The sequence below is a fragment of the Malania oleifera genome, chromosome 7, assembly GCF_029873635.1.
Source record: "Malania oleifera isolate guangnan ecotype guangnan chromosome 7, ASM2987363v1, whole genome shotgun sequence".
Taxonomy (NCBI): domain Eukaryota; kingdom Viridiplantae; phylum Streptophyta; class Magnoliopsida; order Santalales; family Ximeniaceae; genus Malania; species Malania oleifera.
In genome coordinates, this window is record NC_080423.1 from 82199069 (window position 1) to 82260016 (window position 60948).

Genomic DNA, 60948 nt, shown 5'->3' on the forward strand with positions numbered 1-60948 from the left:
CAAGCCCCGTAAAATGTGTATAGCTCTACTTCTTCTCACGCCCCATTGAAGCATAAATTTTGAACCTTCAATTGGACTTGGATAAAATTTAATATATTTTCATGTGACATTTTATCCAATTTCATATAAATTTAAATCTAAAGTCTCTCTCAAACATAAGATCAATTATTTTTTGTAGATCAGAAAAAAAGAGAGTAAATTTTATATAAGCATATTTTTGAAATAGGAGTGATTGAGATGATTACTGTTCAGTCACTATTGATTTTTTTTTTTTTTTTTTGGGGAATTTGATAGGCAATTGCTGTTGAAAGTAAACTCTCTTTACCTGTGGTATATCATATTACAAAATTTTTTAAGTCAATAGGAAACATTACTTTCTATTGGCCCCATGTCAATTGAAAACTCAATTTAATAGGTAGAGACTAATAATTGAGAGGAACTGCCACACGTACGACTCAAAGATTAAATGTTTTGTGCATGTAGTGTAACTTCACATCTTGATTATTAAAAAAAGTAAATGCATGATCTATCCTTTTTGTACCAGCAGTGCAAATTAATTTAAATTTTCAAGAATAATTAAACCAATCAAATAAAAGTCAACTGCAAACAATTTTTTTTCAATTAATTAAGTATTGTTATTCATCAACAAGAAAATCATTAACTGAGTATTGTTATACACATATATATTCCTCACAAGAAAGTTCTTGGAAGAAATTCTTATAAGTGATGCGAAATTTCATGATTTTTTTTTAAAAGTTAACTTTTTCACGCTGAATAAATTCTATCGAATTATGAAATTTTACATTATTTATGAAAATGTCACATAATAGTGTTCTAGTGATAAATAGGGTTTTTCATTTATACACATTAATACCATAGAAAGACAGCAAGAGTTGCCATAAGACGAATTATCAAATGTCATTTGCAATTCCCTAGCCTAATCTTGCATCTACATTATCGAAGAAATCAATACATAATCTACCTTTTCGGGTTAGCATCCTAGATTATTAATCTGAACAAGCATGACTAAATAAAATAGGCATAGCAAATTTTTTGGTCAATTGGACGATTGCATTGGGCCTAACCTACAAAACAGGAGGTCATTTGCCCCCCATCCCATACCGTTCTCCACCCATTCCAAAATTCGAATTTGAAACTTCAAACATGAAAGTCCAAAAATTCAACCATTTAGGGAACATCTTCAAAGTTTCATACTACAAGAAATTCCTAAGCTATAGTTAGTAACACAGCCAGTTCAGCTTGGTTGATTATTACATGACTTGGCACACATCACTAAAAAAAAAGGGGCTTTTTAGTGACGGAGTTGAAATCGTTACTAAAAGTAGATTTCCTGCTCAAACTATTGCGGAAAAATATTAGCAACGATTTTTTTTTGTATTAGTGACAAAATTTTTCGTCACTAATAATTATGTTTTAGTGACGATTTTTGAAACCATTACTAAAAGCCTTATGCAGAAGGGTACTCCCCCCCCCCCCCTCCCCCTTTTTTTTTTTTTTACTAAAAGAGGGCGACACCTCCATTTATTTATTAATATACTCTCACTTTTGGCGGAAGAATACCGTGGTTACAAGATAAAACAAAATGGAGAGTATAGAAAAACTCTCAAAAAAAAAAAAAAAAAACCAAAACCAGCAACCAACCAAATTAGGACAACAAAACTAAACATAACTAACAAAAAAGATAAAAACATAAATACAACCAAAACCATCACCATGATGTTCATGTTGGGCTTTTGTGGAGCCTAGTTGTATTTTGATTTGAATGACGACCTAACCTCTATTTAATTAGATATTTGGCCCAAACCACAGCGCTCATGGACTAAGTGGCACAAGCTGTACTTGTGGGGGTCCGGGGACGGAACCCTAGACGCAACATATAAAAGGGATTGCTTTCGAGTGATTAGGGTTGGCGTCATTGTACCTACGAGAGAGCGAGAGAGAGAGCATTGTATCGCCGCACTCTCTGTGTTTTCTTCCTGATAATATTGAAATCCCTGCAACTCTGTGGACGTAAGCAAAATTACCGAACCACGTAAATATTGTCTTGTGCGTGAGATTGATTTTCTTTAGCGTTATTTTTCCTTTATTTTGTTTCTCACAAGTTTCAGGAATTTGTTCTTTATTCCCAACAGTTCACTCCTTCTAGCTCAACCACGAGCTCCTCCCAAAATTTCTAAAGATACCACAAAGTACATCTACCTTTCCAAAACCAATCAACTACAATTTGCGAGTCACTTTCAATAATCACATTAAAAAAAATACAAATATTTGCACAAATGAATTCCTTCCCTGATTGCTTTTAATTCCGCATTATTATTCATACCATTGCCAAAATAACTTGAAAAAACCATTTTTACCATACCATAGCAATCCCGAATAATTCATCCACCTCCTGAAGTACACGGATTGCCCCTATAACTCCCATCACAATTAAGTTTTATCCACCCTATTGGAGGTTTAACCCACGAAATAATTTTTTTAGGTTTGTCGCAAACTCTCTAATGCTTAATTTGAAACTCATTTAAAATCTTAATATCCGACTTCTTCAATTTTTGAAAAAATTTGGTGCTCTCAGCAACAAAACTAACCCAGAATCGAGCATTTCTCCACATCTGATCTGTACTTTGATAAACTCCTTCCATTCTCGCTTTACATCTTTGATTCCAGAGGCACCACGTAATTAAACACAGAATCAAACCGATTAAAATACCTTTAATAGACGATTTTTGAGCATAGTGGAACCAATTTGCCATTTTATTTTTCCAGGGAAGGGATCGTTGGAAAGGAATCCCTAACGCCACACTAGCTTGATGCCAAACCTCTGAAGCCACCTCACCTAAAGAAAGAATATGATGAATGTTTTCCTGACTTCTCTAAACGTAGCAATCACAAGCCAAAGCCATCGATATTCCTTTGGCATGAATTCTATCATCTACAGCCAAACATATAAATTAGGCTCTCCATAAACACATTGAGATTCTTTTAGGCAATAAAGAATGCCAAAACCAGTTATTCCACACAAAATTATCACTTTTCCTTCTCACTGCCTCCCAAGCCATTTTTGTAGAGAAATTACCATTAGGGGCAGGCTTCCAAACAAAAATATTCTGCCCACTTTTACCTGCCGGCACCAAGTGCAAAATTTCCCTTGTTTTATCGGCACCAATCAATTCCAATACTAAATCAGAGTTCCTATTATTATTTAGTCAGCAATTCTTAATACACAGTTTCTTGTTCAAAATATCCTCAGTGCTCACAGATAACGAGCCTGATGACAACCACCTGTCGAACTAAAAAGAAGAGTTCACACCTCTCACCAAAATTTTAACATTATCCATAACTTATGGAATAGTTGCCATAATTGATTTCCAGAACCAAAAGTCATTTGGTCTCCTCTTCCTTATTAATAAATGATCATTTCTATAATATTTAGCTCTGAAAAAATGTGCCCACAAATTGTTAGAGGTGAGCAATTTGAAGGCAAATTTCATGAGAAGAGATTTCTGAACTTCCTTAAGATCTCTCAGGCCCAGACCTCCTTCCGAGATAGGTTTACAAATTTTCCCCCAAGAGCGCCAATGAATCTTCCTTTTATCATTCACCTCTCCTCATAAAAAATTAGAAAGAAGAGAGTTAATGTGAGAATATGTGACCTGCAAAACCTTAATAACGTACATCAAATAAACATGCATGCTAGACAACACATGTCTTAATAAATCAATCTTCCACCTTGCGAGAACAACTTAGATTTTCACCCTACAATTTTCTTTCTAATCTTTTCCATAAGAGACTTCAATGTCCTAGAAGTCAATTTTCCAGACACCAGAGGCGCACCCAAATATGTAACTGGGAATTTACCTTCCATGAAACCCGTGATTCTCAATAAACCACGCTTCTGAGCAGGAGTGATGTATTTCGAAAGGAATAACACTGACTTTGTATTACTGATTTTTTGACTCGGCCACTTCTCATACATTTTCAGAGCGTAAACTAAATTTATATTAGACCTCTTCCCACCATTCACAAAAATAAGAATATTATCCGCATATAACAAATGTGAAACCAATGAGATCCCAATCAGATGATTAAATTGACCAATCTGACCAGTTTGATAGTTTTTCCTAAGCAACCTTGTCAAAACCTCCTCCATTATGATGAATAAATAAGGAGAGAGTGGATCCTCTTGCCGCAAGCCTCTCGTAGATTGAAAAAACCCTTTAAAAGTTCCATTCATCAAAACAGAAAACCATGGGGACTCCACACAATTTTTTATGAGCTTCCAAACCTCTCAGAGAAATTAAAAGCCTTAAGAACCTCTAGAAGAAAATTCCAATTCACTTTGTCATAAGCCTTTGCCATATTGAGTTTTACTATCACATTGCCGCTAGCCATTTTTTTGTGCAAAGACTGAACCATTTCTTGAGCAAGTGTAATATTTTCAAAAATACTACGCCCAAGAATAAAAGCGTCTTGTTCATGCGAGACCAATTTATCCACAACCTCGGTTAGTCTAAAAACAATAGTCTTGGAAAGAATTTTATAAGCCATAGAGCATAAACTAATAGGCCAGAATTTATCAAAACTAGAAGGATTATCCACCTTCGGAATTAAAACAATAAACGAAGAGGAAAAAAACTTAGAAAGAGTCGTGCCTTGAAAAAAATTCATTGCCGCATCCAAGAGATCTTTTTTTACAATTCCCAGCAAGATTTATAAAATTCAAAGCCAAATCCATTCGATCCTAAACTGCTTTCTTTGGGAATAGAGAACACTGCTCTTTTAACTTCTTCTTCTATTGGTTCGGCGCAGAGGAAATTATTATCAACATCTGAAATTTGCATTTGAATTAACTCGGAGAGATCGCATGGTTCAACCGCTGAAGACTCTGAAAGAAAATTCTGGAAAAATATAGCTGCTTCATTATGAATTGCTTCTGCATCCTCCAATATCCTCCCGTCGTTCAGAACCATACGGTCTATACGACTCTTATTCTGCTTCTGATTGATAACTGAATGGAAGAATTTAGAGTTTTGACCCCCCTCAATCAACCATTTTTTTTTTTTCACAATTTGTCCTAAGCGAGATGCTTCCCTGTTCTCCCACACCTGAATCACCAACTTAGTAGTCAAGTAATCAGCTTCGACGTCCTCAGAAAAACCTGCTTGCAGTTGATTTTCTAAATATTCCATCCTTTCCTCTAGAACTTTTAAATTTTCTCACACTCTCTTAAAGACATTTTTATTCCATGTACGTAATGCAACTTTAGTTCTCTTAAGGTGAATAACAAGTTTCAAAAGCCCCAAGGCCGAGTCATTCCTGATCCAAGCATTTTTAATGCACGATAAAAACATATCATGCGAGCTCCACATATTCAAGAATTGAAATAGGGTAAGGTCATACCGAGAGAAAGACGTATTTGTATACATCACCATAGGGCTATGATATGAGGATTTCTGACTCAGATATTTGAATTGAGCACTACAGTCAGATGCAGTTTTTTTTACTTTTATTTTATTTTTTGTATTTTTTTTTTGTTATCTGAACAGATAATGTATACATGATGTTTATGAATAATTTGTTATGTATATATTTACATTTTCTAAACATTGTATGAATTTTTCATTAATTTTGGTTTAATATTATGTGTACAAAAATTTAATTATAGGTTTTTTATAGGGATTAATTGGTGATTTAAAAAAAATTAATTAGTTTAAACTTTTAATAACAGTTTTCAAAACCTAGTATGACTTTTAGTGATGACTTTGAAAACATCACTAATAGTATGACTTTTAGTGACGGTTTGGAAATCTGTCACTAACAATATGTCTTTAATGACAATTTTCAGTCGAGAAAATGTGCTAATTATAGTGACAGTCTTAGATTTTTAGTGATGGACTGAAATTGTCACTAATACTTAATGAAATTGTCACTAATACTCTATTATTAGTGACGATTTCCAAAACTGTCACTAATAGTTAGTTGACACCGCCGTTTTAGTCACCACTCCGTAACCGTTACTAAGCCGTCACTAATAAGAATTAGTGATGGTTTGCTATTATTAGTGATGGCTTGAAATCATCAATAAAGGTCTTCTTTTTTGTAGTGCATTAGAAAATTCAACCTGGGCAAATGGCCACAATATATAAAATGGTTGCACAACTTGTGACATGTCAATCAATTCAAGCTACCAATATAACTCATTTCATACAAACATGTTAGATCATCTTGTCCTATGAATCACTTATCGTGCAACTAGGGCTACACAAGAACCAAGTCACTCATGAGTGGCTCAGAAGATTGGTTTGGCAAGAACTTGTTCAGACTCATTCAATATGTAAATGATGGTTTCTAAGCCCACTTTTATGGCTTCTTTAGTAAACGAGCCAAAACCTGAACATGAGTGGGCTCGGTTCGTGAGCAGCTTGACTATAGGCTCGATTTGGACTCGTTTAATAGGTTTGGATTAGAATCATTTATGGGCTAGTTTAATAAGGTCAAATTAGACTTGATAGATGTAGTGGGACTAAATGTGGGGATTATTTATGCATAGGATTATTTTCCTCAAACTTCATAACCTTAATTTAGTGATAAGGTTAATGATCAAGACTAATAGGCTAGCTTGGTGCGGTACAACAACTCTAAGAAAGTATCATTAGGAGCTCATTCTCGCCTTTTTGCCTAACAAAACCTCTTGTTTATGAGATTGAGAGGTTCCAAAAGAATTGAACTGTTAGCAAGCATCTCGATAACTCGGCTCGGTAAGGGCCCGTGAACTCATTCATTTTAATAATAAACAAACTTGAGCCAATATATTAAAACTATGTCTGAGCTCGACTCAAGCTTAAGCTCTATAAAAAATTTAATGAACAAGGTTGTGTAAATCAATATTCCATGCATGTCTTTGTGTATGGGTGACTTGCGCGTATATGCATCCATGCACCTATATATATATATATATATATTGAATTTTTCACTATGCAAAAAGACATCATTTTTGTCAGGCATGTGCGTATGTGCCTACATACGTGTGGCTTCCAACACTCTAGCATGTACTCACACACCAAATTTTTTTAAAAAAATTTTCACATTTTTATTTTTAAATTTTATTATTATTATTTGTTAGACCAAACAAAACTATGTGTTATATATATATATAACTAGACATATACACACATATACACGCATATACACAGTTGACTTACAAATTTTTAATTAATCCCAACATTTCTTCTATCTTCTCCCTTACAAAGGTTTTCTAATGATTGTCTAATCCAATCTTTTTATCATTAGAAAAAGTACAAAAATAAATAGACAAATAAATAAATATGATTTGGGATTGGTTTTTCTTAAATGCCACATTACAATATTTAACCAAATAAACATAAAAGATTTAAGCATATGTTGAACATTATTTTAAAATTTTAATTAAAATGAAATTTATGAGTACTATAGCTTATAAGTAACTATCATACTTTAGTTATTTCAACCCAAAAAAAAACTAGTATGTCAATTGCACTACATGACAAAATAACCTTTAGGATTTTTTTTTTTTTTTAATCTAATTTCTGACAAAGTCAATTGTAACAAAGCTATATTCATTATTTTTTTAAAACAAAAAAGGAAAAAAGACCTTACTTGACAATTATTAATTTTCATAAAATAAATGATTAATCATATTATGGAATTTAAATACAGCACGCTTAAAAATTAAAAGCAAACACACATTGCACAAATTTAGAGATTAAAGCAAGCTTACCAGAATTTTTAAATTGTTGAACTATGACTCATATTTGGAAGATTTTGTCTACCTGAAACCTGTTACAAGTGGGAGGTTTCATTCAGAAGATGAGGGTTCCAAGGGTCCCCGACTTCAAGCCCCCTCGGTTAGGGCATAGTGTCATTATATTTGAACAAGGGGGTATCGTCATTATATTGTTATATGAGAATATTTTCCAATTTTAGGGCAGTGTCATTATATTTGAACAAGTGGGTATTGTCATTATATTGTTATATGAGAATATTTTCCGATTTTGACATGGAGAATATATATATTTATATATTGTGCGAGTGTGCGCGCGCACGTGCTTATTGTATTATACCCATAATTTATTATGTATTATGTATATGATAAATTATGAAAAATTATTTACTTGTAATCTCACATGGGTAATGACAAATTCACTAATTTTTTTTTTAAAAAATATTACCACCATTAATGATTAATCCTCCAAATTAAGAGCATGCATATAGCAAGGATTTGACCCTGAATTTTCAAGGTTTTGTATATTCATTAATTTGCAGACATGAACTACATGAGAAGATCTGAAAGGAGACCCATCTGTGAATGGAATTTAATTTGCCGGGGCAGTTGACATTACTACCGCCCACGCATGGGCTCAAGGTTTAATCCTCCAATGATGTGTTTATTAGAAGTCTTGCGTTGGATATTTGTTATTTGGAAGGAGAAGTGTCTGACTTTTGTACTCACTAATTGTTTGGATTATTCCATCTGTCCCATGGAATTCAGATTGCTCATAACTATGGCTTTGTTTTTTAGTTTTCAAATGAAAAATAGAGTTTAGGTTACATTTCATCTTCCAAATGAAATTGGTTGGGATGAGCTGCATACTATATAGAAACAAAATAATTTATAAAAAAAGTCAATCGTCCATAAGTTTATATTATTTCACCAAACATAGAATAAAATGTTTACTTATGCAATCTATGTGTGGGTTAACAGTTTGTTCGAAACTTGGAAAATATTAGGAAAAGAAAAGAAAAACAGGGAGGATTATAGTTTTTCATGTTTGATAATCAAGGAAAGTGAGAAAGAAAATGAAAATTATACCAAATCAATGAACAAAATTTTAATTTACACATACTTAATATTTTATTTTTTAAAAAATTAATCATATTATAACAAATTTTTATTTTTAATGATATTTGATATAGAGAGGAAATATAGTAGAAAATGAATTTCCTTCTTATTTTCCTTTCATTTCGTTTTCTCACACAAAATTTTTGATCCAAATCGGTCTTAAGAAAATGTAAAAAGGAACTTGTGATTGGCTAACGTGACAATTGAGAGGTCGTGGAAGCCCATGATCAAGCACATACATGACTATTGATCTCGCTTGTACAAAATCCATGGCATGAGAGTTTACACAAAATGGGTTGCCTAGGAAAATTATGTAGGATCTCCAATAAAAGAGGAATATCTCAACCAAGAGATTTGGTCACACTTGGTTGAGGATCAATTGGAGAAGTTGACCAAGTTGACATTCCAAAAAGGGGATGTTTCTAATAGGAAAATAGAATTTTCAAAAGTAATCATTAATGTCAGAAACCATTTAAGCAACTACACTTTTAGATGAGTAGTTGTTCGGTAAGATAATCAAGCACATTATATTGTAATCTTGGAGATTAAAGTAGATGATTTACTGAGTTGCTTATAAGTAAGCACATAACAAAAAATATCCATTATTTTTATCACAACGAATCAAATATTACAGATCAAGTGGTTACGAAAGAAGATTAAGATGTAGAAGTGGGATGCCCCCCTCAAACCCAGCTTTGTTTTTCCTTAATTATAACATTCTTAACTAAATTTATACGGTGAACTACATATAACCTTATGCATACGTACATATATGTGCTAAATTAAAATCATCATATCAAATAATCATTACATGTGTTTGCTCTCCTTCAAGAACTGTATAAAGATCCAATTGCAGATCTCAGGAGCTCCACAAATAACATCTTCCTATATGGCTACTCTTCGTCATCAGCTTATTTATCGACTATAAGATCATGCTTTTGATCTTACACTCCCAGGAAATGCTAAAAATACCATTTTGATTACTGCAAAAAGAGGAGATGCTGTCCCCACCATTTTTCAAATTCCAAGGCAAATTTCCAAAGACGATTTGAAGTAGCTTATTTCTTTAGAATGGATTACCAGCTATGAACAATTTCATCAGCAAAAGGAACCTATCCATCTTTTAGATGCCAAGTTTGAAAGATGTTGTAACAACCCAAATTTAAAATGAAATTTAAATAATAAGGAAAGGGAAATGGAAACCGGAAACAGAAGGAGGCCATAGACTTCGTTCGTTGACGACATTGCATTTTGGAAGAGAAAAACAAAAAGGGTTAGTTTTAGGGCTTCGTCGACGAGAAAATATCGAGAAAGGTTCTGAGGCAACCTGAATTTCATCGACGAATACAGGATTTCGTCGACGAAATTTGTGAAGGACTCATCGACGAAGATCGGGCTCGTCGACGAAATCCTGTTTTATAAGAATGAAAAATCCGGGAGAAATATCATTTTGTACGAAGCCTCTCCCTTTCCTCTCTCTCTCTCTCTCTCTCTCTCTACGGTTCTCTCTCCCTTCTCTCTACGTTTCCGGCCCCACCAGTAGTCAGATCGACGATCCGAAGTCACCACGACGCTCCTGGCGGAGTTCTCTTCAAATCTATTGGAGCGGATCGTGGGAGAAAGTTAGTTGGAAATCATTCCAAAGTTGAGGTAATGATTTTTAAGTCATATTTGGTCTTGCGCTAGTTAGAAGAAATGTTGTGCGCATGAAAATACTAAAGTTTAATATTTGGGGTTTTCAGTTTCGGAGTATTGGTCAGAAAACCCCTCAGGTGTTAAACTTGAATGCTTTTGGGTGAAAACTTTCTACCAAATATTTGGGTTTTTGACTGTTGAGGAAAATATTGTATGCTTCGAAATACTGAACTTTAATTTTGGGATTTTTCATTTTCAGGGCGTTGAGTTAGGAACCCTGTGGGTGTGGGGCAGTTTTATTAAGGGCTTTCCAGGAATTAAGTAAGGGGATAAACTAAGCTAGTACTGTTTGGAAAATGCTTATATATATAGTTATCATTTGATTTATGAAAAACGTATATGATTATATATATATATATATATATGTCTTATATTTGCAAAATACTGTGAAAATGATCGTATGTTGAGTATGTGGAAAATCTACTGTGTGGCATGAGTAAAATTGTTGTGTAATGCTGTTTTCTGGGAATGTGGATGATGTGAATTTTTATGATGGAAAACCGGCGTACGGGCCGAGATGTTTTTGTATGTATATATATGTGGATATGTTTGCCGGCGTACGGGCCGTGTTATGTGATTTTCCAGCGTACGAGCTGCGCTATGTGATTAGTGTTTGCCAGCGTACGGGCTGTGCTATGTGTAGCTGGCGTACGGGCCGAGCTATGATAAAATGTGAAATACCAGCGTACGAATCGATTTATGATACATGTATATATGTGAAATGATATGATTGATGTGAAAATAAATGAAATGAGATATTTATGTATCACGGTTTCAGCATATGTATATGATATCAGAACCTGGTTGGCTTGGTTTAGACTAGCACTTGCACGGTACCGTTGCTATGTGTCTATGGTCCTCGTGATCATGATATCTGTGTTAACGCCGCTGTAGGGAGTGGTGTGAGATTGGATGGTCGATGTGGTTATGTTCGAGAAGTGTGTTGTTATCGCCCCTGGTGTACGGACCAGTCTGGGTAGACCCATCGGACCTACAGACTAGACTATCGACTTGGCAGTGGTCGGCCAACCATTGTCAGGTCCCGCCTTCGGGCCACACAACCCAGTCATGTGGGGGTAATACATGATAACAACCAGCTAACCTACCAGGATTGTTTTATGTTATTATTATTATGACATGAGTTGAGATATGTTATGAAAATGCAGTATGTTCTACCATGTTGATTTATATATATATATATATATATATATATATATATATATATATATATATGTTTTCCAAGATTTGATGAAATAGTACTAAATGTGCTATATATGAAATATGTTGAACACGAATTACTTATGTTACCACACACTAGTATTAGTTTATTTCCCTTACTGAGAGGTGTCTCACCCCTAAATCTTATACATTTTTTAAGAGCTCCGGATAGGAGAGCGGGAAAAGCCCCGCAGAATTAGTGTTGTTTATCTGCCCTCTGCGAAGGGTAAGTTTTTGGTTGGGACAGTTAGGTTTTTGTGGGAATTGTCCCTTGATTCCATCTTTGGGATGTATATATACTGAGAGTTAGTATAGTACTCTGGTATGTATTTGGCACATTATGATGAGATGTATATAATTTTATACTTTCTGCTGCGTAAGCTTCTGCTGTATGTTTTGTTATATCCCTAGTACCCATGGGTCGAGGTGGATGGTGACCTGCTGAGCTAGATTGTGGAATATGTAGTATTGATTTTATGATGTTGATTATAAAAAAAAAAATGTGAAAAATAAGCATGTCGTGACAGATGTTCTGATGGAAAAGTAAAGACAGTGTTTAAACCGCTAGAGGCTCCTTCGTCCAGCACTCCTCCTATATTCCAGTCTCTTATGATTCGTCCTGTCACATTTGAAGACAAAATTCCCATAAGCTATGTTAAAGCTGATGGATTTCCAGTTTATACAGACAAGATTGAAGGACATTTCATATGGGATGTGGATCCCTCTATGTGTGATGAAGATTGTTATTGCAGTGTCGTTCCTCACCAACATCGGAGTACGTGCAAACCTCTTCCTAAACGAAGAGGACCAGGTGATCCAGATAGTCCCTGGATAGGGCCTAATTCTGCTAAAGAAAATCCAAGACCACTATAGATCTATGAAAGAGCTATCCAAATCTTAATAGAAGAAGGATTATTATCATCGAAACTAGAGCCCATGCCTGAATTTCAAACAAGGAATAGGTTCTGGAGCTGGATGAGGAGTAGTTTTAGGAAATTTAGGTATGGGCTCTGGTTCTTGTAGGGAATTAACACGAAATTCCCAAATCCTGTGAGAAACTAATATAGATAAGAAAATACACGCCAAAGAAAAATCAATTACATGCACAAGATAATATTTACGTAGTTCGGCAATTTGTCTACGTTCACGGAGTTGTAGGGATTTGACTATTATCAGGAAAAAATTATAGAGTGCAGCTCTCTCATAGAAACTACGTCTCTCTCTCTCTCAAACTATTGCGATAGCTCCAACCCTAATCACCGAAAAACAACAGTTTTATATCCTGCGCATAGGATACACAATGGGCTACAAAACGGATCCAAACCTTTGCTCCATGGACTAAGCCTTATGATTAAAATCTTTCATTAAAAGCCACGCAACATTAATTCGGGTCGAGTTATCATCTGGATCAACACACAACTAAGCTCCACAAAGCCCAACAAAAACTCCTTCATCCACCTAACCCCAAATCCCCATTTTAATATATATATATATATATATATATATATATATATATTTGAAGAATCAAACTCTGATTTCACCATTTGAAACCCCAAAAAATAAACTAGAAAAAAAAAAAAAAACGGCTAATGGGCGTTCATTTACCAGCCCCTTCCACAACCGATGTGGGATAACCCCAACAATCTCTCCCTCACACATCGGGTTCTAAATTAGCAGTACCACATATCCGGAATCATGGGAAGAATGTTGAACCATGACTTTGATACCAATGTTGGGTGATTTATGGTCTTCTCAACCCCAAAAGTTAGCTCAAGGGGTGAGACTTTTCCTCACATTTAATAATAGCCCATCAGTCTCTTCCACAACCGATGTTTGATAACCCCAACATCATTTTTAAAAAATCAAGTAAAAATAAAATTATAATATAAGGGTTATGACTTATAAGTGCAATTCCTAATTTCATACATATAGAAGGTGTTGGGTGTACTTGAAACGTGCACAGCCTAAGAAAATAAAGGGAGAGTGCGCTCCCAACAAATCCAAAAGAATTGGGCATGCAATCTACGGGCCAAACCATCATGCAACCCCAACGTAAGAAATGCAGAGTGCGGTGGCAACCCAACACAACAATCAATCATACAAATCTCACACTATCTCCAACTTCTTCTTCTTCTTAAAAAAAGATATTAATTAAGTCATAAAATGGGAAAAAATGGATAGCCTCGTCATTTTCCTTTCATCATAGCACAATTGCGTCACAATATCGCATCAAATTTTATTTTAGGGTTTCTGTTTCTTCTTCTACTTTGTTCGTTTCTTTAATTTGTGTCCGTCAGAGACCCTAAAATTTCAACTAACAGCCTACCCTCCTCTACCCACCACAGTCCTACTCTACTACTGCTTCACTCGTCTTCTGTGCTATTATTCTTCATACGTGCATCACTTTCCGTGCACATCTCATCTGCATTTCTATCTTTTCAATTGGTGGATCCGCAGCTTGACCTTCCTACCTTCTTTTTTCTTTTTGATATATATATTTTATATGCAGCAGATCTGGATCTGAGGGGTGGCCGAATCATTGAAAAAGCAAAAAAAGGGAGAGGGGGGCAGTACTTCTGAAATTATTTTTTAATTTCTCAGTGGCCCAGCAAGAATAAAACAAAATTTTTTTAAAAAAAAAATTCAGTGTCAAATGACTCAAACCCATCAGAAGTTTCCAATAATGTTCCTAAATTACGATACAAAAAAGTTCAGCCATGTATACAAGCATTATTTAAGTGGGTATTCATATTATTTCCTCCCTGCATAGATTGTATGGTTAATAGAGCAGCAATAATATATGGTTCATAAATTTTGAAATTAATTATAATGTAGATCAATGTGAAGGCTAAATCACTTTTAAATTCTATAAGGTATTGTTTGTGTGAGTTTGTTGACAGTGTTCTTGAGGATAATATAAAATTAGACAGTCAAATATGACGGAATAGTATTAGACTCCTTTGGTTGGGAATTATCCTATCCCATATTTGATTTGCCATTCATAGGATGTGTGAATCGCACGATATATAGGGACTGAATGAGCTTCTTCTCCTTTTCATCTTTTTTTCTATACCATAGACGTACTTGTGCTAAATGAATTGATAATGGGGAGATCGGCTAGCTCTTGTCCATGTACATGAACTACGCAATGATGGAGATGAAGTACTGGGGAACAGCAGAATTCTAAAACTACGGAACCAACTGGTTTCACGTCGAAGGAACAACATCCAGAGCAACGACCCCAACAGTTTAGAAGATATCTTGACAAAAAGTTTTAGCACCGGTGTATCCTAAGTAGGTGTCTGTATTATTTCATACTTGTAGATTGTACGGTTAATAGAGTAGCAGTTTTTTATTAAGAGAAAAATATATACAGTTAATATCTTTTTGGGATTAATTTTAATGTAGGTCAATATGAAGGACAAAAAACTTTCTTTTCCTGTGTAAGGTAAACTTTTAAATCTAAAAGGTGTTAGTAGTTTTTCCTACTTTTTGTTTCTGTGTGTGTGTGTGTTCTTGAGAATAAAAAGACATTGGGTGGTCAATTACCAAAAAAAATTTGAGTTATTGTGGATATTTTCAATTGTTAATGGTAACAAATGAATGATATATAGAGCATACTTACATTCACATGTATGTAAAAAAGCAAATAATTAATCAAAGAGATATTATTTTCTTAGTTACAATGCTTCAAAGGCATACTTTTTTAAAGGGTATTACTAAATGTGTATATTTTCTTTTGTACGTTAAGATTTTACAAGATTGAATCGGATAAGACTCAACACTATTAGTCTCTTTTGATTATAACAAATACCCAATCTAATTTTTTATTTACCATCTGTGAGAGATGTGAATCACAAGATACGTGCACGAGTGAGATTTTTTTTTTTTTTTTTTTATATCATAGGTTTGCCTTAACTAACTGATGAGGAGATCGGATAGCTCGAGTCTATGTACATATCTTACCCTTCTATCACTCCAAACATACGCTAAGAATGGATTACTTAAATATGACAACTCTCATCTCATCAAACAAATGCAATCTAAATATTTGTCAATTGGTAGGTGATGCATTTGAGGATTATAAAGTTCAAATGTATGAGAAAGTCAAATCATTTCACATTCCAAAAGGTGTAGGAAAAATTTCAATGTCCACACTTGAGAGAAGTTGCTGCCAATATTCCTATTCCCATATGTATATATATATATAGCTTTTTTTAATGTGAATAGCCAAATTATTTCAAATTTTTAAAGGTGCAAATAATTTTTTTTGCGTTTACTCTTGAGGACTCGGAAGGGTTTAGCAATAGAGGTAAATATAAATCAAAGAAGTCGGCGAAGTACACTAGAGTCTGCCATTTACAGCTTTATCCCATTGTTTTGGAAAGAATGGTTGGTGAAAATTGAATACACTGTTCATATTCCAATGCCTATAGTTTGAAACCTTGGTAGGTTCTAACATTAGGGCTTGAAGAGAGTTAAAGGGGGAATGGAATGGATGAAAGATGGATATACTATTCTATTTTTTTTTTTTTACTCAAGATTTAATAAGCTTCTCAACAATAATAACTAAGGGGCCGTTTGGCATTACTATAAAAAATTAGACGAACGAAAATCAAAAATCAGAAATAAGAACTAAAAACTAAAAATCAACAACCTATTGTGTTAACATTTATAAAATTAATACAAATTAAAATTTTAATTTTTAAAATAATGCTCATTTTCATCTTTAAATCAAAGTATTTTAAAAATATGATTAAAATAATAAAATTACAAACAATACACATTAAAATATTAATATAATAAAAGTAAAATTTACTATAATTATTTTACTTTTAAATTTTACTTTACAATAAAAAATTTATTGAACATGACAATTGAAAAATAGTAAAATTATTTTATAGTTTTATTATTATTTTTTGAAATGTATGCATATTTTTCTTTTAGTTATATTTAAATTCATATGATCATTTAATTTTATTTTTAATTTTAATTTAAAAGCACATAAATGAATCGTTTAATTAAAAAAACAATTTTTGACATTAAATTTTCTGGTAACAAGTTGTTAAAATAATTGAAAACAATAAAATCTAGTTTTTAGTTTTTGGCACACAACTGAAAACTGACAACAGAAACATATAATTGGCAAGAGAAACAAACAAGTTTTTATAATCTTCTTTGTTTTTATAGTGGAGAAATAGAAACAAAAAATAGAAAATAGCAACAATACCAAACGGACCCTAAGTCTTACTTTTTACTTCCATGTTTCTAATTACTTGAGAGTTAAGAATGCTGGAAGTTTCCTTATTAAGTGAGTTTATATAGGACATCTCAAGTTTAAATCTTGGGATGGGTAGGGCATGGGACGAAAGATGGACTACGTGTTGTTACGTAGAGGCCTAGATCTCCAATATAAAAGAAGTGTTGCGGGATAAAACCAGCGAGACTACTCTTTCGACTTCCGTTGACCTAAAAAAAGGGAAAGGAAGAAAGGATTGGAGGACCCGAGGTGTACTCCGGGGGATCGCTTTGATGCCTAAGTAAGGGAAATGTTTTAGAGGAGCTAAATACAACAGTAAAAATGGGTGTCGAATGACTTGTCTTGGCCTCTTCCCCACGTCCCTTCTTATAGTGGCTAGAGTTGACTCTTGAGATAAATTGTCTTTATGGCACGGGGGCGTGAATTGCTCCTGGGTCATAAAGTGTTTGTATGTATCACTCCGACCATTTAAGGAGTCGGCGTGGATCGTTTTCCTCTTTATTGGGTTAGAGTTGATTGCTCTCGCCAGTAGGTCTAACTTGGGGAGTGATGACTAGACGTTGACTTCCTCTTATTAATTGATATATTTTGGGCACATCAATTGTCCCCTCCTTAGTTTCAAATTTTTAGAAGAAATTTTGAAAGTTGTATTAATATATTTTGGGCACATCAGTTGTCCCCTCCTTAGTTTCAAATTTTTAGAAGAAATTTTGAAAGTTGTCATATCTTCTTCTCATATATACTAGTTGTCCCCCCTTCTATTATATTATTATTTGGAATATCTGCTACTCGGCTGGCTGACTCCAACCTGGTTCGACTGATCAGAGTAGATAGTGGGTCTCGAATGGCTTGCCGAGCCGAGGGGGGTGTGGTGCGGTTCTTCCGAGCCAATCCAAGGAAATATAGCTGATCTGAGCCGACGATGGGGTTTGGCTGATCCGAGCTAATTGTCTCTGAACCGGCCTTCTTGAGGGTCTATGTCGAGCAGACATCTTCAAGCAGCTCAGTTCGCCCGTTGGTGCCGGGCAGATCGTATCGACCTGATTCTGCCAAGCCCCCCTAATGGGGAATTTTTGTCCCCCCTGGCCCTTGCCGAGCATATTCTTGAGACTTTGCTGAGCCATTTGTGCCGGGCTACTCCTCGAGGAACTTTTTGCCGAGCTATTTTTGTTGGGTTGCTGTTCGAGGCACTTTTTGCTGAGTTTGTTGTGCCGAACCACTCTTCGCGGTATTTTTGTCGAGCTGTTGCTTTGAGGCCTCTTTGTCGAGCTGCCCCTTGAAGCACTTTTGCCGAACTGCTCTTCGGAGCACTTTTTGCTGAGCTAACTTTGCCGAGCTGCTCCTCGAAGTAATCTTTGCTGAGTTGTTGCTTCCGAGGCCTTTTTGCCGAGTAGGTTTTGTCGAGCTGCTCTCTGGAGCATTCTTTGCTGAGCTGTTGCTTCGAGGCTTTTTTTTTTTTTTGTTTGCCGAGTAGGTTTTGCTAAGCTAGTCTTTGAAGCACATTTTGCTAAGTAGGTTTTTCCAAGCTGCTCTCTGAAGCACTCTTTGTCGAGCTGTTGCTTGAGGCTTTTCTAACGAGCAGGTTTTGCTGAGTTGCTCTTCGAAGCACTCTTTGCTGAGCAAGTTTTACCGAGCTGCTCTCTGAAGCACTCTTTGCCAAGCTATTGCTTCAAGACTTTTTTGCCAAACAGGTTGTCGAGCTGCTCTCTTGAGCATTTTTGCCAAATTGTTGCTTCAAGGCTTTTTTGCCGAGCAAGTTTTTCTGAGTTGCTCTTCGAAGCACTCTTTGCCGAGCTGCTCTCCAGAGCACTCTTTTCCAAGCAGGTTTTGCCGAGCTGTTCTCCGAAGCACTCTTTGCCGAGCTATTGCTTCGAGGCTTTTTTGCCAAGTAGGTTTGGCCGAGCTGTTGCTTCGAAGCTTGTTTGCCGAGCAGGTTTTTCCGAGCTGCTCTTCGAAGGATTCTTTGCTGAGCTGTTGCTTCAAGGCATTTTAGCCGCCTAATAAGTTGTGCTCATTTGTTGGGTGGTCAGGTGGCCTCACGAGCCGTACTCGTTAGTTGGGCCTTATCTGCCTAATGAGTTGTGCTCATTTGTTGGACGGTTGCGTGACCTCACGAGTCGTGCTTGTCAGTTGGGCCTTATCTGCCTAATGAGTCGTGCTCATTTTTCGGGCAGTTACGTGGCCTCACGAGTCATGCTTGTCAGTTGAGCCTTATCTGCCTAATGAGTTGTGCTCATTTATGGGGCTGTTAGTCTAACCGCTTTCGAAGTGACGTTGCAGTCTTTTCGCGACGTCTGCCGCCTTGCAAGAGTACAATAAGTGCACATCAAATCGGTCGTACCTCGAGAAATTACGAATTCTTAGAATTAGCACCACGTCAGCGTGTGTACGAGAATTTTTCATATCTTTTCCCTCGAGACGCACACCCTAATTCTGCATTCCCGCCTCCTCGAGATGCCAACTTCCTCGGGGATCCATGCAGGATTTTCTCTATAAAGGAGTGGACTCCTTTATTCGCTTCTCATCTCACCCAAAGGGTTCCTTCTTTCCTCTAGGTACGCTCTCCTTCTGCCCTTTCCTTGGTTGTTTTTCTCCGCTTTTGTGTGGCATTATATGTTTGTCTTGTTCTTCATGTTCTTCGTTGTTCTTATTAGTGGTTTGCCTTTTTAATATGTTTTTGCATAGTATCTGTCGTGTTTTTATGCAACGCCTATCCGTTTGATCCTGTTTGGCACAGTGTCTTCCTTGTTTTTGTGGGAAGCTCGCCTATTTGATCTATTTACATAAATTGTTTGTTTCGTTTGCTCCGCATTTCGATTTTGTCATTGAGTCTTTAGTGCACCTAGCGAGGGCTCCGGTCACGGTAAGGAGTGCTCGGTGTGATCTATCCTCCTCCAATATACAAAATGTTTGGTACTTTTTTTCTATTCCCGCGAACATTAGTATTAGGTTGCCCAGTAGCTCGGAGTTGGCCCTTGATCTCGGCCCCAGTGAGCTCTGTTTGTACACGGACTACTTGAACTTAGGTCTTAGACTTCCTTTTCCCCCTTTTATTTCTGATGTATTACGTTTTTACCACATAGCCCCCTCACAGCTTGTTCTGAACTCCTACCTTTCTTTGTTGTGCTTTGTCGTTCTCCTGCTCAGATAATAAGGTCATTAGCTCATGGTACCTCTCTTTTGGAGTTGCTTCCAAATGAGGACGCACTCTGTGGAGAAGGAACTGTACTACTTCAACTCTTGGCTCGACTATAAACTCTTTACTTCGGGTAGTTCTTCCATACACAATTGGAAGTTCCGGTACTTCTTTGTATCGGAGGAGTTGAATTATACTGGCTCTCGCGTTTAGTCTGCTCCTTTTGATGGTGACGTTCTCTTCTTTTTATTTATTTATTACGTATGCAGGAGTTGTGTGTAGGTATCTATTGCTTTCATGTTTCTTCTTTTTCTTTTAGCTCGAGTTAGTCATATACCTCCGACGCTCTCTCCCGACGAGCAGGTCATCCTAAAAGAGCTACGAGCCCTTAGTCAGTAGGGGATAGTCCCTCACGAGGAGCTACTCAAGGAGCGAGTCCTTGTGCAGTGGGGGATCAGCCCTGTTTCTCCAAGTCTTATCTTACCTTTGATTTCATAATATATATATATATATATATATATATATATATATATATATATATATATATATATATATATCCAGATGTTTCTACTGTTCTTGGCATTCTTACCTCCTGTTCTACCTTTGCAGATATGAAGTTTAACAAGTATGAGTCTCATATGGGAGAAGCTAAAAAACAAAGGGTGAGCAGAAGTAAGAAGAAGAGAAGGGAGCTCGAAGGAGAGTCGTTTCAGAGGGAAGCGGCCGCTATAGGTGAGAGTGAGACTCCTGCTGTGGAGAATGTTGCAGCAGTGTATCCCCCCATCCCAATGGTTTTTAATGAGGCTATTTTTGACAAACTGACTTGTTCTGCTCCTGTGCTGCGTAGGGCGGTTCATGTGGAGGATTTTGTGCATGTCCAATGTTCTCTTCTCGACGTCCTTTCGGCGAAGATCAGACACACCACATACCAGGTATCTGTGAAATTCATGCTTTTTGTTTGTGTTTGTCTGTCTTCTCCTTTTTCTCCTTAGAGTTTTTAACCTATTCTTCCCTTTTTTTGTTCTCTGCTAGCGACCATAACCCTAGCACAGGAAGAAAAGGTTGCCGAGATGTATCGGCAGACCTTGGATGCCAGGGAAAAATACGTCGTCACCCAAAATGAGCTCCACGACGTCGAACTCCGCAAGCGGGCCCTTTAGGCAGAGATTGAAAGGATCCAAAAGGAGGAGGTTCCTGCTGCTATGGCGGCTACCGCTGCTGATGCTGCCCGAGTTGCAGTAAAGGAGTATAAGGATTCAGCATGGTTCATCATGGACACCGCCAAGACTTATCGAGTAGGCTTCAGGAGGTGCCGAGAGCAGGTTAGGACTATGCACCCTGACCTTCCTCTGAATGGTGTGTGTTCACACAGGTACGACTGTGAGAGTCCCAACTCCGTGGAAGAGATGAACGAGGAGAACGAGGGGGAGGAAGAGGAAGCTAGAGGGGAGCAAAGCCAGCTGATCTGCTTAATACATTTTATCTGTAATTTTATTCAACATGATGCAATGCATTTTTGAGTTTATTGATGGTACAACTGTTGTATTTGACACTTACTACTTCATTGTACGATACTTGGTAAAGTGACAAACTCAAGAGTAATATTTTTTTAGCATATCAAAGTTCCACATATTTTTAATCTCCTGTCCCTCTACGTCCTCTAATTTGTATGTCCTCGATTTTATTTCCACTGTAACCTGGTATGGTCCCTCCCAGTTCGACTTTAGTTCGTACGGCCCTAGTTCTAGGGGGCTAGTTCGTGCCTTCCTAAGGACCAAGTATCCGGATTGGAAGTTTCGCACTCTTATGCGAGTATTGTAGTACTTCGCCACCTTTTACTGGTATATTGCGATCTTCAGGCGTGCCTGCTCCTACCTCTCTTCAGCAAGTCTATCTCCGCCCTGAGCTCTTCATTGTTGTCTTGCTCGTCAAAGTATTGCCTTCGCTAAGAGGGGATCCCCACCTTAGTGGGGATGACGGCTTCTACACCAAATGCGAGCATAAATGGGGTTTCTCTTGTCGTTGTTCATTGGGTAGTGTGGTATGCCCAGATTATGGAGGGGAGCTCTTCCACTCACTTGCCTTGCACAGACTCGAGCCATGTCCTTAAGCTGTATAGTATCGTTCGATTCATGTTTTCCACCTAACCATTACTTTGGGGATATGCCACTGATGCAAACAAGAGTTTAATGGATAGGTCAGAGCAGAATTTTTTGAAGCGCTCATTATCGAACTGTCTCCCGTGGTCAGTGACTATGGCCTATGGGATTCCGAACCGGCAAACCACCAATGTCCAGACGAATCATGTGATGTTTCGCTCGGTTATGTGGGCTAGGGCTTCGACCTTTACCTACTTAGTGAAGTAATCAATTGCCACCAATAGGAATTTCCTTTGGCCGGTTACTAGAGGTAGAAATCCCAAGATGTCTAGTCCCCACTAGGCATAGGGACAAGGACTGGTTAGAGGGGAGAGAAACTTAGACGGCACATGAGGTACTCCCGCGCACCACTTGGACCTGTCACACCGTTTGACGAACTCGACCGCGTCCTTCCTCATTGTGGACCAGTAAAATCCTTGTTGTAAAGCCTTGTGAGCTAGAGTCCTGCTGGCTAGATGATTTCCACATACCCCTTCGTGGATCTCCCTTAGTACGTACTCTCCTTCTTCATTACTTAGACACCGCACGTATGGCAGCTTTAAGGATCGTCTGTATAGCTCCCGATTTATAAGTGTGTATCTTGCCGCCTTCTTCTTCACCTTTATCTTTTGCGAGCACCTTCGCTGTCTTCGCCACTAGCTGATCCTCCAAAGATCACCGCGATTTCCCCTATGATCTGCTATTCCTTCTCGTCCTTGTTGGGTCTCTTCTGTTCACGAGGTTCCCCTTGCCAATCTTCCTTCTTTATGAATCTCGACAAGTATTACCTTTTGATCAAGGCTTCAATCTCGTTCTTTAGCTGAACACACTCCTCCATATTGTGCCCATGATCCCTATGGTATTGACAAAACTTGGACATGTTGTGTTTGTATGAAGGGGTTCGCATAGGTTCGTGCTATGAGACATAGTCCTTCTTCCTTATATGCATTAGCACATCAGACCGCGGTGCATTTAGAAGTATATAGGTGGAGAACTTATTGGATTGCCCTCTCGTCTTAGAGCTGGCGAGTAGTGTACTGGTCTCCTGTCTCTTCGTGGGTCTAGAAGGTTCTCCCATCTCCTGACTATTACCTTTCCTTTTCAGCTCGATGCGATTTCCCCTAGTGTCCATCATTTCTTCGAGGTTGATGTATTTTTGTGCTCAAGCCATCAATTCTCCCATATCAACCAGCGACTTCTTCCTCAAAGAGTACAAGAAGTTTCCGAGCTAAAGGGATGTGGTCAGAGCTACCAAAACCACCCCTATTTCTAGGTTGCGAATCTTCAGGGTTGCAGTGTTGAAGCGATGCATGAACTTCTTTAGCGTCTCCTTTTCTCCTTGGACCATGCTCATTAGATGGGCTGATGCTTTGACGATTCTCTGACTACTAAGGAAGTGGCTGGTGAATAATTGTTCCATCTTTGAGAAAGAACCAATTGATCCAGGTCGCAGGATCCGGTACCAATCCCTAGCACTACCTTTAAGGGTTGCTGCAAAAGCTCGACACATGATGGCGTCAGGAGCGCTTTGAAACTGCATCAACACCCTGAAGGTGTCCAAATGGTCGGTTGGATTGGACAGACCCTCGTACCTTTCAAAAGTTGGCATCTAAAATTTGCTTGGCAGTGGAACCTCCATCACTTCTTTGGTGAATGGTGGCTCTGAGGATCTTAAAGATGCTTCCCTGTAGAAGGGGTTGGTCTTGCCTTCTTTTATCATTTTCTTTATTTGGTATATTTTCTTAATCCTTTCTTCCAATTCCGTGGATCTTTGTTGGTTGACTCCTACACTATTCACGTCTTCTACCTTCTTGGTGAGGTAGGTTTTATCCTCACCCTCCTTTGGCTTATCTGCTTTCTTAGTTGCGTCGGGACTCACCTGTGGTTGATAGGGGACATGCCCTTCCTGACTCTTTTGTTGTAAGAGCAGGTTGAACATATCCTCCATTTTCTTTTGAAAAGTAAGGAATTCTTCCCTGGTGACCCCCGATGGTTGTGCAGGTGTGGAGTGAATGGACTGGGACGACTTTTTTCCAGTAGTAGGACTAGAGCTAGAACTGCGTGTGGTTGGCATTGTTTGAATGTCGGAGGTCAAGAACAAGATGATCATCTCTCAGAAGCAAGTTCCTACAGACGGCGCCAACTGTTGCGGGATAAAACCAGAAAAACTGCTCTTTCGACTTCCGTTGACCTGAAAAAGGGGAAAGCAAGAAAGGCTTGGATGACAGGGGGTGTGCTTCGGGGGATCGCTCCGATGCCTAAGTAAGGGAAATGCTTTAGAGATGCTAAATGTAACAGTAAAAATGGGTGTTGAATGAATTACCTTGGCCTCTTTCCCGTGTCCCTTCTTATAGTGGTTAGAGTTGACTCTTGAGTTGAATTGTCTTTATGGCGCGGGGGCGTGAATTGCTCCCAGGTCATAAAGTGCTAACATGTATCACTCCAATCGTTTAAGGAGCCAACGTGGATCTCTCCTCCTCTTTATTAGGTTGGAGTTGATTACTATCGCCAACAGGTTTGACTTAGGGAGTGATGACTAGGTGTTGACTTCCTCTTATTAATTGATATATTTTGGGCACATAAAGAAGTGTTATCAAACCCCAACTCACAATCTCGATCCAAGTTATTTTAGGTCTATCTCCTCCTAAAATATTTCATGTATACTATCTTATTTCTATTGATATCAAATTCTACAGATTCTCTAGATGGTTAGTATCATATAAAAATAGCATGTATTGTCAAGTCTCATTTTGAATATTCTTAGAGACCATTTGACATCACCATCAAAATTACAAAATAGGAAATTAAAATTGAAAACTAAAAACTAGAAATAGTAGTCAAAAATTAGAAACTAGTAACATATTTGGTTAATATTTCTGAAGTTAAAACAAGCTAAAACCTCAATTAAACAAATGTTCAATTTTTTTTTCATTAAATGAAATAACAATTTCAAAAATGTGATAAAAAATAAAAGGTACAAAATAATACAAATTAAAATTTTACAAAAAATGAACATTTTTATAATTGTTTTACTTAATTATTATATTTCAAAATTCACTTTGCAAGAAAAATCTCATTATATGACAAATGAAAAAATAAAAATATTTTGGAAACGGATTTTTTAAGTTTTTTCAAAATTTTATGGATATTTTTATTTTAATTATATTTTAAATTCATGTGATCATTTCATTTTGATTTTAATTAAATAGTATGTATTAAATGAATGATTTAATCCAAAAGAAAAGATAATTCTAAATATTAAAATATTCCGACGATAATTGGCAATTAAAAACTATAGAACTTAATTTTTAATTTTTTTTTTCCAAACAACTAAACACTAACAATAGAAACAAAAAATTGATAGCATAAAGAACATATTTTCATAATTCATTTCTTAATTATCCAAAGACATAAACAGAAAAGAAAAAAAACACAACATCAAATAAAACCTTAGTAAACTCATCCATCACTAAAGTAAAATGGTAGACTCGAAGGAGATTTTCATTAAAATACATAACTTCTGTAATTAATCTCTTGGGCGTAAAAGCAAACAAACATTTTAAAACCCTTTCTTTTTTTACAATTAATACTTCTTTAATTATTTTATTTCCAAAGTTTGTATGACTCAAGAGTTTAATTTCAAAATGGATATTATAATTTTGTACACTAATTTTACTTTTGTATATAGGCATTAAAGTGTTTCTTCACCATTCACCAACCATATTCTTATTTCATATATTTTTGTCAAATAACTCAGCTAGGATGGTGGGTCATTTCTAAGATTCAAGAGGTTCATTGATGAAACTTTGACTGATGATGGATGTTATTAAATATAAATATAAATATAAATATAATTATCCCATGCTTAAGAGTAGTGGATCTGATCTTGAATGTGAATTTAGATATTTTACACACACACACACACACACACACACACACACACACACACACACATATATATATATATATATATATATATATATATTATACCTAATAAAGAACTATATCATTCCTTTGTCAACTAAGATGTCATCACATCAAACATCTTTTCCATTTTTCATCATTGATTTTAATTTTTATGGACATTCCTAAGAATTATAATACTTTTCTCATTTGTCAATTATCATTTTAAGCCTTGTAATTAATTTTAAAATAATTTCATCATCTTTCTTTTATATCTTCTTGTTAGAGAAAAATTATTCTCATTTTTTATATATTTAGTATTACCCTAGATCTGTATTTGTTCCTCTAGCTAAATCAAGCGTAAAAATGTTTTTTCTCTTTGGTTTAGTATCTAGCCTTGTGTATAAATTATTTTATGTTATAAGTTTAAGGATCGTTTGATATCACTGTAAAAAATTAGAAAAACAAAAATCGAAAATGAAAACCAAAAATCAACAACTTAATTAAAAATGCTCATTTTCATCTTTAAATCAAAATATTATAAAAATATGATTAAAATAATAAATTCACATTAGAAAATTGTTATAATAAAAATAAAATTTATTATAATTATTTTACTTAACTGTTCTACTTTTGAAAAACTTTACAATAAAAATGTTCTTACACATGACAATTGAAAAATAATAAAAGTATTTTATAATTAACTTTATTATTAATTTTTTGAATTTACGTATATTTTTTTTAATTAATTTAAATTTATATGATCATTTAATTTTGATTTTAATTTAAAAGTATATAAAATAAATGATTTAATCCAAATAAACTATTTCTGAATTTTAAAATTTCTGACAATAGGTTGTCAAAATAATCAAAAACTATAAAATTTGGGTTTCAGTTTTTTGACAAACAAATGAAAACCAACAACAAAAACAGAAAATTGACAAAAAAAAAATAAATACATTTTTATAATCTATTTTTTTACTATACAAAAACAACAGAAACAGGAAATTGGAAGGAAATAGAAATGATTTCAAACAGACCCTTGCTAATGAATTTTTTACATTGATTTTCTTACAATTGTAATTTTTCATTTTTTTAAAACAAAAAATATTTACATTGTTGTCATGTTTTAAACACACTTCTTTTTTTCTTTTTTTTTTTTTGTCTCAAATCACTTTTTAAATAGCTTGATCAACTATTCATGCATCTTCCTCAAAATTCATCCAAGGAATCGAAATTGAGATTCACTAAAATCGAAAATGGAATGTCAGATTCCTCTCTCATGTTTAGTTCAACATAGAATCAGAATCGAATTTATATTATAGTGTTTGGTATACATACACATAGGATTCGAAAATGAATCTAGTTAATATAAAAAAATTTATTCAATTAATTTAATGCAAAATAATAATTTTATAAATATATAATATTATTTTATTAAAGCTATATAATAAATAATTTTTACAATAAAATCATTTTGATAATCACTTAATCATACTTATTATTATTATTTTTTAACTATATTATTAATATTATATTTTATCTTATATTTTATAAGTATTATATTTTATTATGTAATTTATTAAATTTAAATAAAAAGTCTTATATAAAGAGCACAACATAATTTATTATTTAATATAAAACAATAATACAATAAATTATTATACAATAATATTTTATTCTTTTTTATATTATATAATTAGTAAAATTTACTATTATAAATTTATATTAATGATATTAATAATACTGTTTTTATTTTACTTTAAGGTTATACTTAATAATATAATAAATAAATAATCATAACAATTACATCAAAGTATTTGATAATTTAATACTATTCTATTACTTTTTATGTGTTATAATATTATTATAGATAATAAAAATATTAATAAAAATGGTTAAAATACTTTATATTATAATATATATATATATATAATATATTATTATATATTCATATTAATATTTTTTTATTTATATAATATATATTATATTTTGATTACTTTTATATTTATGTAATATACATCTTATTATATTATATGTAATATTACATTATAATATATATATATATATATATATATATAATGTGCCTGGGTATATTTAATATTAATAGTATTATACTTTTTCTTATTTATATCATTATTAAATTTTATTATTGTATACTTATAATTGATCACAATAATAACTATTTTCTTTTAGTTTTAAGATTATAAATAATAATATTATAAATCAATAATCATACCATAAGTATATCATAATATTGTAACATTTAGTATTGTTATATTAATTTCTATATGATATAATATTATTATTATATATAATAAAATAATATTAATAATGATGGTTTAATATTCATATTAAAACATAGAATAATATTTAAATATTAATAATGATATCATAATATTAATATTATTTTTAAAACTTATGAAATATATATTGTATTATATAAATTATCATATTATAATAAATAATATATTTTCAGAAATCACATTTGATTCCGAAGTAAAAGTCAAGAATCAAAATGCAAAAAAAAGGAAAAACCGCATTCTTGCATAGAATGGGAATCAAAATAAATAACCGAAAAATAAACATTAGGAATGGGAATCAGCCATTCCAATTTCAATTCCAATTCCAATTCCAATTCTTATGGTTAATTTTCAATTACCAAACACCACCTAAATTTTTGTATTATACCTTTAATAAAAGTATCATCTCATTCTAACTATAATAACTTTGTAAGTGTCTACTTTATCTCATATTATACAATTACCTTCTTTTATCATTTCATCTTTAAATTTTATTTTATTCTCATCATTTACATAAGTATCTTACATCAACCTACCTTACTCTTTCTCTTCCATTTTTAATGCATGTATCTAGCACTAAATTCTTTATATGGTGAGGAGTAAAATTTCCACATAGGATAATTTACAATCTATATATACATTATAAACAATCTACCTTACTTATTAATATGGGTGGAGGGGACACTCAGTCACTAGTTGTGATTGAAACTCGGTAAGTATTTGCACTCCATTGCAAAAACAATTTAATTCAATCTTGAAAACAAATACAGAGGAATTAAAAAAAAAAAACACACAACTCTCTCTCTCACTAGTTATTCACACTCTCAACACCACATACGACATTGCACATACACACATCTATTTATAGCAAATTCTAAATCAAAATAATCAACGATTGTAGCTGGTTGGTAGCCGCCGATCTTTAATGTCAACAGAAGCGGCTGGTTGGTGCGGCAATCGTCGTCAAATTTTGCTGTCACCGTCAAGTTTACTCTTCAACATCCCCCCCCTTAAACTTGACTCTCCTAACTTTGTCATTCCGAGTATTGTCTTCAGTCTTGCAAAAATATCATGTCTGAGTGGCTTCGTGAAAATGTCAGCAATCTGATCATACGTTCTGCAAGATATCAACTCCACTTCTTTATTCTTGACATGCATCCTGATAAAATGATACCGAGTATCAATATGTTTGTTTCTTTCATAGTAAACAGGATTTTTCACAAGTGCAATCGTTGATCGGTTGTCGATGTAGACTTCTGTGGAGTTATCTTAAAAAAATCTCAGATACTTCAATACATTCTTAATTCATATACTATGACAAATAGCTGAGCTAGCAGCAACATACTCAACTTCACATAATGACAACGTTACGATGGGTTGCTTCTTCGAAGACCATGTAAACGTTGTATCTCCCATGAAAAATGTGAATCCCGTCGTGCTTTTTCTTTCATCAAGATCTCTTCCCCAATCGCTATCTGAATAGCCGATAAGTTTGCAATCACCTCTTGATGAATAGAACATACCATCGGTGATGGTACCCTTGACATATCGAAGTATCATTTTTGCTGCATTCATGTGGGACTAGTCAGGCCATGTACCTGCTGACAAGTCCAACTCCATAGAGTATATCTGGTCTGGTGCACGTCAAATACCTCAAACTTCCAACTAAACTCTTGAAATATGTGGGGTCAACATCCCCTTCCTCATTCTTTCTCAATTCCAATCCTATTTCAATCGGAGTTGTCATAGGGTTGCATTTATCCATCCCAAACTTCTTCAGTACTTCTTTTGCATAGTGGCTCTGGGAGATGAAGATTTCCTTCTCGCTTTGCACGACTTCTATGCCAAGGAAATGTGTCATATGGTCAATATCCGTCATTTCGAATTCTTTGACCATGCTCCTTTTGAAAGCGACAAACATCTCTAAATTGTTGCCAGTGAAGATCAGATCATCAACATATAGGCAGACAATTAGCATGCTTCCATTTGTCTCCATCTTCATGTATAATAGCGCATGCTCGTAGGAACACTTCTGAAATCCATTTTTTTGGAAGTAGTCATTAATCCTCATGTTCCACGCACGAGGTGTCTGCTTCAAGTCATAGAGTGTTTTCTTCAACTTGTACACTTTATCTTCTTTATCCTTCTTCACATATCCAGGTGGTTGAAATGTTGATTTCACATTCATTTGGTAAATCTTCCATCTATTTTGTACTGATAGTGAAATTAGTAACCTGATGGTTTCAAGCCTGGCAACTGGGGCAAATATTTCTCCATAATCAATCCTTTCCTTCTGCTTGTAGCCTTTGGCGACAAGTCTTGTTTTATATCTTTGAACTTCTTCTTGAGCATTCTTCTTGGTCTTATAGACCCATTTCACACCAATAGTTTTACGGCTATTCGGGAGATTTGTCAACTCTCAAGTCTTGTTCTTCTCGATGGATTGAATCTCCTCATCCATCGTTTTTCTCCATTTGTCTTCTTCAGTAGCTTCCTCAAAGCTAACTGTGTCGCTAGTCAACAATAGACAATATAGAGTAACATACTCTTTTATAGGTTTTGTAGTTTCATACAGATCAGCTAGATTACGGGCTCATTTAGGTCTCATGTCTGAGATTTCACGCTCAATTGGTGATGGAACTTCATTCCTCTGTGGTGAACCATGTGGAGGTGTCTGCAGCTCGAGAACTTGTGACTCGATAGCCACTTCTCTTTCCTGTGTGGTTTCTTCTCCTTCAAGCGTCAATTCTGCATCTTTGGAAGATTCAACCTGGTCTTAGGTCGAGTTGTGCGTCATTAGTAACAATGACTCTCCATCTACATGTTCAGTTTCGGCAAGGTCAGCCTCCTCGCTAACCTTTTCTTGTTATCGTTCCCAACACTCATTACTATAGTGTTCGTACTTATGACAGTTGTAGCATTAAATGTTTCTTTTATCTACATTCGAGCGGTTATTGTATCCTCCTCTTCTTCCTTGTGCTCTACCTTGTGGAACATAGTTTTGTTGATTGGGTCCTCCTCTAGTGGGACCTCTTCCGCCCTTGTCACATTCTCTAGATTCAAAATTTTCAGAATTTCTTCTACGAGATCATCAGTCTCATCCTCTTCCTTGCGGTGACATCCCCCATTTGTCGTATCTATCTACAGTGAGGGACAACTTCATTTGAAGGCCTTGCTCCAGTTCTTTATCATCACTTCTTCTATTGACTTTCTGCTCATAGGCTTGGAGTGAGTCCATAAATTCTTCTACAAACATGGTTTTCAAATCTTTTGTTTCTTCCATAATCACAGCTATATAATTATATTTTGGATCCAAAGATGCAAAATTTTCTCACAAATTCTCTCGTCATTGAGAGTCTCTTCATTTCTTTTCAATTGATTTGATACTACCATAACTCGTGTATAGTAGTAAGCAATAAATTCAGTAGATTTCATTTTTAAAGATTCGAAATCACCTCGCAATGTTTGAAGACGAATCTTTTTTACTTTGTCTGCACCTTTGTGTGTTCGCTGGAAAGAGTCTCAAACTTCTTTGGATGTCTTGGCGGAAGCGATGATTTCGAGCGCGGCCTCATCAAGGCATTGGTAGATTATGAACTTCGCCTTACAATCCTTCTTTCAATCGGCTCGCAAGGTTGTTTTTTGAGCATCAGACATAGCTGCTTTGGCTTCTTTTGATGGACTTTCTCTGTACCCATCTTCAACAATGTTCATGACATCCTAAGCACCCAGAAGGGCTCTCATTTGAATAGACCAAATATCATAATTCTCCCAGGTAAACTTTGGAATGACCGCTTGGGTAGTACCATTAGCCATCGGATTTAATATATCAAATACAGAGTGATGGGAATAGATTTTGGCAAATCTGATGCCACCAATGTGTTCAGAAGGTCGAAAAACCTTACGAACTGGTTTTGGATTGCAAAGAATCAGTCTAAAAATCACTGAACTAGCTACAGAAAGTTCTGGATGGTTTTTACTGGGCCGATTTAACTTAACGGCCGTCTAACGGCGTTAGTACTAATCGTTAGGGCCACGTGGTAGCTTCTACGCGTGCCGCGTGTCGGCAGCTAGAAGTGGGTCGAAAACCAGGTTGGATCATGTTCAGGTTGTGCACGCGGGTCTAAAAAAATGGGTTTCTAGGTCGGGTAGCTGGACACGGGTTGCTAAGTCAGGTCTTGAATCGGGTGGCTGGGTCGAATCTCACCAGCCAAGCGAGGAAGATGTGTGCAGGGCGCGTGAAGCTGGCGATCAGAATCCTCGTCGGCGCGTACAACGCATGGGGAGGATGCTGACTTCGCTAAAGGTGCGTGTGAGCGCATGTGGAGTCTTCCAGAGTTCGTTTGAGATGCGATTTTAACTGTTGGAATCATCTCGACGCGAATTTCACAATGGTGGGCTCAATTTGGGATTTTGAGCAACTTCAAATCTGGGAGAAAATTGAATTTCTCCTCTGTTAGACTTTGGTTGGCAAATTCTGGCGTACTTGGACTCTCTGATACCACTGATGGGTGGAGGGGATACTCTGTCACTAGTTGTGACTAAAACTCAGTGAGTATTTGCACTCAATTACAAAAACAATTTAATTCAATCTCGAAAACAAATACAAAGGAATTCAAAAAAAAAAAAAAAAAACTCTTGTTGAGGAGTAAACTTGACAGTGGCAGCAAAATTTGACGATGGCTACCGCACCAACCAGTCGCTTCTATTGATCAGTGGTCACCAACCTCACCTACCAGCCACAATCGTTGATTGTTTTTATTTAGAATCTGCTATAAATATATATGTTTGTGTGCAATGTAGTATGCGGTGAAGTGAAGGTGAATAACCAGTGAGCGAGAGAGATCTTATTTTGAATTTCTCTGTATTTATTTTCAGATCGAAATTAATTATTTTTTGCAATTGATTCTCACTGAGTTTTAGTCACAACCAGTGACTGAGTGTCTCCTCCACCTATCAGTGGTATTAGAGCATCCAGGTACGCCGGAATTCACCAAATAGAGGCGAACAAAGGAGAAATTCAATTTTCTTCCTATATTTGAAGTTGCTCAAAATTTAAAATTGAGCCTATCATTATGAAATTAGCGTCGGGACGATTCCAACGGTGAAAACCACATTTCAAATAGAGTTTGGAAGAGACTCCACACGCGCTCACACGCGCCTCCAGCAAACTCAGCGTCCTCCCCACGCACCGCACGCGCTGACAAGGATTCCAACGGCCGGCTTCACACGCGCCACGAGCTCGCACATGTCTTCCTTGCTCGACTGGTGAGATCTGACCCGGCCACCCGATCCAAGACCCGGCCCAGCAAACCAACTCTAGCCCCGCAAGCACAACTCGACCCGGATTCTGACCCGCGTCCAGACGCCAACACGCGGTACGTGCAGATCCCGCCATGTGGCCCTAATGGTCAGTATTGACGCCGTTAAACTGCTATTAAGTTAAACCGGCCTAGTAAAAATCATTTAGAACTTTCTGTAGCCGGTTCAGTGATTTTTATATCGGTTCTTTGCAACCCAAAATCAGTTCCTAAGGTTTTTCGACCTTCTGAACACATTGGTGGCATCAGATTTGCCAAAATCTATCCTCATCACTTTGTTTTTGATATATTAAACCCGATGGCTAATGGTACTACCCAAGCGGTCATTCCAAAGTTGACCCGGGAGAATTATGACAATTGGTCTATTCAAATGAGAGTCCTTCTAGGTGCTCAAGATGTCATGGACATCGTTGAAAATAGGTATAGAGAAAGTCCATCAAAAGAAGCCGAAGCAACTATGTCCGATACTCAAAGAACGGCCTTGCAAGTCGATCGAAAAAAGGATTGCAAGGCGCAATCCATAATCTACCAAGGCCTTGATGAGGCCACATTCAAAATCATCGCCTCCGCCAAGACATTCAAAGAAGTTTGGGACTCTCCAGCAAACAAATAAAACTACTATACACGAGTTATGGGAGTATCAAATCAATTGAAAAGAAATGGAGAGACTCTCAATGACGAGAGAATTTGTGAGAAAATTTTGCAATCTTCAGATCCAAAATTTGATTATATAGCTGTGACCATGGAAAAAACAAAAGATTTGGAAACCATGTCTGTACAAGAACTTGTGGGCTTACTACAAGCCCATGAGCAGAAAGTCAACAAAAGGAGTGATGATAAAGCATTGGAGCAAGCCCTCTAAACGAAGTTGTCCCTCATTACAGATAGATACGACAAAGGGGGAACAACACAGCAAGGAGGAGGACGAGACCGAGGATCCCGTGAAAGAAATTCTGGAAACTTTGAATCCAGAGAAGGTGGCAGAGGCGGAAGAGGTCCCATTAGAGGAGGACTCAATCAACAAAACTATGTTTCACAAGGGAGAGGACAAGGAAGAAGAGGGGGATACAATAACCGTCCAAACATAGACAAAAGAAACATTCCATGCTACAGCTGTCATAAGTACGAACACTATAGTAATGAGTGTTGGGGGCGATAACAAGAAAAGGTTAGCAAGGAGGCTAACTTTGCCGAAATTGAACATGCAAATGGAGAGTCGTTGATGCTGATGACATACAATTCAACTCCCCAACACCAAAGTGTTTGGTACCTTGATTCTAGAGCCAGCAATCATATGATTGGCAGAAATAACCTGTTCTTTGAACTTGATGAAAAAGTTCAAGGTAAGATCTCTTTTGGTGATAACTCTAAAATCCTAGTCTAAGGAAGAGGAGATGTTTTGATCAAATAGAAATCCGGAGATCATGCTTACATCTCCAACGTCTATTACATGCCAAACATGAAGACTAACATCTTGAGTCTCGGTCAACTTGTTGAGAAAGGCTACCAAATTAGCCTTAGTGATAAGCAGATGATGATAACAGACGCTCGAGGAATGTTGGTTACTCGAGTACAAATGACAAAGAATTGAATGTTTCCACTCGCCATTCAAAATGATACGCTAAGGTATTTAAGCGCTATCATCAAAGACAAAGACTGGCTATGACATCTCAGGTACAGACATCTGAATTTTAAAAGTTTAAAAAAGTTGGAAAGCAAGAAGATGGTGAAAGGCTTACCCAACATCCACCACTCAAATATGATATGTGAAAGTTGTGTTCTAAGCAAGCAACACAGAAACAACTTTGAAAAGCAAGCCGATTGGAAATCTACCATGCCACTCTAACTAGTACACACAGACGTGTGTGGTCCATGGAGACTAATTTCAAATGGACAGAATCGATACTTTCTCACCTTAATCGACGATTACAGTAGGAAGATTTGGGTCTACTTTCTGAAAAGGAAGTCAGAGGTGTTCGACAAGTTCAAAGAGTTCAAAGCTCTTGTGGAGAAACAAAGTGGCTATCGTATTAAGTCACTCCAATCAGACCAAGGAGGAGAGTACAAGGACGAAACTTTCCTGAAATTCTTTACGCAGCAAGGGATTCAAAAATAGTTCACACCAACCTACACTCCCCAGTTGAAAGGTATAGTTAAAAGAAAAAACCGCACAATCCTTAACATGACCAAGAGCATGTTAAAGGATAAGAATGTGCTCAACAATTTTTGGGAAGAAACAGTGTCATGTATAGTCTATCTACTCAATCGGTGTCCTACGAAGAGTCTTGATACAATGACACCACATGAAGCCTAGAGTACTCACAAGCCCCGTGTTAGTCATCTTAGGGTGTTTGACTCCACAGCCTATGCCAAGATCCCAGAAGCAAGAAGGACAAAGTTGAAAGATAAAGGAGAGAAGTGTATCCTTGTTAGATACGATGACAACACCATAGGATATCAACTCCACAATCCCATCAACAAGAAAATCATTCAAAACAGGGATGTCATTTTTGAAGAAAATGAATCTTGGAGGTGGGATCAGGCTGAAACTTCCAAAGGTGCAAAATTAACACTTGAAGAAGAAGAGTCCACATAGACAAGAGAAGTGGCTATCGAGTCACAAGTTCACGAAGTGTATACACCTCCACACAGTTACCATTCACTATAGAGGAACGGAGCTTCATCACCAATTGAGCGTGAAATCTTATACATGAGGCCTAGAGGTGCCCGTAACTTAGCTAATCTGTATGAAAATACATAACCAATGGAAAAGTATGTTGCTCTACATTGCTTGTTGCTGACTAGTGACCCGATTAGCTTTGAAAAGGCTAACGAAGAAAACAAAAAGAGAACAACGATGGATGAAAAGATTCAATCCATCGAGAAGAATAAGACTTGAGAGTTGACAAATCTCCCAAAGTGCTGCCAAACTATTAGTGTAAAATGGGTCTATAAGACCAAGAAGAACACTTAAGTCTAGAAATACAAAGCAAGACTTGCCGCCAAGGGCTACAAGAAGAAAGAAGTGGAGTTGATATCTTGCAGAACACATGATCAAATTGCTGACATTTTTACGAAACCACTCAGGCATGATATTTTTGCGAGATTGAAGACAATGTTCAAATGACAAAACTAGGAGAGTCAAGTTTAAGAGGAGATGTTGAAGAGTAAACTTGATGACGATTGCCGCACCAACCAACCGCTTCTGTTGATCGGCGGTCACCAACCTCACCTACCAGCCACAATCATTGATTATTTTTATTTAGAATCTACTATAAATAGATATGTGTGTGTGTGTGTGCAATGTAGTATGCGGTGAAGTGAGGATGAATAACCAGTGAGTGAGAGAGATCTTGTTTTGAATTCCTCTGTAATTGTTTTCAGATTGAAATTAATTGTTTTTTGCAATTAATTCAATTTGGAAAACAAATACAAAGGAATTAAAAAAAAAAAAAAAACAACTCTCTCTCTCTCTTGCTCACTCGTTATTCACTCTCTCAACACCACATACTACATTGCACATACACACATCTATTTATAGCAAATTCTAAATCAAAATAATCAACGATTGTAGCTGGTTGGTAAGGTTGGTGGCCACTAATCTTCAATTTCAACAGAAACGGCTGATTAGTGTGACAACCGTCGTCAAATATTGTTGTCACCATCAAGTTTACTCTTCAACAATTAAGAGAAAGCCTACGTCTAATTTTATCATTTTTCCTCTTTCAAGGTTATTAAGTAATTTTCTCTTAGCATTCATTATTCTAAGATGATACAATATTAAAGATCACATCAATATATTTTATATATTGCAACTGTGAGGAAGAGTGACTTAATTACTATGGAGGGCAGTAGAAGGGTTAAGGATAGACCTAAAATAACTTGAGAGGAGATAGCGAGTAATGATTTAATATCCTTGAATCTATCAAAAGAAATGCTCCATGATCGCATAAATTGACGGAAAAGAATTCATATAACCGACCCCATTTAATGGGACTAAGGTTTGGTTTTATTGTTGTTGTTGTTATCAATAAATTCTCCATATCATATCAAGCTATACATAAACATTATGGTGTTGGATTTGAAGTTGTATCAAATTTTGATATATATATATATATATATATATATATATATATATATATATATATATATATATATATATATATAATACAAAATTGTATTAAAATTTATCCAAATCTATCTTAATCTAAATCTAAGGTTTGAAATTCACACTCCCAAACACAGTGTAAGTAACTTTTTCAATTTTCAATTTTTAAGACACTTCAATAAAATGCAGAAGTTTAATTGATTTAAGGTGTATCATCTGTATTTAATGCTGCAAATGAACCGAAGTGTTTGCTTGCAACTAACTTGAATTCAACTTGAGTTCAAACTATATAGTCTGACTAAGCTTCAATTTTGCAAGTTTAGAATCCTATGTAATAATATATAATAACAACAGCAGCATATCATGAATTTATGATATAACCATTATATATTTTAAACTCAAATTCAAGTTTGAACAATGAGGTCATATTGCATTTTTAAGCATCCGCTGCTAATAAACAAAGGTAAACTTGTGTACTCATTTTCCTTTAAAGCCATGGTGATTCAAGGATTGCCTGGATTGCTAACTCTTAATCGATAAGACTTTCAGAGTTACTAGAGACCAGCAGGAACTAATCTACATATATATTAGCCAGATACAGCTATTTTAGATTTATATTGCTCCCCACCACCTTACCTCGATCAAGATGCATGCAAATTCCAATCTTGAAATCAGAAACGAGCAGTGGTTTGGGAAAAGAGAGCCTTGAAATCCTTAGTTGGGGTTCCACTTCCCTCAGGCTTTGATGCCAGATCAAATGCTTTGAACTTGGCCTCCTCAAACTGCAGTGCCTGTTCACATTAACAAAAGGAAATATACACATAAATAGTCAATCAAAAATGATGCTCAAGCAAAGGATCCAAATGCAGCTTTCAGACAAGCAGAGATTAGAAGAACAAAAAATATATATAGGAATAGGAGTAACAACATAATTGAAGAAGCATCATAATCCTCTGGAATCATATACCTGAATGCAAACTTCCGCGACATCAGCCCTAGCAATTGTCCTCATTTCTGTCTGAAGAAGCTCATCATCCTTGCCAACAAGTAGTTCACGAATTCCACCCTCTTTATCTTGCAAGCCTCCAGCCCTGTTTCAGTCAGAAATGTGCATGTCAACTAGTTCCAAGGAACAAGAGCACTTTGCACAACTACAAACAAATTGATGAACTCTGGGTTCTTATATTATACGTTGAGGAGGATAATTAAAAAAATCCCAGTGCTTGATCAGAGAAGAACATCAAGGCAACTCAACCAAAAAATTAAGATTAAGATTGCCCCTCCAAAAAATTGATGAATGTTATGAAAAGCTTGCCACCAAAAATTTATTTGGGATATTATTTGTTGATGAGGATAGTTAAAAACACGTTGCTCATTAAAAGAAAGAAAAAAAAAAAAAACATTAAAATAGTTTAAATCTCAATGCATCCGCAAAATTAAAATTAATCATTAAGAAAGAATGCCAGTCTAAGAAAATTGATTTCTTTAAAACATTTTAAATTTACTGGTACTATTCCAAATTTTCAGAACAAAACTGGAAATGCCGAGTGCCATGGGATAATTGGGAATGCACAAAATATACCACTACACATAAACAAAGAAAGCAAGTTTTAAAACACAGTGCTTGTAAGGTTTAAGAAAGCCCTTACGTATAAATACACACACACACACACACACACACACATGCATATATATATATATATATATATATATATATATATATATATATATATCAATACACCCTTGGTACCAAAGTGTTATTTACTGCAAGCGATATTGCGTTAATTACACTAATCTCCTGTACAATGCCCATAAAAAATTTCAAAAAGTAATTTAAATGCCACAGCAAATACATCCACTATGTGGTATTATGTCTGTTACATCCATACATGCATATAGATAGGGACATACCTTATAATTGTGTATGGCACTCCACACTCAGACAGATACTGTTCAGCCTTTCTCTTCCAGACCTATATTAAACACAATTTTAAAAACTGTAAATATTTTGTCTGTTTAAATAATTTTTCAAAAATTAAACAAAAGAAATAAATGAGAGGCGAAGCTAATATCATAAAGCACCAAAAACAAAATTATTTTGCACGAATAAACGCCAACCAGAAAATAATACGCAAAGAGAAACAAAACCAGCTACTCAACGCTTAGATCTTATTGATTGGCTTACAGCCTTAGTTGTCCACACATAGAATAATTATTGTCAGCAATGAAATATGAGGTCTATTCAAACTCAGTAGGCAGGCTAATTATTTCTCAGGATGTTTGTATTCATAAAATACATGCTATTGACGATAAGAACACTCAAGACATGACAAGAGAAAGATGAAGATTCACAGAACCGAACAACAGTGTCAGTGCCACATCTGGAAAACAAATAAATGGTCCACTTCTAAAATCAATTGTCCCATTCGTCATTCCCCCTAGCATCCATCACCTCATTTATTCTATTTATACTTTTGAGATCAAGATGAGCAGATCTACACAATCTGCTAAGATTCTTTCTTAGGTGGATGTGTCTCACATCTAAAGAAGCAATTGTTGAATTGAATTGGAGAAGTTAATTAAAAAAGAAAATCTAAATCTAGAGAGATGGAGCTGTAAGTGTATTACTTTAAGACAACTAAAGAAGGCATGGTTCAAGTGCATCCTCATGATGAGATTTTTTATCTTAGAACTACTACATGGGAGGGTAATAGTAGCTGGTTCTTGGATGGTGCTCCTTTTACTCATTTCAGAAACATAATTGACGGAATTTGGAAAATGTCTGAGATAACTGGTATGCTTTTACTCTTAATATAATGGTACCTTTATTTTCAAATTTCAAGATTTAAAGGCTATGAATTGGATTCTTGATCATGAATCCTGTTATATTGGAAATAAGCTAATGTTTCTGCATCTTAGGAGTTTCTTTTGAGAAAATTCAAGCTTCAATGAAGAAAATTCCTATTTTGCTGAGATCTTTTTTCTATTTTTTAAGTATCCCTTCTCTATTCTGGACTTCAGATTGAGTTATGTTGCTAGTGCTGCTGGGGTTCCTCTTGATATGGATTCTCCCCAAAAGCTGAAAGAAACATCTCATTTGCTAGATCTTGCATTGAAATTGATGAAAAATATGTGTTTGCCTTCCAAGATTGACCTTAAAGCTGCAACTGATGAAATAGTTACTGTGACAGAACTGGTTAGAAGCCTGCTAGGTGCCTTCAGTTGTAAAAGTTTTTGTCATCTAACAAGCAAATGTCATTCTAAGAAGTAATGGGTTACAAAGGAAGCTAGAAGTGCTACTTTGCTTTCAATCTCACCCAGAAATAATTCTAAGAAGCCTGTTCTAGGGTCAAACGATACTGATGATAGTTTAGTGCTCCATCTAATCCTTCTGCTCGCATGGATGTTTTGAATAATTCTCCCCATGAAGATGCTACTGAGGAAAATTCTAATAAGAGCCTAAGTCAATTCAAGGTCATTATTCTTAAGGTTTATTCAGTATTTATCCCTCCTCTTCTACTGAGAAACAAGTAGGTGATCACTTTACTGAAGAGGTTAAGCATGTAACTGTTGAAAGAGGTAGATAGCAGGGGATAGTTTCTCAAAGTTCTGAAGAGACTTCCTCAAAAGAAGAAAGCCCAAAAATAGTTTGTTGTTGTGTTATGTAGGAGCTGAATGATACTAAAAAAGGAAAAAAAAAAAAAAACAGACAGAGAGAATGGTTCATAAAAGGAAAAGCTTGAGAGCAACAATTTCTCTAATATATATATATATATATATAAGCAAAAAGATAGTTCCTTTTTTTTTGTTCGTTCTTGGGATAATTACAGTTCAAGAGGTCTTCTGAGTTGGACGGGATTGGATTTGATCTAAGGATTTGGAAGGCTATAGATGTTTCTGTGAATGCTCAATATAAAATGAACAAGTTGAAGATATTTCTTCCGATAAAAGGAAAGCCTCTCTGGTCTCAACTTCATCAATTTGCTCTGCATGTTGTGTCTTGACCTTGGTTTGTAATGGGCTTATGGGTTACTTTAATACCATTAGATCAAGGAATAGATAAAACAATGCAAATTAACATACAGTATGCAAGGTGCTGGAGCACTGCTATCACTATATTTTAGGCAAAGGAAATTAGGATGCATGTATTAAAGTTTGTTTATTGTGTAATAATTTCCTTATTTAGGAGGTACTTGGTTAGCTTTTTTTTAGCAAAACCAGCAGAAGTTCTAGAACCTCCCAAGCTCCACAAAAAGCTTGATTGTTCAAATTTTGTTTGATTATCAATAACAAAGACACTTGCTCAATGACTACGAAAAAACTAAACAATACAAAATCAAATAAAAGCAGGAGAGCTAATTTAGTCATCTGATGGCACCTTTAAAGCTATAGTGGCAGTAACTGTTCTTCTTTCCCAACTCCACAAGCTTCTTTGCTTTTTCAACCTTTGAATCCTTCACCAATCCATCCATCATATGCTGCAATGATGCAGCATCAACAAGGCACCAATGCTAAAATATCTTCTCACAGAGCTCAAGGGCCAGACTAGAATCACTCTTATCATAAACAGTTCGAACTAATATTGCATAAGCCGTCGTGTCTGGAGAACAATCACATGAGGGTACTTGGGTAGTTGTACGTTGTTAGTTTTATTGTTTTGAATTGAACCAGAAATTTCCCCTCTGTTTTCTCTCTTCTCAAACACACGGCATTTTTCAATTCTTCCTTTATTTCTTTTGCTCTTCCTCCTCTTCGTTTCTTTCTCTTCTTCTTTTCTTCCTTGCTCTACATCAATTTGGTATCAAAGCAAGTTTGAACCACATCCATAATGATCTCTTCTGTTCACCAGGAGGCCAAAAATAAAATTAAAACCATGCACCTCGTCGTCGAACAGCATTACACTCAAAATTTTTTGTGACACATCCCCCATCATATCCAACAGAACCCTCCAAAAGGTCTCCCCAAAATTTTAGCACTGTTTCACCACATGTATGGTCCCAGTGCGTCCCACTCATCTGCCAAAGGTTTTCCAACTGCCACTCCTTCAAAATCTCCTCCTTCCAGGAGCTTGTCACCCCACTGCCACCTTTGGAGTCCAAGTTCATTGCTTCTTACTTTAGATCCTTCACCATTCTAAAATTCATGGCTGAATCTTTAAGTTATGCGTAATTCTTGTAATTTAAGCTTTCTCATAAATAGAGTGTGAAAGCCACGTAAGAGACAGTTTTTGCTGCCCCCCCCCCAACACAAAACCACCCCACCCCAAAATTGTATCTCCTTTCTCGTCTTCTTTCTTCCTTCTTCTTCTCCTTCCCCTCTCCTCTCCTCTCCTCTATTTCTCCCAAATTCTCTCTTGGGTGTAATCCTTTATGCTGTTCTGCATCAGTAGGATAATAGGATCCAGGGAAGCTAATGATAAAAAATTGTAATAGTAGGTTCGGGATAGATGGCTTAATGTCCCCACCTACTGAATATGTTTTGATTATTCACCCTTTCCAAATATATCTCATGTTGCTTATTGTCTTCAATAAAAAATATGTTTCAATAAATGACTTTGGAGCAAATTTTCCTTACCAAATGCATTTTCTTTGACCCCCTGCACCAAAAAAAAAAAGGTAATTTTTATTTCATGTCGCAAAAGTAGAAACCTCACATACCTTGGAGCTTTAAAAAAATGAATTATTAAGTCTTAAGGTTTCCAAATTTCCAAGTGGCTTATTGGATGGTTTCTCTTGTTTGAACAGTTGCAAAGGAACTTGGTTGAGCTCTTTGTGGCATACAGTAATACTAGCTCATTTGCCAACCTAGCAATCACAAACCTTGTCTAAGTAACACAGACACTTCAATTAAAGAGCCATGTCCATGTGAGACACCCACACTCCTTGAACACTGCTTCAACACTTCCATATGCTTCTCTAATACATACAAATGGCATAATGTAATTAGACATTACTCTATTCATTCATAACAACAACAACAAGCCTTAAGTCCCACTAAGTGGGGCTGGTTACATGAATCCTTTTTGACATAATGTAGGCAATATCTTCTGAAAGTTTGAGTTGATGTTAAATCTTTACTCATAATCTCAATCCAACTTATTCTAGGTGTACCCTTTCCTTTCCTACTGCCACTAAACTGTGAGAAAGCCGTGAACCTACTGAAGTTAGTTAATTCAGTTATTTAGTTGAAAAGGTCAGCAGACAACTCAGCTTACAGTCAGCAGAACATTCAGCAATAAAATTATTCAGTCAGCAAGTTGCAGCCAGTGTGATTCTTAATCAAAGTTCTGTTCAGTTTTCAAAGTGGAATACAGCTGTCATATTCTTTGCCTTGTTTCTAGGTTTATTTAATGAGTTGTTAAGTTCCTAGAATATTTAAATTTCCCATCTATTCCCCATGCTCTCTGCCCTATAAATAGTGGTCTTATCCCAGTCATTTTAAGTAGTGAAAAAATAGAAAAGAATCTCAAAAATCCAGCAAAAAGTGCTCAGCACTGTAGCTTTTTATATATGTAATTTCTTCATCAAGACAGTAAATTAAAGAGGCATTTTTCAGCATTTTTCTTCTCTGTTTTTTCTGTTTTTCAATTCTTCTGTTCCAACAATAACAACTCACTCACACCTCACGCGCTATTTGGCCTATGTAGCAAATGCCCAAACATTGTTTCTTTACCCCCTGATGGAGGATCAAGGATTCCTTGAAAATTATTCTACGTGTTCATATTTTTCTTTGAAGATTCAGAAATTCAGGATTTGTTTATAAAATTAGTAAATCTAGATGGAGTAGGGCAAGCAACTAATTATCAGAAATCAGAGAGAAAATTGAGAGATTTGTTTATCCTGTCCAGCAATATTCTTTTATTCTCACTTATTATTTCTTCCTGTTCTTCTCTTCTCTCTCTATTTGTCTCTCCTCTCTCTCTGTTTCTGACTATCTGTTCTTGTCCTTCATCACCACACTTCCCATACATTATCTTCTTCAAGTGCTAGACCTAGCTTACCATGGATATGTTCGTTCCTTGATTTATCTTTTAGAGTTGTACTTTTATTTATCCACAAAATACAAGGTTACAATTAACTCAGCTCCTATACATTAGACGAGCATCTATTGAGGATTTTTTTGTACATATTTATGTTGTATAAATGTTATAAACAGTAACCTGGCCACATTTGCAATAGGCAAGCATCCATTCAGAATTTCCTTGGATATATATTATGCTGTATAAATGATTTAAACCTACTGTTAATGGTTATTTTGTTCATTGAGCATTATTAGTATGTTCTAGAGTTATGTTAGTAAGTGTGAACTGGTAAGGGTATTAAGGATATTGGTAGTATTTGACATTTATTATATATAATAGGGAGAATGTAACGATCTTGGGCTCAACTCTGGTGAGGTATTGTCTGCTTTGCTGGCCTCATGAGTTTGTCCTATTAAAAGTGCCTTACATTGTTGGAGTCCAAACCAACCTTATAAGCTCAAGATGTCCCTAGTACACATCCGTTGTGGGACAGTGACATGCTCTCCCATCCGATCTTTGACGCCCTCGTCAGAGTGGCTTGCACCTCTATGTAGGATCCACCCATATGATAGTACCCCTAGGGTGGCTCTGATACCAAATATAACAATCTTGGACCCAACTTCAATGAGGTATTGTCCGCTTTGGCCCACTAACCAAGCTTCACAATGATTTGCTTGGCTACCCCCGGAGTAGGTTGGGCTACAGAGTTAACTACTTTCATGCATCCTAAATCCTTCTCCAAGGATAAAGTGAAGTCTCCTCGCTTTTGTTGGTGAAACAAAGTTATGGGTATCCTATCATTGAGGTTAGGTCTTCCATTTTACCCAATTATACAACATGGTATCAGAGCTAGTTACCAGGAAGTCTTGGGTTCTAGTCATGTTGACTGCGCTTATTGGCTAGTGTTAAAAAGATTATTATATTCCCTATAATTATCTCTTCACCTACTATCCGGCTGCATGTGCGGGAGAGTGTTAAATCTTGATATACATTGTTGGTCCACAACCTAACAGCTTAAGCTTTTAGGTAAAGTGGTAATCTAACATGGTTTCAAAAAAAGATCCGACCTAGACCCTAAGTGCATACCAAAAGCAAATCCTAAACCTCAAACCAAAACCAAACCTTGAAACAAACCCTAAAACTCAAAATTGCTGTTGTAGAAGGGTTATTCACACCACCAAAGGCCAAAATCAAAATCCAAGAGCTTCCAAAAATCACTGTAGTCATCGAAAAATCTTGGACTGCTACTGTCTCAAAAATTCAAAGAAATCCATCATACTCTGCAAAAATAGCCACAAACATACATAAAACCTACCGACTATTGATCTGTGAAATTCCATAGCCGAAGAGTGCCCCACGTGCTAGTCAAAAGCTGGCACCTCCAACTCCACACACTGGTGTGTGGGAAGTTTTCAAGCAAGTTTTCGGCTTCGATTCCTTCCACAATGCTCCAAATTTATTCCATAGACCATAAAATCAAGTTGTTGGTCATGCTTTTTGTTCAAAACTACAAACCGAGAGTTGGTTGTCACTTGGTGTGTAATGTGAAAGTCAATCCTGATGGTTTTGTGGCTAATTTGGACCCCCACCTTAATGCTAAGGGATATACTCACACATGCAGTTTGGATTATTTAGACACATATTCTCCGGTCACTAAACTTGCCTCAGTATATTTATTCATCTCCTTAGCCACTACTTTCCAATGGTCTTTACATTAGTTAGATGTGAAGACTTTTTTCCTACATGGTGATCTTCAAGAGGATGTATATATGGAGCAACCATCTAGGTTTGTTACTTAAGGAGAGTTAGCTCAATGTCGTCTCGAGAAATCATTATTCCCTCATTTGGTTTGCAAAATTAGGTTTGGATGGAATCAAATTTCAAGAATGGAATCACCTTCTTGCGTTTGGTCTACGAAATCAATGTCAGAATCGTCCTTCGTCTAGAATACTAATTCCATCATTTGGGGGTATAGTGATCCCTACTCAAATAAGCTAGAATCATTTCTCATTCCATGGAATCAAAGCCATTCCCATAATACCCTCCCATTTCCAATTCTTCTTCTCTAGCAACCTCTGCTCCGCCATTATTGAAGTCACCAACATCACTTCCAAAAACCCATCTTCGATCACTCAGCCTACTACTCCTTCGTTGCCATCCATAGGCTTACCATCCACTCCATTTCCATCAAGGTCGAGGATGTCAAAGTTGTGCCCTAGATTACAAATCAAGTCTAAATCAGATCACCAATTGTCATTGATCTCAAAACCCTATAGTGATTGATCACAAGCACACCGAGTAGATAATCTCTATTCTCAAACACATTAAGCAAATGAACTACCTCCACTTTGCCTCCCTCCACAACGCCATCGTCTCATGCCATTTCCAAAGAGAACCAAAGATGGGGTTGGTGCCCTAGAAATCTAGACCTGGTGGCTTGAGTGCATTGACTAGGTTGATGCTACCAAACCTGGTGGCCGGCAAGTTGGCGATGCTACCGCCAAAGTTCGTGACAGAGACGAGAGAGGATGGAAAATATCATGGCCTTCTTTTGAATCAAATGGGCATTTTTGGAAAACAACTTACTTTACATTCCATTCCTATAGTCATTATTTGTAAGTATCCAAAGACAATAATGATATTTCGACAATGATTCCATTCCAACCTCAATTTCCCACTCTAATTCCATTCCTATGTTTTTCATTCCACAAACCAAATGGAGGGTATATGGTTTGAAAGAGTCTCCCAAAGCATGGTTAGGTCAATTCAGTGTTGTCATACTTGAGTTTGGCCTTTAATAGGGTGCAATGGATCACTCTGTATTGTATTGTCATACTACATCAGACAAAATTTTGCTTATAGTGTATGTGGTGATATTGTGATTACTGATGATGACGATCAAGGCATCTAGAATATAAAGCTTTTCCTACATACTAAATTTCAAACCATGGACTTCAGACCATGAAGAATTTCTTGGGTATAGAAGTATCAAGTTCTCATATGGGAATCGCCTTGTCACAAAGGAAATATATTATTGATCCAAACCTATTGATACACCTATGGATCGCAACAATAAGTTAATGTTAGATGTAAGTGATTTGATGCCTAACTCAGGATGGTACTAGAGATTTGTTAGAAAGTTGAATTATCTCACAATCACTTGATCAGATATATCTTTTGCAACAAGTTTGTGAGGTAATTTCTTGATTCTCTTAAAACAAGTCATTTGGATGTAGTCGAGATACCTCAAAGGTGCCCTAGGAGAGGTATTTTATAACAGGATCAAGGTCACACTCATATCCAGGGATATACAGATGCCAATTAGGCTAAGTCGTCTTCAAACAGAAGATCCACAACCAAGTATTATATCTTTGTTAAAGGTAATTTGGTTTCTTGGAAGAGTAAGAAAGAAATTGTGGCAGGCAGGTCAAGTGTTGAGTCAAAGTATAGGGTCGTGACTCACACTACATGTGAACTTGTTTGGTTGAAGAATATGTTGGAAGAACTGGGTTTTCCACATTCTCAACCTATAGAGTTTGTGTGTGATGATTGTGCTACTAATCATATTACCTCCAACCTGGTCTTCCATGAGCGGACAAAGCACATTGAAGTTGATTGCCACTTGGTTCGGGGGAATCATGTGCGGAAGCTCATTACAACTCATGCGAAATTTGGTTTGTAGCTTGACTTGATGATTTATTCACTAAATCCTTGGGAGGTTTTTGCGTCAAATTCATTTGTAACAAGCTAGGAGCATGTGATATATATGCTCCATCTTGAGGGGGAGTATTAATGGTTATTTTGGAAATTTAGCATTATTAGTATGTGCAAGAGTTATGTTAGTAAATGTGAGTTAGTAAGGGTACTATGGTCATTGGTAGCTACTTGACATATTTTATAAATATAGGGAGAGACCTATCATTGAGGTTAGGTCTTCCCATTTGCCCAATTACTCAACACCTACTATTTATTATATGTAGTAACTTGGCTACATTTACAATAGACTAGTATCCCTTCAGAGTTTCTTTGGACACTTTTTGTATAAAAGTTATAAGCCTAATATCTATCATAAATACCAGTAGTATATTTACAAATTAAAAGGATAACAACACCCCCTTCATACCAAATTACATACATGTGTGATAAGAGGATAATGGCACATTACCGAGAAATTTAGTGAAAGCTTCTCAAAGAAAACCCATAGGAAAATAAGTCATATAGTAAACCTCAAACGAGTGCACAACATCGAATTAAAAGGATACTAAAATGAAGAATAAACAAAACCAAATTGAATAACATACCAAAATATTCCCATTTCCCAAGCTATTCAAGGGATGGTTAAGGTTTGTTCCACCCATTGACCCGACCAGCACAATTTGTTTCACTCCGGCAGCTTTAGCTGCAAATAAGAAACATATATTTGAGCCACAAGCATATAAGAATTAAAAATGAAAAGAGAATTAAAAGATGGGAACAAATACATACCAGCATCTATTTGATTCTTTTGTCCAATCCAATCAACCTAGCTCGAGATAATTTTCTGTCAACATAAGAGAACACAAAAAGCACAGAGCACCACTGAACCAGCACCTAAATTAGATATGTACTAATTACCTGCTCAGGATATGCTCCATCTTCAAAGTAGAACTCAGGCCTTCCTCCTCTACTTGGATCAAACCCAGGTTTCATCTTCGGCACAGCACTTGTGAGAATTATGAGAGCATCAATACCCTGGATGGCAGAAATAATGCTGTTGGCATCCCGAATGTCCCCAACAAAAACATCTTCTGCCCCACCAATTTTCTCCCTGCTTTCCTCTGTTCTCACCAAACCTCTTCCAACACACTGATCTGACCTCTCCTTCAATTTCTTATAAACTATCTGACCTGAAAGTACAAACAAGTGAAAAAACATGACAATAAGCAGTTAGAAAACCAAAATCATATATGCGGGATGCAAGCACATTGTGAGGAATATTTTCAGTATTTAACAATTGGTACAATAGAAATTACAAGTAAAATAACCTTACATCAGGAAAAACATTTTCTGCTTCAGCTGACAATCAAATTCACATAATCATTTTTTATTAAAAAAAATTACACAATTAACAGTGCAGATTTAACAAAGCATATCTTTTTTATTAGTGACTCAAATATAGATTGCTAAAATTTAAAAATAATAGTGTGACAAAGCCTCAAAGTAGAGTAATGTGGCTTGACTCCATGATTTACACAGAATGCAGCCTCAAAACATTGTCCTTCTCATTCTTTTGCTAACACTCTTTTCCAAACCCACTTACCCATACGCCCAACGCTCGCCATAAAGGCTCACAGGTGTGCCTCTCACCAAATCTCTGTATCTCCTTGCTTTCAAACCCTAGATTATACAAGAAGCCATGGATAAAACATGCTAGTTGACAAAACAAAAACCTTAAAAATTGTCAAAACTCAAAATACGTTCAGTCAATGTGGAGTAAACCAACCAAAAAGAATCATATGCTTTTGTCTGCAAGCAAAAGACTGGTCAACCCTTAGTACCTTACTGCCTCACTCTTACAAAAATTTTTGCACCTTTCTTCAAACTCAAAAGCTTGCAAGAAAGTCTTTAAAATGCTCTTTGATAACCTTTAACACATAAAATACCACAAAAAGATTTCGCCGATGTAGGCTTGTAGCATTTGATTCCAAGAAAACACTCTTGATTTTTGAGTGTGAGATTTGTATTTCAAAAGACTAAAACCATTTGAGTCATGCTTATTTTACTGTAACCTTGCTATCTCATTCATCCATCTTGTTCCCGTTTAGCTCCTGTCCCACATTGCTTATTCAGTCTTCCTTGAACCTCTTTACATTTTTAGGGGGCATGACTTGGATCCTGTGAATGAACAAGCAGAGTCCCCAACATGCGTATGCAGCAATGTACAGCCCATTCATTTCAAGGGGGCTCAATTGAAAACAAGTATCATGCACACAGTCCTTGTGCAGAAGCCAGTGAACCACCCTGGTTTCAGACCTCGCAAGTTGACCTAAGTCAAGCCCAATTTTACTTCCCTTTTTTTTAACCTTCCAAATTCATTTGTTGACTTCAATTAATGATCAAATAACTTATATTTTGATTTGCTCCCAGTGCTTACAGCTTAGACCATGTTTTCTCCTCAATTCACTTTTCACACCATAAATTAAACATCAACATTCCTTGTTGTGAATGGTTTATCTCCATCTATGTTGTTTCTCCAATGTTAGCTATAGTAATAGAATGCTGCTATTCTTCCTCATTGTGAATGGTTTATCTCTGTATTGCTTTTTTCACCAATGTTAGCTACAATATGCTGCAATTCCAATAAAACCCTTTACCCTAGCCATCTCTGAGCTCTCATCTGCATCTTGACGTATGAATCTGTTCCTACTTTCTCATTAGCGAGTGCAAGCAAATCAAGAAGGGTAAAGGCATAAAATGTCAAAAAAGGTTTCACTGATGTAGCAGTTGATCCCAAGAATCACTGTTGATTTTTGAGTGTTAGACTTGTATTTCAAAAGACTAAAACCATCAGTGTCATCCTTAGTTTACTCTATCATTGCTGTCTTGTTCATACATTTTGTTCCCTTTTCGCTCCAGTCACACATTGCTTATTTAGTCTTCCTCAAACCTCTTTATGCAAGGGGCATTACTTGGATCTTGTGAATAAACAAGTACAAAGAGTCCCCAACTCGTGCATGTAGCAATGCACAGCCCATTCATTTCAAGGGAGCTTTGGAAGTGGGTTAACCGGGTCTGATGCACACATAAAAAAAAAAAATATGTAAAATTGGGCTTGGCTTAGGTCAACTTACGAGGCCTGAAACCAAAGGGGTTCTCACACTTCTGCACAAGGGTTGTGTGGCTTAATGATCAAATAATTTCTACTTTGATTTGGTCCCTGTGCTCACTGCTTAGACAACGTTTTCTCCTTAATTCACACCATTAATTCAACATCATCAGTCCTTGTTGTGAATGGCTTATTTCCATATACATTCACCAGCTGAGGGGCGAAATTTACCCCAAGGACGGTGTACCATCTACCTCCTTGTCATAAGTTTCAGAGTGTCTTTTACCAATTCTGTTATGTGCATCCATATTCAATGTATATTCCAACAATCTTAGTCCAGATTTAATACAGTTCTACAATGATCACAACCAAATCTCTTTCCAACACATCCACAATTGAAACCTTCAATGGCACAAACTGCAAATGGAAGCGAGAGAGGTTTTCTCTACCTTAGATCTTCTTGGACTGGCGTTTGCCTTGACCGATACTAAAACTAGGGAAGGATGTCATGTCATGTGTTGAGCATTATGCTTGCTTATGACTGCTTATCTTGTGCACATGGAATGGATAGCCATCATGTAAATAGTAGTATAGGTTATATACAGAGTGTGTTTATGTCTTATTGTAAAATGGGAGTATGACTCCTTGGTTAGTTTTATGTTTCCTAGTGTCAAAGTTAGAATAGTATAGAAAGCTCTTTAGGGGAAGATGAGTGTTCATCAATCATTGTAAAATCATTAGCATTTGTCAACATGTTTAGCCTACTTGCCTCCCTCGCAAAACACACGTCGCTTATGGACGTGTTAGGAATGAATTAAATTTCTCTACCATTTACTGCGCAGCTCTCATCTACTTGCTTACTTGTTTACTACTTTCGCTTACTTTGAATTTGATGGTTGTGAATTGTTCTAGTGATAAATCATGGTATACTTTCAGTTGACTAGTTAAGCAAGAGTGTTGTACCTAGTGCTGCACAGCCCTTCACAAGGTGTGAAGTGTTCAGCTCGTAACAATTGGTATCAAAGCTTGGTTAATTGCTTCTTGAATTTCGTTATCTATATACTGTGGGATCTTGTGAAGCATTGGTAAGATATCAAGCGAACCAATACTGAGAAATGAGGCACTAGAGGCACAAACTGATTCAACAACCATTTGGCCATGGAGATGATCAAACCTGCTGAACATTTTGATGTATTGGAGGGATCACAAAAGCATCAACAAGGTTTTATTGTGGAAATTACAAAGGACTTCCACGCTATGGTAGAAGCTTTACAGATCGATATGGGAGATCCTAATAGCAAGATGATATTGATGGATCATGTTATTGGAAATTCCAAATTTGCAGAAGTATGGAAGAACACATATGGGGGTGACCATGATGCTAAGGAGTTGGAGAACAATTAATCACTTGTTTTGCAGGCTTTGGTAGAAGGAAGGATGGGCAGCTTAATGGAAGTGCAGCTAGTATGCAGTTTTATGGGGTATTTGTTAGGAATATACGAACAAATTCCCGAAACCTGTGAGAAACAAATAGAGAAAGAATAACGCCAAAGAAAAATTCAATCACACGCACAAGACAATATTTATGTGGTTCGGCAATTTTGCCTACGTCCACGGAGTTGCAGGGATTTCAATATTATCAGGAAGAAAGCACAGAGAGTGTGGCGATACAATTCTCTCGCTCTCGTTCTCTCTCGCGGATACAACCACCTCAAACCCTAATCACCCGAAAGCACCCTTTTATATGTTGCGCCTAGGGTTCCGTTCCGAATGGGCTCCAAAAATTTTCCCCAGGGGCTTTGCCCCCAGACCCCCACGAGTACGGCTTGTACCGCTTAGTCCATGAGCGCTGCGGCTTGGGCCGTTCGCTCCATGGACTAAGCCTTAGGATAGAAATCTCTAATTAAATAGAGGTCGGGTCGTCATCCAAATCAAAACATAACTAGGCTCCACAAAAGCCCAACAGTATTTGGTTGGAACATAATGTGCATATGTTTTTCAAGAAGTTGAATTTGTATTTGGTGTGGGAAAAGATTCAATTTCTAACTTTTTTATGGTGCATCAATTTGGAATTTTTAGAGAAGTTAGCTTTCAGGATTTAAATAGGGATTGGAAGAATTCGTTGGATTGATTTTTGCTTTTTTGTGTTTTAGTTTTTCTAGTTTATCCCAAATTTTTTTGGGAGATGCCTTCCCCCCCTTGTAAATTCTCTTCCTGATAATGAATTTCTTTTGCTATGAAAAAAAAAAAGGAGTTAGAGAACTTATTTGACATGGAGCAATACGTTCGTGTAGCAAGGACCGACATAGAGGAGGCAAAAGTTTTCATGGCAACAATGTACTTGAGTGGTGATGCTAAGATATGCTGGGTATCAAGTATGACAAGATATAAAATGGACAGTGTGTAATTAATAGTTTGGCAAATATAAAGAGAGAGCTCAAGGCCCAATTCTTTCCTAAAAATTGTGAGTACAAAGCTTGATACAAACTGCCAAATTTCAAACACAGTAGCAAAATTAGGGAATATGTGAAATAATTCTCTTCTTCGATGTCAAATAGCTAAGACATACCAAAAAATGATAAAATATTTTATTTTTTTGAGAAGTTGAATCTGTGGGCAAGAGCAAAACTTCACCGATGAAGAGTTCAAAACTTGCCCACTGCACATGCTGCCACGGAATGCTTTCCTAGCTATGCTAGAGAGAGTTCCACAATATCCAAAGAGAGTAGCATGTTGGGTGGAAACAACAAAAAGTTTTTCAAGAAGGGCAAACCCAAAATTGGGGAGCTAACACCAAGGAATCAACTTCAAAAAAGCTTCATCCTCTTAATCTTTATTCAACACATCCAATGGTAAGGGTAAGCTGGCATGCTTCTTATGTCAAGACCCTCACAGATTTGTTGATTGCCCTCACAAGTCCTAATGCCTTGCAAGCTTCCATACTTGAGTGGGCACAAAGAGATGATAAGGATGACGAGGAAACCTCAAGAATTGGTGCAATGCTATTATCAACGTGTTGAAGAGGTTGGCAAAAGAACCAAAAGTTACCCAAGAGAAATGGCTAATCTTTGCAGATTAGCGGACAATGGGAAAAGCACATGTGCTATTGTGGATACCAAGGCTACCCATAACTTTTTCTTACAAGCAAAAGCGCAAAGACTAAACTTGAACTTGGAAAAGGGCTCGGGACGCATGAAAGTGGTTAACTCTGGAGCTTAACCTACTTTAGAAGTAGCCAAGCAAGTGTGAAGTTTGGATAGTGTGTGGGACATGTGAACTTCATAGTTGTGCCAATAGATGAATTTTCCAAGTGCTAAATGAGCTAGCTTGCAAGTCTAACAAACCGAGTATAATTCAACTTGAGCTTGGTTCATTTAGTTGAAGTGCTTGAAATATAAGCTCAAGCTCAACTCGTTTCACTTCATAAACGAGTTTGAGGGAGTTATTATCGAATCGAGCATCGAATAGCTCAAAAGAAGTTCAGTTCATTTGCAGCCTTATGTAGGCCAAGAGTGGATGCCTAGTGCCTACTGCCATCCAAATTGTATTGGATGAATATAAATGTGTGATGTCAAACAAGCTACATCATAACTTACCTCCATGATGAGGTGGTGGAGGGTGAGATTGCGTTGTTACCAGGGATAAAGTCTCTTGGTAAAGGGTCATATATTGGATGGCACCTCCAGAGTTAGCAAATGGAAGAATTATATAAATAGAAAAATAGAGGGAAACATGTCTTTAGAGGATGTTACTGTACACATCATAATAGAGGAGAAGAACGAACTTCAGATGAAGGTAGTGAAGCCCAAAGGTCTATCCTCCGAGAGCAACCTAGTCGAATCAAAACCTAACACTAAAATTGGAACTTCAAACATAACAACAATAAAAACAGAAGACCTAACGTCAAACCCAAGACCAACATCCCAACAATAAAGAACAAAGGGAGCTATTATGTACATGGAAAATCGAGGCATCATGCTCCCCAATTTAGGCACCCGAAGAAGAACGACAGCTTTACCAAACCAAGCACAAACTTGGTTGAAGCAGATGCCATAATTGTGGGTGTTTCCCAAGTGAACATGGCCGTAGACAAAGAGGATTGAGTGCTAGACTCTAATGCAATCAAGATAATTGCAGCAGCAGAAGTGCGATTAACTGTAATCATTATTTGGTCGACTGTTAAAAAAAAGAGTAGTGAAATCAGTGTGTTAATAATCTGTAAAGCGTTTTATTCTTCATTCGTCCGCAGAAAAGGTTTGTTTCACCGTATAGGCACCCAATTAGGTTTCTCAATTGCAGTTCAACAATAATTTTTAGTCGTGCGAAGATAAAAACAACCACAAATAATCACCCAATTTCTTTGAGAACAATTCGATTTCTAGTTGTTTCGTCCATACTCGTCCACTAGAAGCACAACACTCCCTGAACTCCTCATAAAAACAGAGAAAGAAACAGCGAGAACATCACTATAAAACACATCTAGAAAAGCAAATATATATCTTCAAATTAAATGCAATTAGAGCAGTTGCGAGAGAGAGAGAGAGGCTTTTTACCGGTTCTACCACCAGCACCGGTGACAAGAACCGTGCTTCGAGGTAAATCCGCCATTGCCGCTGAAATTGCCGAAACTCTTCGAAAACCCTTTCTGAATGAGGAAGAAGACGTCGCCTGATAAGGGAAGGTGGAAGCTTCTGGACGTATAACGGCCACGACAGATGACGATTCGACGCTCACGGGGCAATATTTATGACGCTGACGAATGCTGGAAATTGAAGGCGTACGAGCTAAGACCGAAGGGGCACGTGGCAGCGTTGCCATTGGCGACGACTAGTAGTAGAATGGATTAGCGTCCATCCCGCCGTCGGCCAAACACGCTTCGCTGCACCGAGAAGTAATGAGAATCTTCCGACACTTCTCCGCAGCTGCTGATAGAAATGAAAGGTATCGTGTTCGTCGTCGTCGATTTTCTTATCCTGTTTTCCTTGTACCGTCACCTTACCTTCTGCATTTCCTGGGCGCGTATATCCCACTCTCAAAACATCGCGTGTTCATCCGGAGGAGAAAACGTATACTTGTGAATGGCAAATCAGCCATTGCCGCGCGGAATGTTCTCAGCCGATCAGTGATCGCCATGTGTAAAATATCCAATTAAACATAGCCCATGCGAATAACAACGCTGGTGGAACTGCTTTATCTAGTAAGGCCTCGCCACGTGGATTATGTGTTCTTCCAATTTTCACGGTTTTTATTAGAAATTACTTTTTAAAAATGTGGACCGAACTTTTTTACCCCCTCTCCAAATCACTAGTCCATCAAGCGTATTTTAAGCAAAAATAGTTACGGTTCAGTGAAGATTCAATGGCATAGCTTGCCATCTACGAGTACGATGGCTAGTGAATTTTGAGGAGCTTGTGAACGTCGTAAGATTTTTTTTATTTACGCAACAAAGATAAGGTATGTCTCCTGATTTTCTATGGATGTTTGGCTAGGGTAAAGTCTTCTTCTTCTTCCTCTACACGAACGAGCATAGAGCAGAGGAGCATTTGTGCAAAGGGCTAGCAGCTGCGGCAAAAGACTTTCTAAAGCTAGTGGAGGCCGGCTCTTCATAATATGAGCCCTAGGCTAGATTTAATCAAGTAGCCTTAATATTTATTTAATATTTTTTTTCTTTATTTTTCATATTGGAATTCATATTTTTCTCGTTAATATAATTAAAATTTAAAAATAATACTAACCATAAATTGATAAATTATGTAAATAAATAAAAATAAATTTAGTAAATCTATATAAATAATAAATTGAAACAATATAATCTGATTATTATTATTATTACAAATCGATCAGCGAGCGAGGCTTTAGAGATATCGGATTCTTATCGAATACAAGGCTCTAATCTCAAAGCTTCCAAAATTTAAGAAAAAACTAGAAAACAAAAATTTAGAGTGAAAATAATAGAAAAATAATGCACAAGCATTGAAATCAAAATTAGGATTGATGAAAATTACAAAAAATCGGATGTCCGAAAATGATGAACACAAGAGCCGGAGTAAAAATCATAGAGAGACCGAGAGATGAGAGTGAGAGAGTGTGAGAGATGTTAAAGAGGCTAAGAGAGAGAGAGATGAGAGTAATAGATAGTTAGAAATATAATAAAGTTGTTAGTTGGGAAGTCAATGAGACTTGAAAAAAAAAAAGAATTAAATTGTATTTATTTTACATTTTAAAATACAATTTCATTTATTTGTTAATTGGGAAGTCAATGTTTGGGAAGAGAGCACAATAAATAATGTTAACTTTATTTAATTAAAAAAAAAAAATTAGGGCCCCAAAAATATATTATTATATTAAAAAAAATTTTGGAGCCCCAAAAATCAAGCACCTCAGGCACTTAAAAGAAGAACTAGCCCTGAGCAAGTGACCTTTGTCATAGCTTGTTGTAAAGAGATTTTACTATTGAAATTTGAAAATATTCTTTGTAAAATCAAATTATCGGAGGATTTGGAAAGAGTTTTGGAAAAGAAAATCATATCCTATAGAAAAATGATTTTAGAATGCATGTTTTCAAAACCTGAAAATGATTTGAATTTGTATGACATGTGTTTTAATGCATATCAATTTAATGTCATGCATATTTTTATTGTGCTTTAGTCACTAATGCTTTTACAAGTTCATATTGTTTCTTAGTGCTAAGGATTTGGGGAACCATTAGTGGTATAGAAAAATTGAGAGAGAAAATGACACCACTACGAGCTTAATCGATTAAGAAGGAGTAAAATGAAAAGGTGTATATCTTCCTCCTCTTATTTTATTTGATATTTGATTCACATGCTGTATATTTCGTGTTTATGTTTATCATGTGAATCATGTGATATTTGTATGTCATCTTATGAGAAGTTAAGTAGGAACATTTTCAATACTTACAAGATGTTAGGATTAATTTTATAAGGGGTCAAAATGCTTTAAATGATTAAATAGTGTTTGTGCTTAAAATTCTAAATTTTAGTATACACTATCATTATACTAAGAACAGTAGAAGAGCATGTCAATATGTGTTTTCAAATGTTAAATATCCAATCTATTTGCTTAATATGCATATATCATTGGTTAATATATATATATTGGCTATAACTTACTTAAATAAATCCCTTTCAAATGGACAATGGATTTTAATTTGTGAAACAATGCTATATATACGCTTATATATAAATATCTTTAAATATAGCATATTTTTGCCCATCACACTGAATTGAGTTATAGGAAATTAAATTTATACTGTATATCATATTTTCCTAAACTCGACATAAAAAGACAAGCGTGAAATCAATGAAAATCTTAGAGCACCTGGTTAAGAGAGTTAAGAATTTATAAAAGAAAAAGGCGTAAGCAGAGTGCACAACTCAGGGGGAGCATGTCATTTTCATGTCTCTTTAATTTAAATTCTCTTAAAATTTTTATTTCGTTTACATGCCTACATAAAAATAACACTAGTGTCTATCCACAAATTGCTAATTGTTTTAAATTCTTTTGATGGATAGTCAATTTTTTATCACTGCACTGAACTCTAGATATCCATTTTTACGTAATAATATATTATCTGATAAATGGATAGTTTTTCTTTTTAAACTGCTGTGAGCTGAATGCCTATGTCCATTCTTGTTTAAATAATTATATTTTCTGATGAATGGACAATTCTTTTAAAATTAATGCATATATTCATCCCTCGCTTAAAGTTGAATTATCTTTGATGGATAATTTATTTGAGCTGAATGCCACTATCCATTGCTTGCAACATGATTATATTATTTAATAGATAGTCTATATTAATGATGAAATTACTGGAATGCATGCTTGGACTGAATGTCTCCTGCATGGCTGATGCAGCGATGTGAATTGCATGCCAGTAGTGGATATAAGTTCTCGCATGCTCAAATTGAATTATTATGAATTGCCTGCTTGAATCTATCAGGTTTTTGGTGCATGAATTTTTGGAAAATGTTTTATTTACGGGCAACATGCTGCTGAAATTTTGTTAGACTTCCCAACATAATCAAAGATCATAAAACATGTACTAAGACGAATATGATAAAATGCATGCTGGTGAACTTTATGATTATTCTTATAATGCATGCTAATAGTTAGCTAGTGCATGTTGAACTTTAAATGGTATGTGTTGAACTGAAAAACATGCACAGTCTTCATATTAGTTTCCTAAGATGCTAGATAATTGAATAAGTTGTACATGTAAAATCCAAACCGCTATATAAATTGAAGACATGTACACAATTTTTTGTGTCTTAGGATGAACTTAGTTCATGGACACTATTTGGTCCAAATCCTTGGGTTATGTACTTTCACTCGGGACCTAAATGGTAAAGTATCATCCTTGTAATCAAATGTCGCATGCTTTGATGATGGTCCATAAACTAGGAAAATTGCATGACTTAGGGAGAGTGCTCATCACACACACACACTCATTGGGTACTTTAAGTTGTGTTATTCTTATATTGAACCCCTATTGCATTACCTTTGAGTATAGCCCTAAATTGGCTATCATGCTTTTAAAATGGAATGCAATATGTCATGCATATGTGCTGAATGATTAATATTTGATGCATGTTGAAATCCTTTGGAAAGGATGAACATATGAGGAATGTTTTCAAATGATTATCATCCTTGAACTAAATTGCAAGTATGTGTGTATGCAAATATACAGGAGAAGTTTAAGCCCCACACTTAGGAAAAATAAATAAAAGCTTAATGTCTATAATCTTTTGCATACTAAGTTTTGTTATGAAGGATGAACATATGATGAATGTGCTTAAATGAAATTCATCCTTGAGCGTAAATGCACTTATGTGTGCGTGAGACTATACTGGGGAACATAAGCCCCATCCTTATGAAAAAAGACTAAAGTCACCTGCTCTATGGTCTCACACCTTCATTGTTTCTACTTTTTGAGTCTAAAGTTTTCTTAGACACCTTGAACATCATATCCTATGCCTATTAAATTGATATTTGATATGGATTGTTCTTGGGGCATAGGAACACTACACATGACTTAAATGTTAGACTTTTGGTGCATGAGTGTTCTAGTGATAGTTTTACTAATGAAACACAAATCGTTTAACATATATCCAGTAA

General features: G+C 36.1%; 1 protein-coding gene across 1 annotated transcript; it reads right to left on the minus strand.

Annotated features, from left to right (window-relative positions):
• Nucleotides 1-38342: 38342 nt before the first annotated feature.
• LOC131160444 (uncharacterized protein At5g02240) lies at nucleotides 38343-56972 on the minus strand. The gene is made up of 7 exons (XM_058116129.1): nucleotides 56361-56972; nucleotides 49617-49888; nucleotides 49488-49524; nucleotides 49304-49401; nucleotides 39893-39954; nucleotides 38949-39072; nucleotides 38343-38772 (listed from the first exon to the last, which is right to left on the minus strand). The coding sequence occupies exons 1-7, from the start codon at nucleotides 56623-56625 to the stop codon at nucleotides 38653-38655; spliced, it is 978 nt and encodes a 325-aa protein (XP_057972112.1). The 5' UTR covers nucleotides 56626-56972; the 3' UTR covers nucleotides 38343-38652.
• Between the last annotated feature and the right edge of the window lie 3976 nt (nucleotides 56973-60948).

Excerpts from the sequence above, each read along its gene's own strand:
- LOC131160444 (XM_058116129.1), bottom strand. The coding sequence starts at position 56,625 with ATGGCAACGCTGCCACGTGCCCCTTCGGTCTTAGCTCGTACGCCTTCA. Across the intron at positions 49,889-56,360 it reads CGGTGCTGGTGGTAGAACCG|GTCAGATAGTTTATAAGAAA; the intron begins GTAAAAAGCCTC and ends TTGTACTTTCAG. Across the intron at positions 38,773-38,948 it reads TCGCGGAAGTTTGCATTCAG|GCACTGCAGTTTGAGGAGGC; the intron begins GTATATGATTCC and ends TAATGTGAACAG.